The sequence below is a fragment of the Pelophylax lessonae genome (assembly GCF_965119305.1).
Source record: "Pelophylax lessonae genome assembly, chromosome: 6".
Classification (NCBI taxonomy): Eukaryota; Metazoa; Chordata; class Amphibia; order Anura; family Ranidae; genus Pelophylax; species Pelophylax lessonae.
Genome location: NC_138773.1, coordinates 41,601,202 through 41,673,290, shown reverse-complemented (window position 1 = coordinate 41,673,290; position 72,089 = coordinate 41,601,202). Strand labels below are relative to the sequence as shown.

The 72,089-nt window shown below is 42.2% G+C and overlaps 1 protein-coding gene across 1 annotated transcript; it reads right to left on the bottom strand.

Annotated features, from left to right (window-relative positions):
* Positions 1–24,134: 24,134 nt before the first annotated feature.
* On the bottom strand, positions 24,135–50,565 carry ATP2A1 (ATPase sarcoplasmic/endoplasmic reticulum Ca2+ transporting 1). Its single transcript, XM_082262296.1, has 23 exons — positions 50,297–50,565; positions 46,778–46,795; positions 46,557–46,639; positions 42,007–42,111; positions 40,969–41,107; positions 38,458–38,538; positions 38,282–38,367; positions 37,887–38,184; positions 37,235–37,401; positions 37,001–37,089; positions 36,422–36,524; positions 34,456–34,587; positions 33,174–33,299; positions 32,644–32,862; positions 31,984–32,319; positions 31,624–31,844; positions 31,182–31,384; positions 31,002–31,087; positions 30,665–30,798; positions 30,417–30,534; positions 29,214–29,331; positions 28,944–28,984; positions 24,135–24,695 (listed from the first exon to the last, which is right to left on the bottom strand). Exons 1-22 carry the CDS (start codon positions 50,412–50,414, stop codon positions 28,980–28,982), a joined length of 2,985 nt encoding a protein of 994 aa, XP_082118422.1. The 5' UTR covers positions 50,415–50,565; the 3' UTR covers positions 24,135–24,695; positions 28,944–28,979.
* Positions 50,566–72,089: the final 21,524 nt, after the last annotated feature.

The window sequence follows — 72,089 nt, the reverse complement described above, 5'->3', positions numbered from 1 at the left end:
TTCCCGCAGAAACCACCTCTTGTGGTAGAGAATTCCACAATCTTGTAGCCCTAACAGTAAAGAACCCCCCACCTTGCCTGAGGTTAAAATGCTTCTCCTCTAATCGCATTGTATGTCCTCGAGTCCTCATGCAATCCTTTCGACTGAATAGCTTTTTTTCTATGCTGAGATCACCATTGAGATATTTATAAATTGCTATCATGTCCCCTCTCAGGCATCTCTTCTCCAGGGAGAATAAATCAAGTGATTGCAGGCGCTCGTCATAATTAAGGTCCTCCAATCCCCTAATTAGTTTAGTTGCCCTTCTCTGGACTCTCTCCAGCTCCAAAACATCCCTCCTGAGGACTGGCGACCAGAACTGGACAGAATACTCCAGATGCGGTCGGACCAGAGTTTTATAAAGTGGTAGGATTATAGTTTTATCTCTGGAATACATCCCTTTCTTTATGCATGCTAATATTCTGCTGGCTTTGGAAGCTGCCGCTTGACATTGCATGCTATTGCTTAGTCTATCATCAACCAAGACTCCCAGATCCTTCTCCATTTTTGATTCCCCCAAAGTGTATTGTGCTTTTATGTTTTTAGTCCCCCAAGTGCAAAACCTTCTCCATATTAAACCTCATTTGCCATGTCGTGGCCCACTCTGTTATTTTGTCCAGGTCATTCTGTAGGATATCTGCTTCATGCTGTGAAGTTATTGCCCTGCCCAATTTTGTGTCATCAGCAAAAACTGATATCGAACTACTGATCCCGTCCTCAATGCTGTTTATGAATAAATTGAACAAGGTTGGTCCCAGGACTGAGCCCTGGGGCATCACGCTTACCACCTCAGACCAGTCTGAGTATGCGCTGTTTATTACCACCCTTTGGACACGCCCTTTTAGCCAGTTCCATATCCAAGAGCAAACCCTGCGGTCGATGCCTGCAGACCTTATTTTATAAATTAAGCGCTTATGGGGAACTGTATCAAACGCCTTGGCGAAATCCAGGTACACCACATCCACTGGTCTCCCCCTATCTAGCTCACAGCTCACCTCCTCGTAGAATGTTAGGAGATTGGTTTGACAAGAACGCCCATTTGTAAACCCGTGCTGATTACTGCTGATGATGTTGTTGTCTTTAGCAAACTCTACGATATAGTCCCTTATCATCCCCTCCAGAAGTTTACATACTATTGATGTCAGACTGACAGGCCTATAATTTCCCAAAACATGCCTCTGGCCCTTTTTTGAATATCGGTATCACATTAGCTTTCCTCCAATCCCCTGGTACATCTCCCGTCCTAATACTGTCAGCAAAGATCAGGAACAGTGGTCTGGATATAACCTTACTGAGTTCTTTGAGTACTCTCGGATGCATACCAGCCGGGCCTGGTGATTTATTTGTGTTAATTTTATCCAGCCTTTTCCTGATTTCACCCTCTGTTAGCCATAGTGGCAAGTCCTGTGTATTACTACTAACCATACAGTCATGGTCAGTGTACCCCTCCTTTTCCTGTGTAAAGACTGACAAGAAAAAAGCATTCAGCACGGTTGCCTTTTCAGTGTCCTCTGTAACCATCCTCCCATCATCGTTAATTATGTGTGCAATATGCTCTGCCCTAGTTTTTTTGCTGTTGATATATTTAAAGAATTTCTTTGGGTTCTTTTTAATATCCTCCGCTATTTGTCTCTCAAAGTTGATTTTAGCCATTTTAATTTTGCGTTTACTTTTCTTATTTGCCTCCTTGTATTGCTCAAAAGCCGATACTGTGCCCTCTGATTTATATTTCTTGAAGGCCAATTTTTTCCCCACACTGTACTACGCTGTACAATAATCAGGACCCCAGGACCCCCACACTGTACTACCTGTACAATAATCAGGACCCCAGCCCCCCCACACTGTACTACCTGTACAATAATCAGGACCCCAGTTCCCCCACACTGTACTACCTGTATAGAACAAGGACCCCAGTACCCCCACGCTATACCACCTGTATATAAACAGGACACCAGTACCCCTACACTATACCACCTGTATATAAACAGGACCCTAGCACTATACCACCTGTGTATAACCAGGACCCCAGTTACCCCATACTTTACCACCTGTATCTAACCAGGACCCCAGTACGTCCACACTATACCACCTGTATATAACAAGGACCCCAGTAACCCCACGCTATAGCACCTGTATATAACCAGGACCACCTACACTATACCACCTGTATATAACCAGGACCCCAGTACCCCCACACTATACCACCTGTATATAACCAGGACCCCAGTACCCTCACACTATACCACCTGTGTATAACCAGGACCCCCACACTATACCACCTGTATATAACCAGGACCCCCACACTATACCACCTGTATATAACCAGGACCCCAGTACCCCACACAATACCACCTGTATATAAACAGGACCCCAGTAACCCCACACAATACCACCTGTATATAACCAGGACCCCAGTACCCCCACACTATACCACCTGTATATAACCAGGACCCCCACAATATGCCACCTGTATATAACCAGGACCCCAGTGCCCCCACACTATACCACCTGTATATAACCAGGACCCCAGTACCCCCACACTATACCACCTGTATATAACAAGGACCCCAGTACCCCCACACTATACCACCTGTATATAACAAGGACCCCAGTAGCCCCACACTATACCACCTGTATATAACCAGGACCCCAGTACCCCCACACTATACCACCTGTATATAACCAGGACCCCCACAATATGCCACCTGTATATAAGCAGGACCCCAGTGCCCCCACACTATACCACCTGTATATAACCAGGACCCCAGTACCCCCACACTATACCACCTGTATATAACAAGGACCCCAGTACCCCCACACTATACCACCTGTATATAACAAGGACCCCAGTACCCCCACACTATACCACCTGTATATAACCAGGACCCCAGTACCCCCACACTATACCACCTGTATATAACCAGGACCCCCACAATATGCCACCTGTATATAAGCAGGACCCCAGTGCCCCCACACTATACCACCTGTATATAACAAGGACCCCAGTACCCCCACACTATACCACCTGTATATAACCAGGACCCCAGTACCCCCACACTATACCACCTGTATATAACCAGGACCCCCACATTACACCACCTGTATCTAACCAGGACCCCAGTACCCCCACACAATACCACCTGTATATAAACAGGACACCCACACTATACCACCCCACACTATACCACCTGCTTATAACCAGGACCCCAGGACCCTCACACTATACCACCTGCTTATAACCAGGACCCCAGGACCCCCACACTATACCACCTGTGTATAACCAGGACCCCCTACTCAAGAAGTACTGCAATAAGAACCCCAGCCATCTGCACTATACAATCTGTACTGCAACCAGTCCCCCCATACTGTACTACATGTACCCCACACTGCCTGTCCTGTAACCTCCCCCCCCCCCCCCAAGACCCCCACACTGTATCCCCTGACCTGTAACCAGGACCCTTCACCTCCCAGCACCCTCCCCCCGACCTTATATTCCGACCTTCACCCCCCTCCCCCACCTACCTACCTAGAATAGCAGTCCAAGAGAAGAGAAAAGGGCGTGGTCTCTCAGTTAAGTTACTCGATAAGTCTGGGAGGCGGGTCTCTTACCTTGGAGACAAGTCACAACCAATAGGCAATGCGAGCGGACTTGCGTGGCGCACACTGCTGTCCAACAAGTGTGAGGAGAAGCTGGTCATGTGACCTTCCCTCACTGCCTATAGCCCCGCCCAGTAAGCCCCGCGGAGGAGAAAGTGAGGAAAGGTTTGGCGGGCTGCGCGGTGTCCCCGCCTACTGACAGAGTCACAGAGTAGTTACCGCCCAGAGGTATGTGTGTGATCCCTGTATACAATGTGTTGTTTATATCTCTGAGGGCATTTCCAGTGAGTGAGGTACTTTCCTGTCACCTGAGGTGTCCCAGCCAGTACTTCCTGTCTTCTGTGTGATGATCACACTTCGTCATTTCTGAGGTGATTTCTCAGCTATGTCCTGTGTTATCCATCCCAGTCTTATCTAAAGGGGATTCTCCTGTCATACTCAACTTTATAAGGTACATTTGGCACCAGGCTTATTTCTGACACCTAAAGGAATTTGACGTCCTTTTTTTTCCCACAAACAGAGCTTTCTTTTGGTGGTATTTGATCACCTGTGCGATTTTTATTTTTTGCGCTATAAACAAAAAAGGAGTGACAATTTTGCAAAAATAACAATATTTTTCAAATTTTTATATGAAATTCCCCCCAAAAAAATGTAAAAATCTAAATTTTTAACATTTTAGGCCAATTTGTTTTATGCTACATATGTTTGGTAAAAAAAATCACAAAAAGCGTATTTTGATTGGTTTGCGCAAAAGTTATTGCGTTTACTAACTAAGGGAAAGATTTTTGTAATTTTTGTTGTTTTTTTTTAACGAGTAATCTGCGATTTTTTTTTGCGGTACTGCGACATTGCGGCGGACAGATCGGACCCTTGACTGATATTTTTGACACTTTTGGGGTTACCAGTGACATTTCTACAGTAATGAGTGCTATACATATGCACTGTTATTGTAAAATTACACTGGCAGTGAAGAGGTTAACTTTTTTGAGAGGGTGGGGTTATGTGTGTCCCTAGGGGTGTGATTCTAACTGTGATTGGCTGTGGCTTGAGGTGTAGGAACAGAGATCAACGGTCCTACATAGCAGAACCGTATGATCACCATTCATACACAGGGAAGAATGACAGGCGGCTTGTTTACATCAGCCGCCTGCCTTTCTCCCGCTGTAACAGATGATCGTGAGTGACCGGCGGACATCGGGTCCGCCGGGCATACGCTCGGGGGGGGGTTCCGTGACGGAGCGGGAGCGTGCCTCTGGCGGCGCGCGCTCGCTCGCTCCCTAGACCCTCACAGGCTAGCGACGTAGACCTATGTCGCTTTGCCTGTGAGGGGCTGACCGCCGCAGTAAATAGTCGTGTGGCGGTCGGCAAGCGGTTAATGCCGATACCGATATTTTGGTCATCCGATATCGGTATCGGCAGATAGTGGCCGATATTTTCGGACATGTAAAAAAACATTTTTTTTTTTTTTCACAGGCACTCTTGTGGAGGGATCTGGGGGTCTAAAACTCCTCCTCTGCACTTAAAAGCATTTAAAATGCCAAGTTTGGCTGTTTTGAATGCAGTCATTTTTTTTAATTTGCTGCCGAGTACCCGGGGTTTTTTACATGGAGACCCGATCAGAGCCAAATGCGGCTTTGATTGGGTCTTCGGCGGCCATGCAGGGTTGTTGCCCGGGTCTCCAGTCCCTCCTGGCGAGCCGCAGGAGGGGGGGGGACGTCCCCTCCCACCCTTGTAATGACAGCCGAGTGGCTTCTCAGCCGCATCGTTTGTCATTACAAGACAGCCGACCGTCGGCTATGGACAGCGGTACCGGGGTGATGCCTCTAGCTGCAGGCATCACTCTGGTACAACACTTTCCCGAAATATCGGCAATATCGGTAACCTCCGGGGCCGATTCCGATATATCAGGGAAAGTGCATATTGGCCCCTGATGTATCAGTGTTGCCGATAATCGGTCGATCCCTAATATATGTGTATATATTGTTTTTTTTATTTTTTAGCAGAGACCCTAGAGAATAAAATGCAGATCATTGCAATACTTTGTCACACCGTATTTGCGCAGCGGTCTTACAAACACAATTTTATTGGAAAAAATACAATTTTTTAAATTAAAAAGTAGGAAAAAAGGTAAAGTTAAGCCAGTTTTTTTTTTTGTATATCGTGAAAGATGATGTTAGGCCAAGTAAATTGATACCTAACATGTCACACTTCAAAATTGCGCACGCTCATGGGATTGTGATAAACTATGGTACTTAATATCTCCATTGGTGACACTTTACATTTTTTTTTACAGGTTTAGAATTACAGAGGATTTTTTGTGCAAGAATTATTGCTCTGGTTCTAACAATCGCAGGGATACCTCACGTGTGTGGTTTGAACACCGTATACATATGTTGGCGCAACTTTCGTATGCGTTTACTTAGGTGCTCTAGCTCGGAGGGACGGGGTGCTTTAAATTTTTCTTATTTATTTTTACACTGTCCTAAAAAACTACACTACACTGCCTACACTGTCCTAAAAAAAAAAAAAAAAAAAATTTGCCCACTTTTATTACTTTTACAAGAAATGTAAACATCCCTTGTATTAGAAATAAGCATGACAGGGCATCTTTAACCGCTTGCCGCCCGCCCGCCGTCATATGACGGCGGAGCGGAGCGACCATTATCCTGGGCCGCCGTCATATGACGGCGGCACTTTAAGCAGGGCAGGCGCGCGATCGCGTGCGCGCCGCCCTGCACTGCCGGTGTCGGGGTGTCCCCGGGACACCCCCCGTCACCGGCAGGGGGGAAACAGCCAATGGGCGTGGCTGTTTCCCACGTGATCGGCTGTGTTCCAATGACACAGCCGATCACAATGAAGGCGCCCACCAGATGACCGCGCATGCGCGATCGGGAGTGCGCAGCGCGGTCATGTCGGTGGCACTGTGTTCCGTAGGAACACAGCTGTCACCGGCGGTAGTAAACAGTCACTGACAGTGACTGTTTACTATGTGATCGGCTGTGAATCCATTCACAGCCGATCACAAAATGTAAACAAAGAGCAGTAACTTTCTGTTACTAGCTCTTCTCTCCTCATACAGTTTCCAGTATAAGGGGAGAAGAGCTAGAAATAGTGAGTTACTGCTCTGTACACATGTCACAAAGTAAAAATCACACTAATAAATGTCCCCACACAGTCCTCACCCCCCCCCCCCAATGTCACCTGTCACCCAACAGTCACCTCATCAGTGCCCAGAAATTGACACCCATAACGTTCACATGTGAGCGTAGCGATCACGGGCAGAATCACAGCGATTCTGCCCGCGATCCGGAAATCATTGCAAATCGCGGGACGCCTGTGCGTTGCCCCTGATTTGCAATAGCACCCCAAACGCTGTGCGATGTTGCCGCCATTTCCGCCTGCCGAATCGCAGTAACATCGCGCAAACATCGCATGACGCCCAAAAAAGGTACAAGAGTTTCTTTGGAGCGTCATGCGTTGTTTGCGCGATGTTACCGCGATTCAGCAGGCGGAAATGGCGGCAACATCGCACAGCGTTTGGGGTGCTATTGCAAATCACGGGCAACGCACAGGCGCCCCGCAATTTGCAATGATTTCTGGATCACGGGTAGAATCAAAGTGATTCTGCCCATGATCACTACGCTCACATGTGAACATAGCCTAAAGTTCACCGGTCACCAGAGACTGCCATCAGTACCGCCGTGCACCATCGCCCGTCACCTGTCACCCATCAGTGACCATCGCCCGTCACCTGTCACCCCATCAATCACCGTCACCTGTCACCCCATCAGTCATCGTCACCTGTCACCCCATCAGTCATCGTCACCTGTCACCCCATCAGTCATCGTCACTTGTCACCCCATCAGTCATCGTCACATGTCACCCCGTCAGTGATTGTCATCTGTCACCCCATCAATCATCGTCACCTGTCACCCCATCAATCATCGTCACCTGTCACCTCATCAATCATCGTCACCTGTCACCCCATCAGTCATCGTCACCTGTCACCCCGTCAGTCATCGTCACCTGTCACCCCATCAGTCATCGTCACCTGTTTGCCATATACATGCAATCACATACTGACCGCCTAACGACTATATGCGTCGGCCATTAAAAGCTAAATACTGGGGTTATGGCAGCAGATAGCCCCCATAACCCCGGTATTTTTTGAAACGGCGGGCGGTCGGCTTTCAGATAAGGGTGGTCCCAGTGGCGGATTCGCCGCGGAATTACCCTTACGGTGCAGGGGAAGAGGTGCCCCCCCCCCCTCCTGCCGCGTCCCAGATGTTTTCCCAGCTTACCGGACCCGCCGGCAGCGGGGAAAACTATCCGGTCCCGGATCCTCAGAGACAGGAAGTCGAGTGAGGGCAAGATGGCCCTCATTCAACTCTATGGTCTTGGAGGACCGGAGCTACGTCAAAAGACGTTGCCTAGCAACCGGTTTAAAGGGCCGCTTTTTTTTTTTGCTTTTTTTTTCCTCTTTCAACAATTTTTTTTTTTTTTTTTCTTTTTTAGTGTAGTTGTGAGGTGTGAGGTCTTTTTGACCCCAGATCTCACAATAAAGAGGACCTGTCATGCCTATTTCTATTACAAGGGATGTTTACAGTGGGTCACCTCTCCCGATGCCCATAAAAGTGACCCCCATGGCGAATCTGCCACGGGGACCACTTTTATCGGATCGCTAGCTGTTTAAAAAAATACCGGGGTTATGGCACCTAGCTGCTGCCATAACCCTGTCAAAGTACCAACGTAAATAAACTGGGGGGCGGTCCGGAAGTTGTTAATATTCATGTTTATGAGGTGCATTAGGCACATTTTTCCATCAGAAAGTCCTTACCACTAATATTATTCATATTTTTTTGAGGCACATTTTTCTGTCAGAGTGCCCTAGCCACCATTATTATTTATATTTATGAGGTAAATTTGGTACATTTTAATGTCACATAGTCTTCGCCACCATTAACATTTTTATGGTTGTGGTACATTAGGCACATTTTTCTGCCGTAGAGCTCTTACCACCATTAGTATTCATGTCAATGAGTAACATGGGGTACATTTGTCTTATCAGGTAGTCCTTACCACCATTATTATTAGAGATGCAAGGAAATTTCGGCAACCAATAGATTCGTCTGAAAATGGGCCTATCCCATTTTGGACGAAAAGGGGTTAAAGTTGCTGAAAATGTATGGCCAGTAATATCTGTGAAAAATTAGCTCTTCACTTCCCTGTCATTTTCGGGTATCTGTGGTGACCGCTGCGATGTGATCCTCGGCGCCGGACGCTTCATTGTTAGCTACACTGGTTGCTATGAATGCCAGCCGACAGATGTCTAGCAACCAGTGACGTAGATGACCCAGCATGCATAGCGTAGGAGGATCTCGTTCTCCTCCGTGGCTATTGCTGAATCGCTCCACCCACCTCCTCCCTTCATGTGCTGAGCGCTGCGGAGGAAGGTCTCTCTCTCTGTCTCTCTCTCTCTCTCTCTCTCTCTCTCTCTCTCTTCTCTCTCTCTCTCTCTCTCTCTCTTCTCTCTCTCTTCTCTCTCTCTTCTCTCTCTCTCTCTCTCTCTCCCCCCCCCCCCAGCAGTGGCAATACGTTAACCCCCTCATGCTGCATAACACTAATACCATTGGTAATTAAATTAACCACTTGCCAACCCTTCACAGTACATATACTGCAACAGGGTGGCAGCTACAGGTGTACGTCGCTGCCTGTTTCTGGTGTATGCCCCTGTTCTATCCATTTTAAAATCATTTGGGGAAAAAATTTATTTTCAGTTTCGGTTTTCGGCCAAGGGCATCCTGCATTTTTGGTTTTGGTTTCGGCCCAGATTTTTCATTTCGGAGCATCGCTAATTATTATCCATGTTTATGAGGTAAATTTAGTACATATTTTTGTCAGAGAAGCCTTACTACCAAAAATATTTATATTAATGAGGTAAATTTGACACATTTTTCTGTCAGATTTCCCTTATTACCATTACTATTCATATTTATGAGGTAAATTAGGCACGTTTTTCTGTCAGAAAGCCCTTACCACCATTAGTATCCATTGTTATGAGGTAAATGTGGTACATTTGTCTTAACAGGTAGGCCCCATGCACACGGGACGTTTTTAACGCCGCTGTAAGCAGCGTCAGGCGTTTTCTTTTTGCAGCCTAAAAACGCCCCTCCATGTTATTCTATGGCCTCATGCACACTCAGACGTTTTTGAGCTGTAAGTGGCTTAGGCGTTTTTAGGCTGCAACAAGAACCCACCACCTGCGCGTTCTGAGGACCAGCGTTACAGCGTTAAAAACGCCTGACGCTGCTAAAAGCTGAATAACTTTGCTATAACGTTGCTTAACGTGCGTTAAGCCACGTTATACGTTTTTTTTTCTTCCATTCAAAATCAATGGTTCCCTATGGGATCCTATTGATTTGAATGGAGGTCGCACCGCAACACCGCAAGTCGGATCCGACTTGCGGGGTGACTTGCGCTGTGGGAATCTTGAGGGGGAACGCCACGCCAAAATGGGAAAAAAACGGCGTGGGGTCCCCCCCAGGGTTCCAAACCAGGCCCTTCGGGTCTGTTATGGAATTTGAGGGTAGCCCCATGCCGAAAAAACGGCGTGGGGTCCCCCCCAAAATCCATACCAGACCCTTAACCGAGCATGCAGCCCGGCAGGCCAGGAAAGGGGAGGGGACGAGCGAGCGGCCCCACCCCCCCTGGACCACACCAGGCCACATGCCCTCAACATGGGGGGGTGTTGGTGCTTTGGGGCAGGGGGAGCTCTGCACCCCCCACCTCAAAGCACCTTGCCCCCATGTTGATGAGGACAAGGGCCTCATCCCCACAACCCTGGCCGGTGGTTGTGGGGGTCTGCGGGCAGGGGGCTCATCGGAATCTGGAAGCCCCCTTTAACAAGGGGGCACCCCAGATCCCGGACCCCCTCCCTATGTGAATGGGTATGGGGTACACTGTACCCCTACCCATTCACCCCATAAAAGGCAGTGTATGGAAATAACGACAAGAGACGTTTTGGAAAGTTTATTAAAAATCTTCATCCGACTCTTCTTATCTTCTCCTCTCCGGGGTCTTCTCCGGGGTCTTCTGCTCTTTTGCTGTCCGCCCTTCTTGTCTTCTCCTCTCCGGGGTCTTCTCCGGGGTCTTCTGCTCTTTTGCTGTCCGCCCTTCTTGTCTTCTCCTCTCCGGGGTCTTCTGCTCTTTTGCTGTCCCCCTCTTCTTGTGTTCTTCTCTCCGGGGTCTTCTGCTGTCCCCTCTTCTGCTGTCCTCTCTTCTTTTCTTCTCCTCTCCGGTCTTCTGCTCTTTTGCTGTCGGCTGTCGGCTGTCTTCTTCCTCCGGTCCTCCTCCGACGACGTCTCCGCTGATTATGCCTATCTCCGGTCTCTTCAGCTTATCATATAGCCATTAGGGGCGTGGCCCCGATGACGTCATCTGGAGACCCCGCCCCCTCATGTCACATATGACGTCATCTGTGACATGAGGGGGCGGGGTCTCCAGATGACGTCATCGGGGCCACGCCCCTAATGGCTATATAATAAGCTGAAGAGACCGGAGATAGGCATAATCAGCGGAGACGTCGTCGGAGGAGGACCGGAGGAAGAAGACAGCCGACAGCAAAAGAGCAGAAGACCGGAGAGGAGAAGAAAAGAAGAGAGGACAGCAGAAGAGGGGACAGCAGAAGACCCCGGAGAGAAGAACACAAGAAGAGGGGGACAGCAAAAGAGCAGAAGACCCCGGAGAGGAGAAGACAAGAAGGGCGGACAGCAAAAGAGCAGAAGACCCCGGAGAAGACCCCGGAGAGGAGAAGACAAGAAGGGCGGACAGCAAAAGAGCAGAAGACCCCGGAGAAGACCCCGGAGAGGAGAAGACAAGAAGGGCGGACAGCAAAAGAGCAGAAGACCCCGGAGAAGACCCCGGAGAGGAGAAGACAAGAAGAGTCGGATGAAGATTTTTAATAAACTTTCCAAAACGTCTCTTGTCGTTATTTCCATACACTGCCTTTTATGGGGTGAATGGGTAGGGGTACAGTGTACCCCATACCCATTCACATAGGGAGGGGGTCCGGGATCTGGGGTGCCCCCTTGTTAAAGGGGGCTTCCAGATTCCGATGAGCCCCCTGCCCGCAGACCCCCACAACCACCGGCCAGGGTTGTGGGGATGAGGCCCTTGTCCTCATCAACATGGGGGCAAGGTGCTTTGAGGTGGGGGGTGCAGAGCTCCCCCTGCCCCAAAGCACCAACACCCCCCCCATGTTGAGGGCATGTGGCCTGGTGTGGTCCAGGGGGGGGTGGGGCCGCTCGCTCGTCCCCTCCCCTTTCCTGGCCTGCCGGGCTGCATGCTCGGATAAGGGTTTGGTATGGATTTTGGGGGGGACCCCATGCCGTTTTTTCGGCATGGGGCTACCCTCAAATTCCATAACAGACCCGAAGGGCCTGGTTTGGAATCCTGGGGGGGACCCCACGCCGTTTTTTTCCCATTTTGGCGTGGAGTTCCCCCTCAAGATTCTCACAGCGCAAGTCGCCCCGCAAGTCGGATCCGACTTGCGGTGTTGCGGTGCGACCTCCATTCAAATCAATAGGCTCCCATAGGGAACCATTGATTTTGAATGGAAGAAAAAAAAACGCTGCTAAAAGCAACGTGGCAAAACGTGCAATAACGCCAATGGAAAAAGCTACTGAAAGCACGTTTTTACAGCTGCTTTTTCCGGCGTCAGAACTAACTTTGACGTACGTTTTTTCTAACGCCCCGTGTGCATGGGGCCGTAGTCCTTACCACCATTAATATCCATGTTTATGAGGTCAATTTAGAACATATTTCTGTCAGCGAGTTCTTACTACCAATAATATTTATATTTATGAGGTAAACTTGGTACATTTTATTGTCACATAGTCCTCACCACCAATAATATTCATATTTATGAGGTAAATTTGGTACATTTTATTGTCACGTAGTCCTCACCACCATTAGGATTCATATTTATGAGGTAAATTAGGCACATTTTTCTGTCAGAAGCTCCTTGCCACTAATATTATTCATATTTCTAAGGTCACTTTGGTACATTTTTCTGTCAGAGAGTCTATATCGCCAATAATATTAATTGTTATGAGATAAATGTGGTATATTTTTCTGTCAGTGAGTCCATACTGCCATTAAAATTACTTGCTATGAGATAAATGTGGTCCATATTTCTGTCAGAGAGCCCTTACCATCATTAACCACTTCTGGAATACTGCGGCAGGCCGGCCCAGCTGTGCAAAATCACGTACATCTACTTGATTTTGTGCAGGAGATGTTGGGGGGGGGGGGGCACTCACATGCTACTGGAGCGCCGGTCCCGCTGCGATTGGACACAAATGGAGCCAATGAGCGGGTCTGCCGGGACCCGCCGATCGTTCAGTGTAATTACAAAACGTCAGTCTGCCTGTGTAAACAAGGCAGACCGCTGTTCTGTCAGGGAGGAAAAGAGAGATCTTGTGTTTCAGCTAAGCTAGGCTGAAACACAGATCTCTCTTTTCCTCTAGTGCATGCATTCCTCCCACAGTTAGAAAGCACTCCCTAGGAGAACACTTAAACCCTTGTTTGCCGCTGGTGTTAACTTGTGATCGACCGATTATCGGCAAAGCCGATATATCAAGGGCAGATATGCAATTTGCACGATATATCGGAATCGGCCTTTTGATTTACTGATATTTCGGGAAAGTGCTTCTATCGGAGTGATGCCTGCAGCTAGAGGCATCACCCCGGTACCGGTGTCCATAGGCGACGGTCGGCTGTTTTGTAATGACAACCGATGCGGCTGAGAAGCCACTCGGCTTTTATTCCAAGGAGCGGGAGGGGACATCCCCCTCCTTCCGCCGCCTTCAGCGGCTCGCCCGGGTCTCCCATCCCACATTGAAAACCTGGGCATCCTACCCTCACCGCCGCCGTCTGACCGGGTCTCCATCTGCACCGCCGCCGTCTGACCGGGTCTCCATTTCTTTAAATTCGGTGCCACTGAGTACCCGGAAGTGATGTCATGACATGACATTACTTCCGGGTACTGGCGGCGCCGAATTCAAAAAACCTACAGCATTCAAAACATCCAAACTTGGCGTTTTGAATGCTTTTAAGCGCAGAGGAGGGGTTTGGGGTCTTTTAGACCCCCAGATCCCTCCACCACAGTACCTGTAGACATTAAACATTTTTATTTTTTTTAATGTCTGAAAATATCGGCCGATACCGATATCCGATGACCAAAGTAACGGTAAAAAATTTCGGAAAGTAGACACCCTAAGCTATTTGCAGAGAGGCATGTTGAGTGTTTTGCAGATCTCACTTTTTGTCACAAAGTTTTGGGAATTGAAAAAAGAGGAAAAAAATGCATTTTCCTGTTTTTTCTTCATTTTCCCACAAAAATGAGAGCTGCAAAATACTCACCATGCCTCTCAGCAAATATATTGGAGTGTCTACTTTGCAAAATGGGGTCATTTGGGGGGTTTTGTGCCATCCTAGCATTTCATGGACTTCAAAAGTGTGATAGGTAGTCAGGAGTGAAATCAACAATTTACGCTCCTTGGAAAGCCTGAAAGTGGGGGTTGGTTTTCGGGGTCCTGTACGTGGCTAGGCTGCCAAAAAGTCTCACACATGGGGTATCCCTGTACTCAGGAGAAGCAGCAGAATGTATTTTGGGGTGTCATTTCACATATGCCCATGGCATGTGTGAGCATTATATCATTTACTGACAACTTTGTGTAAAAGAACAAAAATAAAAACAAAAATAATAATTTTCCCGAAACTTGTGGCAAAATATAAACTATTCCATGGACTCACCATGCCTCTCAGCTAATAGCTTGGAGTGTCTACTTTGCAAAATCGGGTTATTTGGGGGGGTTTTGTGCTATCTAGAAATTTCAGGGCCTCTGAAACTGTGACAGGTAGCACAGTGGTAAAATCAGCAATTTACGCCATTAGAAAACCTGAAGATGGGGATTGGTTTTCGGGGTAGCGTACACAGCTAGGCTCCCAAAATGTCTCACACGTGGTATCCCTGTACTCAGGAGAAGCAGCAGAATGTATTTTGGGGTTTCATTTCACATATACCCATGGCATGTGTGAGCAATATATCATTTAGTGACAACTTTGTGTAAAAAAAAAAACAAAAAAAAAAAACACAAATTGTCATCTTCTCGAAACTTAGGGCAAAATATAAAATACTCCATGGACTCAATATGCCTCTCAGCAAATAGCTTTGGGTTTCTACTTTTCAAAAAGGGGTCATTTGGGGGGTCTTTAAACTGTCCCAGCATTTTATGCTCAATCTTATCCACACATCACCCACTCTTCTAACCACTTGAAAACCAAGCCTTTTCTGTGACTTTTTGTTCTTCCGTTTTTTTTTTTTTTTACTAGAAAATTACTTTGAACCCCCAAACATTCTATATTTCTTTAAAGCAGAGGCCCTATAGAACAAAATGGTGGATGGTGCAAATTTTTTTGTTACACGGTATTTGCGCACAGATTTTCCAAACGCAATTTCTGCGAAAAAAATACATTTTTTAAAATTTATTGCACAAATACACTATATAATTCCAATTTGTTTGGTAAAATTTAAAAGATGATCTTATGCCGAGTACATAGATACCAAACATGACATGCTTTAAAAATTGCGCACGCCTGTGCAACGGCAACAAACTACGTACATTTTTAAAAGCCTTTAAAAGTCTTTACAGGTTACCACTTTAGACTTACAGAGGAGGTCTACTGCAAGAATTACTGCACTCGACCTGGGGTTCGCGGCGATACCTCACATGCATGATGCAATTGCGGTTTACATATGACACTAGACCAACGCTTGCGTGCGCCATTGCGCGCAAGCACGGGGGGACAGGGGGGGCTTGATTTTTTTTATTTTGCTTTTTTATGTTATTTTGACACCTTTCCTTTCATTTTTTTTTTTTTTTAATCATTTTTATTGTCATCACAGTGCATTTAAATATCCCCTATGATAGCAATCGGTAGTGACAGGTACTCTTTTTTAAAAAAAATTGGGGTCTTTTAGACTCTAGATCTCTCCTCTGACCTTAACGCATCTGACCACACCAAAATTGGTGTGATAAAATACTTTCCCAATTTCCCAATGGCCCTGTTTATTTCTGGCGAAACCAAAGTCATGAAGTGCTCGTAGCTTCCGGTATCTTAGGCCATAGAGATGATTGGAGCCATTCTCATCTCCAATTAGCTCTATCGTTAGATAATTGAACCACCGGCTGCACTCTCGGATTAACCGGTGGGACAGGAGAGCCCGAGAAAAAACGCGGAAGGCAGGGTCGGGGGGGTCCCCACCCACTACATGTAAAAGCAGTCTAGCGGCCAATTATCCGCTAGGATTGCTTTTAAATTTAAGCCGAGCGCTGGCTGTAAAAAACGATACCAAGCTTGCCTAAATCTGCAGGCATCATCCTGGTATAACCACTCAAAGTCCAGCAACGTACCAGTACATTGCTGGTCCCTGTTTGGCATATAATGTAGGTTTTTTCTTTTTTTTCATGCAGCCTGTGGGCTGAACGAAAAAAAAGAGAACCTATCAGAAATCAGCACAGGAATATTGTGTAGTATTACCCATCATTAACCGCCCAAACATCCACCCACTGAATTTAATGACGGGTATACATGACAATATTCCACGTATACCTAAATAGGATTTTAACTGCAGTGCTGAAATCAGAAAATCACCACAGCTGCTGCCAGCAAAGGTATCCATATATGCTGAGCACAAACGCTGTTTGTGTCAGAATATATAAAATCAATGTGGCAGCCGACGAGTACCTGCAAGAAATGCAGGTTCACAAAAGAATGAAAAACAAAGTACATTAAAAGTACAGTAGGAAGAGTAGAAGAACATAAAAAATGACGGACACGACTACTGTTTTTGTATTTTTTTATTTTTTTTTGGAACACTTTTTTTTCTGTGTACTGCGATTTTCCAGCTTGGGTCTCTCAAAATGTCGATAGCCAGCGAACATCTTTCGAGACCCTGTGTTTGTGTGCCCTACACTGTGTCGTGCTGTAGCCTACACTAATACTCTACTAGTGTATGGTAGCGCTCGAAACATTCCCCAATACAGAGACCAGGTTGGTCAGGACATCTGGGACAATAATAGCGGGTGTCACGCCTAAATCCGCACCTGCTGCAGACACGACATCTTCTTTGGGGGTAAGTTTGGGTAGGGGTACGCAAGAGGACATGTGGAAAATGCCTCTCATGCAGCCGGCTCACTGCATCTGGAAGGGGAAGTTGGGCAGGCATGCCTCCTGGGTACAGGTAGGCAAGGATGATCTCTTCCTGGAATTCCCGGAAGGATCCAGTTCGTCCTGATGCCCTGTATAGGACAAAGGCGTTCAGCATAGCCAATTGGAATAAATAAACAGACACTTTTTTGTACCAGCGTCTGGCTTTACGGGCAACTAAATACGGCGCCAAAAGCTGGTCGTTAAGGTCCACCCCTCCCATATTAAGGTTATATTCGTGGACACAGAGGGGTTTCTCCATAACGCCAGTTGCCATAGGAATTTGGATCGTCGTGTCTGCGTGAAGGGAGGACAGAACATAAACATCCCGTGTATCCTTCCACTTCACGGCAAGCAATTTGTCCGTTTTCAAGCAGGCTCTCGCCCCTTGACGGGACGGGAATCTACAAGACGTTGGGGGAAGCCCCGGCGATTAGGTCGCATGGTGCCACATGTGCCAATTTGTAATTCCAGCAGGTGACTAAATAGTGGCACGCTTGTGTAAAAGTTGTCCACGTACAAATGGTACCCCTTTCTGGATAAGGGTGACACCAAGTCCCAAACTATCTTGCCGCTGCTCCCTATGTAGTCTAGGCAGTTGGGGGGCTCCACACAGCTATCTTTTCCCTCATAGACCCGGAAACTAACTGTATAACCTGTGGCCCTGTCACACAGTTTATACAGCTTGACCCCGTACTTGGCACACTTGCTGAGGAGGTACTGTTTCATAGAAAGGCGGCCAGTAAATTTAATCAGGGACTCGTCAACACAGACAACTTGTTCGGGGGTGAACAAGGCTGAAAACCGCTGATTGAAGTGGTCTATGAGGGGCCGAATTTTGTGGAGCCGATCATATGCAGGGTCTCCCCGAGGAGGACAGATTTCATTGTCGCTGAAATGCAAAAATCGCAGAATTTGCTCGTATCTCGCCCTGGACATGGAGGCAGAGTACATGCGCATATGGTGAAGTGGGCTAGTGGACCAATATAGCCGCAATTCACTCTGTTTGGTTATGCCCATGTTGAGGAAAGGCCCAGAAAGATTTTAAAATCGGAAACCGTTATTGATTTCCAGCTGAATGGTCTGGCAAGGGGCGAATTTGGGTTGGCGGCGATAAATTGTTGTGCATATAAATGTGATTGATCCACAATAGATCTGAAAAGATCTTCCATGAAGAACAGCTCAAAAAAGTTCAGGGGCGTAAAACCAGCTGTCACGTGGATTCCAGGTTGGGCAGTGAATGGGGGAAGTACTGGCGCTGTAGAATCAGTGGGTTGCCAATTGGGATATGCCAGCGCATCAGGGAGGGCACTATGGGCTCTACGGGCCTGTCTTCGAATACGCGGTGGCTGCGGGCCACTACTCGTGCTAGCCACCACACCAGCTTCAACTGTACTTATGGGACTCGCCACGTCACCAAGTGCTACTGCAGTGCTGGTTGTAGTAGGTCCAGGGTGTACTAGGCCGCTGGTGCTTGCCAGGTCACCAGAAGGATCAGCGGCCAAAGTACCGACACTCTGCTCCATACGAGCACCCTGCGATTCCTGCATCTCAACAACTCCAGAATGGGGTCGGGTACACCTGGGTCTAACAGGGACCCATCTGTCGTCGGAGCTATCTGTCAGGGAGCTGCTGCCGTCATCAGGTTCGTATACTGACCCTGATTCTGCCAGTGAGGCTTCCCCATCGCTCTCATCTGACATGGCCAGTATACTATATACCTCTTCACCACTGTACCAACGTTTGGTCATTTTGGTAACTAAATTTGCCGGTACAGTAGTGCGACTCACAGGTAATAAAAGCACCTGGTTGTCAAGGACTATTTCAAGCGCTACCAAAAAAAAACTGCTAATGCTAGCAGGGATCAGGCCTGACTCTGCTAACACAGCGGTTTTGTGTGTTGTGTTTTTTTGTAAGTGACAGTAATCTATTGATTACTACACTTACCTGGGTGGGTGGGCTGGGCAGAGGGGTTAAACGCAGGTGCTGGCCGGAATCAGTGCTGATCGTGCAAACACCGCGTTTTGGGAACCCTAAACTATGGGGACGCTAGTATAGTTCTGATCAGATCAGATATTGATCTGTTCAAACACTATACTATTAATAGAAGTGTGTGTGCGTGTGTGTTAATCAGGGGGTTATTTCTAACTATGCGCCGGGGATCTGCGCTTTTTTAGACTGACACTAACACTAGCTAATGTCACCTGTGTCACTAATAATAGTGATCAGAAAAAAAACTGTACACTATAAAAGTGACACTGTGACAGGGCACGGAAGGGGTTAACTGGGGGTGATCGGGGGGATCAGGGGGTTAAATCTTTATTGGGGGGGTGGCGGGACCCTAAACCTCCTTTGGGACAGAAACTAACTCGCTAGCACTAATTCAGGTCACAAACACACTAATACAAAATACAAAAAAATAGTATATTACATTTGTATTAGTATGCAATGTGACAGGGGGGAAGGGGTTCACTGTGGGTGATCAGGGGGTTAAATCTTTATTGGGGGGGTGGCAGGTATTTTAAGTGAAAAAGGGAGGGCCGCAAGCGCTACACCTGGTCACAAATCACACTTATCCAGGTATATAGGAAAATGCTATATACTGTACACTATAAAAGTGACACTGTGACAGGGCACGGAAGGGGTTAACTGGGGGTGATCGGGGGGGATCAGGGGGTTAAATCTTTATTGGGGGGGTGGCGGGGACCCTAAACCTCCTTTGGGACAGAAACGAACTCGCTAGCGCTAATTCAGGTCACAAACACACTAATACAAAATACTAAAAAACAGTATATTACATTTGTATTAGTATGCAATGTGACAGGGGGGAAGGGGTTAACTGTGGGTGATCAGGGGGGGATCAGGGGGTATCAGGGGGTTAAATCTTTATTGGGGGGTTGGCGGGTATTTTAAGTGAAAAAGGGGGGGGTCGCAAACGCTACACCTGGTCACAAATCACACTTATACAGGTATATAGGAAAATGCTATATACTGTATACAGTGTGTGTTGTTACAGGGGGTGTAGGGGTTAACTGGGGGGGCGATCGGGGGTTAAATGTGCCTATCTAAGTGTGTATGTATGTGCTTGGTGCAGTACTTACAGTTAGATGTGCTCTCCTCTCACGCTGGATCCAAAAAGGATCATGGGAGGGGAGGACACATCTTTTCTGAGCCTGTGTTTATATTTCACAGGCTCAGCACAGAATCTGATTGGGCAGAACCGATCAACAGATCCAGGCCAAAAATCATTGGCCTGGACCTGATGACTGATCGGTTCTAAACCCAATCAAGCCATCGGCAGGGGGGGGGGGCGCGGGAGTGCGCACCGGACCGGCGGGAAGTGCCGACGTAGACCTACGTCACTTTGCCTGGCCGGGGCTGACTGCCGACGTAGATAGTCGTGCGGTGGTCGGCAAGTGTTTACTGAATTTTATTGCAAACAAAAACCACAGTATATAACCCCATTTTAGGTAACAAATAAAAGATGATATTACACTGAGTAAAAAGATACCTAAAATGTTTTAAATTTGCGCACGTTCGTGGAATGGCAACAAACTAGGACACTTAAAAATTTCCATGGGCAACGCTTTAAAAATTTTAGCAGGTTACCAGTTTAGAGTTACAGAGGAGGTCTAGCGCTAGAATTTTTGCTCTTGCTATAACATTTGTAGCGATAACTCACATGTATGGGGCGAGCACCGTTTACATACTTTTTTTCCTATCACCAGAAATTTAAACATCCCTTGTGATAGAAATAAAGCATGACAGGTTATCTTTATAGAGGCATATATATGTCCCCAGATCTCTTCTCTCCCTACCATGCTAGAATTGCTTTTAGATGAAAGAGCATCACTGGCTGAATAAAAAGTACCTAGGTTATGGCATACAGCTGGAGCCATAACCCCGTTATAACCACTTGAGAGAAAAGGCTAAAAAATGCCTCTGCACATAGATCTAGTGTTATTGCTTAACCAGTTCCCGCCCAAGGACATCATATGACGTTGTGAACTTTGAGTGGGGATATCTGAAAGATGGGTGCAGCTACAGACTTCTTTTTCTGCCAGCGATTCCTTGCACTGTAAAAACAATCATAGCGGCTCTTCAGCCGCTTCATTGTTTTTACAGGCGGCGAAACAGGGACGGGGGTGTCCCTCCTGTGTTTCTCCTGGCTCGCCTGTGCGATCGGCGAGCTGGAGAATGATTCAGCTGGCGGAGCCATTTACCATAGGACTGACCATGGACCAGATGGTCCCTGGTCATCTCTATTACCTTTGGGCTTATGATCATATGACCGCTGTGAATGGCTGTCACAGCGGTCACATGATCGGAAAGCTCCCAATCGCAAGCAGTGACCCAGAGCTGTCTGTTAGACGCTGGTAACTGTGCCGGGCGAAGGCCCACCCACCAAGAGGCCACATATGTGCAAACGGTTGGCGCAAAGGGGTTACAAGATACAATATGACGAGTGAATGTAGTCACTCCAGGACAGTAAGTGTGTTACTGGTTCAGATTGGAGAAGAGAATGTTATTTTCTTGGGTTGTATCCACTGAAGGGGGGATTGCAATGTTCCCATTGTTTTTACTTTTAATACTGTGTGTGGTTGTGGGCGAGTTGGTGTAGTGGGGATTTGTCTCTTGATTGTGGATGGAGGTGATAGTGTGCTGTTGGTGAAAGTTCTGTTTAGGCCCCTTTCACACGGATGCCTCCGCTATGTGGATTCTGTTTTCTTAGCAGGTGATCTCTCTGCTGATCCCCACTGAGCAGGCGGATAACACAGTCCCGCTCTTCTCTCTGGGTCAGAGAAGGGGTCTCTGTCCCTTTCCATCCGATGCCATCTGATCCGGTCCACCAGTCGGATGGAAAAAAGGACCACCATGCATCTGTTTTTGGCAGACAGGATCGAAATTTGATGGGGGACATCTGATCGGACAGCCCGGTTAAGGATATTAACATAGTTTTCACAAAGGGTGTTTCCAAATGGGGAACCAATTGGATGTTTATCTGATTATTAATATTAAGGCTGATGTTAGGTGGTCAGGTTCTTTGTATTTCATATTTTTGTATTTCCAGGGCCTTGTCTATACCTTTGTCTTTACTTGTGCATAATCTATCAAGTTCTAATTTCTTACATTTTTTTTTTTTTTTAATTCTTCTTGATTATACAACATTTTTTAATTTCAAAATATCTACCAGTCTAACATCAGCAATACCAACAATTCTCAGGAAACATCCAATTGTTTTTCCATTCAGGCAGACCCCCAACAACAAACCAACTAATGCTATCACCAGCAGAGAACATAACTGAAAGCCTTTTTTGAGAAAGGACAATTACCTAAATACCCTAACTAGAACTTTTACCATAAGCACACTATTAGCTTCATCCACAGTTAATAGACAAAATCCTTGATCCTCCTAACCCTTCGATCACTTCTTAAAGTGGTTGTAAACCCTTGCATATACCCAGTGAAGTGAATGGCCTAAGGTGATACACCTCCTACTTAAGTTGTACCTATTGAACTGCAGTCTTCTCTTATCTACATCTATTTAAAGTCCAGAACTGATAAAGCTTTCCTAAGCTGTCAGGAAAAAAAGAGGCAGAGAGCTTAGTTACACTCTACAGAGCTCAGTGAGGAGAGCTCTGAGAGCTGAATGGAGGGAAGGGACACACCCCACTTCCACACAGCACACAGAAACAGAGCTGAGGTTGTCAATCTGCTTGAAGTCCCTCCCCAATCAACTTTTTTCTCTTGATGTCAGGAAAACTTGGTGCGGATGTGACTCATGCTGATAGCAGAGGAACGAAGCAGCGGACAGAAATGACACTTAGTTCTCTTAATTGAGACAATTATAGACTATAGAGGGATATTCTTTGTTCATATTTTATTTGTGAGGTTTACAACCACTTTAATTCTTTGGGACTAAGATACTCAGGGACATTAATGACTTTTCTGCTGATATATCCTAACCTACCAACTCCCCTGCTACTTTTTTAAACCCCCCAATTAATTTCTACAAAAAAGAAGCGTGCTACTGACAGGACCACAAGATGAAAATAAAGGGGAAAAACCTGGAAAAAAGAAAACTAATGCAGCCATTAAATTTAAGGACCAGTAAGCTGCAAAATATTACATGACTGCTGAGGCGCATAGGCCCCGAAACAATTTTAATATAATAACAAATCACCCTTGCCCCCTCCCCACATAAAAGCCACAGCTTTCATTTGGGTTTGGGGCAAGGGGCAATACCAAAACAAGTACACGTTTAGACCAGTGACGGTCACAGTTGTACTGTGAGCACTCTAATGCTGGTCATACACTAGCCAAAAATTGTTCAAAAATCTGTCATTTGGTCCGTTCGTTAGTTTTTCGTCCAGTTAATGGGCACAAAAAGAAAATCGGTTCTAACTTTTCAGAGCTGAAAAATCGAAGGAACAGTTTGGAAAATTCTGCCGAACTAACGATAGATTTAAAGGTTAATGTGTTTCTCGCCTGAACTGTTTGCCCTAGGTATATGTGACAAAATGAACGAAAAACTGATTCATTTATGTTCATTGAAAGATTTATCGTTCAAAATTCGGTCATTGCATGATGGCACGATCGTCTGCTCTCACGGCCGAGTGTTCGTTTTTCGAAAATGAGTTTGAACGATTTTACGGCTAGTGTAAGGCCAGCATTAGTCATTAACAAATTGAATTCCAATAAAGGGGAGGGGGGGTCTGTCCTTACCATAAGTGCTGGACAGACAGCCTACCCCCAATTTACAAACAAGGGCATAACCAATTACCGGAACTTTAACTGCTGACAAGGTCAAAACCGCCACTAAAGCTGTACCAGACCAATCGAAAAAAGGGGCGGGGGGGTGGGCAGCACTTCATCCATGTTTCTTCAAAGGACACAGAATTCCCTGGGGAAGGTATTATTAACTGAGCTCAGGCCCAACCCCATACCCAAGCCTCCATCCTATCTTCGTTTCCCATGTAGCCTCCTGCTTAATCCAAGCTCTTGGCCATGCCCCCATCAGTCAAGGCTCTCTTTCTCTAAAGGGATCAAGAGGCCTTGATTTTTGTTCTTGGGTTTACCCGTATTTAAATCTAAACTGATATTCACCCACTTTTAATACCTTTTCATACCTTCTTTCCATATTTAGTTACTTATAGAAATTTAAACAATACATGCAATAAATAGATACTCTGTGCCCCACAAAATAATAACACAGACGACAGCAATCAGTTTAACTTATTGTTTAATTTTAATAAATAGCTAGAACAGTTTTCATTTGGTTTTCTCGCTTCCATTTTTTTCTTTTCTACAAGCTGCAACTCCCACAGAGGGCTGGAAACAGGATAACATGACGCTGCGATTTACAAAACACTGGCTTGGTAACTTTCACTGATGGCGGAGACACTGGGGGGGAAAAGAAATTCTTAGTCCTGGTATACTCCAGCTGGGTGATATTTTCCTTCACTTGTACGCGGAATAATTGAGGCATGACGTGGAGGGAGTGCTATAAAAAGGGGCACAATTGGAAGCACAACTTTGAAGGCACTTGGAAAAAATAAATCAACAGAAAAACAGCCCATCGATAACCCAGCCCTTACAGTCGGACCTGGTGGACACCAGGAAGTGAGGGCTTTGGTAAGACGGATGGAAGGTTGGCAGTGATGTGTTTCAGAATATCGAGATGAGACATCAGTAAGGGATAATGTAACAGAAAGTCTTAATGGACATTTTGGGCTGATATCTGACTTATTTCAGTAAAAAGCTGAATTCCTTTTACTGTGGTTTATCTGTCAAGAAAGAAAGAGGAAAACAAATTAGACTTACAGTATACTTTAAACTAAATCCAATTCACTTCTTGTCACCTCCCTATAGACACACAGAGATTTACTAAAACTGGAGAGTGCAAAATCTGGTGCAGCTCTGCATAGAAATCAATCAGCTTCCAGGTTTTTTTGTCAAAGCTTAAAGTACAGCTAAAAACTTTTTTTGTTTAGTTTTGTATAGAGGAGGTGGGTTAGAACATCTGTCTGTTTTTATTGTCTGTGCCCTCATTAGGGAGACCCCCCCCCCCTCTCTATTTGTCCTGTTTACCATTATTGAAAGGGGAAGTAAAAGAAAATCCCACATTTTGAGTTGTCCCCAGAAAAGAGGGCACATCTTATAATGGGGACACTAGTTCTAATGACCTGGGGGTCCCCACAAATTTCCTTAATTTGCAAGGATTTCCTCTCATTTCCTCTTTTAGAGATGGGACAGGAAGTGAAGGGAAATCTTCCCAATGGTTCACAGATGGCTGGCGAGAAATAAACCAACAGGGGTTATAATCATTATAAACAAGTGAAGTTGCACTCTGCAAGGGAATTTTCCACAGAAAAAAATTTCCACAGATCCAAAGAATATCCAATCACATCCAAGAAAAAAAAAAAAAAGAGGACAGAATTTTTGCTTGCATTGGTTGGATGATGAAAGTCAGTAGAACTTCACCTTATTCACTAAGTTTGCGGGGATATTTCTCCTGTAGAGGGCAACTGCACTTGCAAAGTGAACATTCTGCTTGCCTTTAGTAAATCCTCACAGTCTGCAGGAAAATCTGTTCCCTGGAGTCTCCAAAAGAGTTAGAGTCGGTTCACACTAGCGCGACTTGTCAGCCTGACAAGTCGCGCTCCCTCGTGGTCCATTGACCGCTACAGGACCCGTTGTAATAGGAGCGACACAAGTCGCTCTGACTTAGAAAAAGGGTCCTGTACTAATTCGGGGCGACCTCGGAGCGACTTGCATAAACTTCCATTATGTTAAGTCCCTGCAAGTCGCTCCGAAGTCGTGGTGCATGGTAATGCACAAGTCGCCCCCGAAGTAGTAAGGAGTCGTGTCGCCTCAGTGTGAACCGGCTCTTAAAGTGATAACAAAGGAAAATTTGTTTTGTGTTTAAAAATAATAAACATGTTATACTTACCTGCTCTGTGAAGTTGGTTTTGCACAGAGCAGCCCCAATCCTTCTCTTCTTGTGTCCCCTGCCAGCGCGCCTGGCTCCTCCCTCCTGCTTAGTGCCCCCATAGCAAGCAGCTTGCCATGGGGGCACTCGAGCAGGCTTGCTCCCAAGTCGCTGCACTGTGTGTCCACACACAAAGTGTGGCTCGGCTCCGGTCTCTCCTCATTGGCTTACTGGCTGCGATTGACAGTAGTAGGAAGCAGTGGCTATCACTGCTGTCTCAGCCAATGAGGAGGGAGAGACCTAGGAGATCCAGGGTTCTTATGCACATTGCTGGATTTGGTTCAGGTAAGTTTTAGGAGGGGCTTGGGGGGGGGGGGGTCTGCTGCACACTAAAGGTTTTTTTAGACTCATGCATGAAGGTGAAAAAACCTTGAGCCTTTACAACTTCTTTAACCTCCCTGGCGGTATGATTATGTCAGGAATTACATACCAAAAGCGGTACGATTCTTTTCATGGAAATTTGGCGTTATGTATTATAGGCCTACAATTCTTAGTAATTACTGACTTAAACCTGACCAAAACAAGAGTCTAGTAGACATCCCAGATGTGATAAATTTGAAACACAAACACGTGAATTATAATCGAATCAATAATATTATTTTATTATTTAATATATAATATATATAATAAAATTATATTATTGATTAGATTATAATTCATGCATTATATATTATATATAGATATATGTGTGTGTGAATATATATATATATATATATATATATATATATATATACATATATATATATATATATGCATACATATATATATAGATATATGCATATATATATATATATATATATATATATATATATATACCGGTGTATATATATATATATATATATATATATATATATATATATATATATATGCATGCATATATATATATATATATATATATATATATATATATATATATATATACATACATATATATATATATATATGCATATATATATATATATATATATATATATGCATATATATATATATATATATATATATATATATATATATATATATATATGCATATATATATACATATATATATATATATATATATATAATATAAAATGTGTTTTGTGCAACGTTTTTGTTTTTTTTTTTTTAATCTCCCTCCCTAGTTCCGCTCCCATGCAGCATTGCTGCTGCAGGGAACGGAACTAGGAAGTGATCAGAGCGACGGAGACCGACGGAGGAGCGGCGGGACTCTTGGCTGGCGGTCACAGCAATGAGAGATCATCGCTGGATCGCCAGGAGAAGGTAAGAGAACACCGCTGCGCTCTCTGCAATCCACCCCGAGCGTGACTCGGGGTTACCGCTCCTGATATGAAAAACCAACCCCGAGTCACGCTCGGGATCACCGCTAAGGAGGTTAAGAAACGAGTTGATGATTAATCCCACCATGCCTGCCCCAAAGTGAAATTGTTTTATTTAAATGGTTATGTTTTGCAACCTAGAAGAAATAATTTCTAAATGATCTAATGCAGTTTTGTAATCTGATGTTGCCACCATTGATTTTGAAATTTGACCAACCAAGCCTTCAATTTCCCCTCGTGTTGCTAAAGAAAAGAATGTTGGTGGACGGGAAACTTCTTTTCTTTCTGAAAATTTTATTTTCTTGAGCTCATGTGCATTACTTTTTCAATTATATTTCTCCCACAATTCCCAAATCATTGATTTGAAATTCGTTTGTTTTTTAGAAAAATTTCCAAAATGTCCGATTACTCAAATTTGATGGATCCACGAAAATTGGCCGTTGTTGCAGCCCAGTAATGGTGCAAAATTAAAAAAATATATATTATTTCGGAATTTGACCCATGTATGGCTGGCTTAAGGCAGCCATATAAACAGTGTTCCTTATATATAAGCTGTCCGAAAGTAGAGAAGCCGTGTTGCTTACAGTAACCAATCAAACATTCCTTAAAGGATTTACTAATACTTGTTAGAGAAGTGAAAGAATGACCTGGTTGATATGTGAAACACAGTCAGTGTACCTTTTCAGACACTTTCAGTACTTTGTACTTTAGTAGCTTACCTTCAAGTTAGGCAGAGATTTACATCCCATTGCCCAGTCATTCACTGTTTTTTTTTTTTTTTTGCAAAAGCAGCTAATACAGTATATATAGATCAATTTCACCAGCCCTTTTCATGCAGCGTTTTCAACACGTCAGAACAAACAAATAATCCTTTTTTGAGAACAAAAAAGTCTTCTATGACAATGTTTTCAAATCCGTTGATCTGTCTTTTTTTTTAACTCAAACCTTTGTTTTGAATTTATTGAGTTAGGAAAAAAAAAAATAAAATCTGACATCTGGGACATATGATACAATTATTTATATCATATGATTGCTGAGAAATTGACATTTGCAACAAACATAGCTGTCAAAGAGATTGCAACAAACATAGCTGTCACAGACCATAAGATGGGACACGTTGCTTTTCAGTTGTTATGCTGGTTGTATGATGACGTAAGAGACACAATAGATGTACTTTTTAAATAAATGGCAAATAGTGTGAATCATGAAGTAAACCTGGACAAAGGGAAATCCCAGACAGGTAAAAAGGGTATAATCAGATTATTGGTAATTATTTAGGTCCATGTAAGAAGGTGTTTCTGTGGTAGGGTGTTAATGTTTTAATTACAGGTTTTAGTGAGCAGTTTTGTCATGTTTTATTATGTGATGTAAACGTGTTTGATAGATTGTAATGTTAAATGTGTATTATATAGTACAAATCAATTATTCAGTATATTTAGTATATAGTATATATATAATATATAGTATTTTGGACTATATGTAAAAGTACAGTGTTATTGCAGTTTTTTTTGTGCTAGGAGTTTGAAATTTCTACTGATGTAGTAGATGTACTGTAAATAGGAACTGGGTGACAGAACTGACAAGACATATTTAAAAGACATATTGTAATCAGGTTAGGTTACAGATGACAGACAGTGGAGCAGCACATGAAGGTGAATGAATATGGGTAACTGCATGCAGATGATAAAGACAAGAATGCTGTCAATGCATGCAATGTGATGGGATACCTGTTAAACAACAACAGGGAGTTGGTAAGGAAAGATTTATCCTATGGGAGAGGATAGAAAAATAATGGTTGAATATGAAGACATTTAAAATGGAAATGACATTTAAAGTACATTTTTCTTTAACTTATCCAGACTTTGCATTTAAACAGTAATACCTTGCTACTGTTTATGGTAGTAATGTATAAGCAGTTTCCTACTGACTTTAAATTCAGCATATTTAGTTTGATAAATAAGCCACCGTTGCTATCAAACTAAAATGATTGCACTTACCTTCAAGGTAGTTACGGGCAACAAATTTCAAAAGCTCATCCAATAGGATGACAGGGAAGGACATCTTCAGTACAATAAACCACTGTTCCACATTCAGAGGTGTTAACTTGAAGATCATCTGAGGGATTGATAAAACAAACAGGATGAGGCAATGTCCTACCTAGAGCATCTACAATAAGTTCAAAAACATGGTGATTTGTTAACAAAATACAGTTTGTTTTTAGCTTTCAAGATTGATGTGTTTGAAAATTATACTCCTGATTTGCACTTTTGAAAAGCAGCACTAGGTTCATATTTAAAGGATGTTAGTTTTAAAAGTGAAAAACAGCAGCTTCCTACTAATATATAATTATGAAGCTGACTGCAGATTTTGGATTCACTTACTTTTGTTCATCTTTTGCAGAACAGAAACTGTATGTTATTGAAGCAATGGGGAATATGGGTGCATGTATTTATTATATGACTTTGCCAGACATTTGTTTATAAATAATGCATTATGGCAATGGCAGGCTTGTTATTGATGGGCCGTGCATTCCATCAGTACAGGTGTCTGCCCCTCCCTCTAAAGGCCAGAGTCCCAATGTCAGGCTTTTGGCTACAACACCTTTTCTACCTGACTTGATACCTGTGCACACTAGGAATAATGATCTATGTGATTTGGTTAGAATGTTATTATTTCTTGTTCCTCTTTTGGGCCATACACACTATAAGATTTTCTGAAGACTTTTTCCTTTAGACTTACCAAAACCATATAATATAAGGTCAGACCTAAACACTTTCAATTTGTATGCAATCTGGCAGGCCCTTGCACTACATAGAAAAGGTAAATCTGAAGAAAATCTAACCACAAAAGTTGGATAGTGTGTATCCAGCTTTAGTTTACTTGGGGGAATGCTCCTTATACCTCGCTTAGACAATAACTGTCTGTTTGTTTTTGTTTTATGCATTGACTCTGCAATGGATGTGCTTCAATATGTATATACTTCTTCTATTTTGCAAAAAGGAATAAACACAGACTCAAAATAAATAAGGCGTTGTATGTCAGGATTACAATTTAGGAAACCTTTTGTGAAACTAAAGATGAGTTGAATGTATGGTAGAAAAACTGATGTGGTCTGTTATTTATTAGTTAAATTATACTTTAATCAATGCCTATAATCTGGCCTTCCTTTTATAATATGCAACTTTAAAATTTCCACTCACAGGCAGAGGTTCAACATAGAGGATAAGGAAGTGGAGGGACATGGAGAGGCAGATGGAGCCCAGCAGCCAAAAGTTGGACCATGGGGGCATTCTGATCAGAGACTGGTTTTCTGAAAGACTGTAAGAACAAAAGAAGAAAATAATGTGTACCTTTGTTTCATTCTGGTATAATAATAATAATAAAAAAAAAAGGAAATTGTGACAAAAGTGGAGAGCAAAAAAATAGAAGATTCTGATAGTATTCTTACCTGTTGAGAGCATTGCACATCTCAATTGTGACCAACACAGAAAGAGCCATGGTCATTGGAACTGGAGACTCAAAGATTTCACACTCATGACCCTCAAAGTCAGGATTGTCTTCTGTGCACTGCATGAAGTGGCTCTGGTTGTGGAAAGAAAATAGAATAAGAAAATCTTATATTCTATATAATAGCAATATTCAAGGTCGAGCTTTTGAATTATTTCCTCCTTTAACATTTTCTTGAAGTAGTAAAGGAGAAATGTGCATTCATCACTGCATGATTATGAACAAAACTGTCCTTTGAAGAAAACGTGAAAGAAAAAAAAACTGAAACATATCCTTACCAGCTGGTAGAAAGTTACATTAGGTCCATCATCAGCATACATAAACCACCAGGCAGCAGCACCAACAGTGGCTGCACCGACGTAGCCTGAACAGAAGGATGATTTGTATGGTTATAAACACAAAGACTTATGAACCAAGAACGAAAAAGGTAAACTGCAATACAAAGCAATGCACCATACCTCCAATGGCCATGTAACGGAAGAAGAGCCATCCGCTGATGAGGGGCTCTTTGGGGCTACGTGGTGGTCTGTCCATGATGTCCAGATCAGGGGGGTTGAAGCCCAGGGCTGTGGCAGGCAGACCATCTGTGACCAAGTTCACCCACAGCAGTTGTACAGGGATCAAAGCCTCAGGCAGACCCAGAGCAGCAGTCAGGAAGATACTGTTTGAGACAAAAATATGACCCTAGATGTCAAGTTCCCTTGACCAATAAAAGTTATAAACACTATAGTGACTTAATTTGATGGGTGAACCAAAGTATTACAAAATGTTGTAAATGTGGCTTTAAACTTGTAAATGTGGCTTGAAACTTATCACTTTATTTGGACCAAAATATGGAGTCTCATTTAAATCTCTAGATATCCTTGGAACTTCAATGGTGTCCAAAAATGAATAACTCACCAGACAACTTCTCCTACGTTGGAGGAAATGAGGTAGCGGATAAATTGCTTCATGTTGTTATAGATGGCACGGCCCTCTTCTACTGCAGCCACAATGGTGGAGAAGTTATCATCAGCCAACACCATCTCTGAGGCTGTCTTAGCTACAGCAGTACCAGAGCCCATAGCAATACCAATCTCAGCCTTCTTCAGAGCTGGGGCATCATTTACACCATCACCAGTCTGCCAGAAAAAAAGGTAATATACGATGTTAGACTTTTGCAGCAGAAAAACATAGTACAGTTATGCAACCAGTCAGAGGAAAAAAACGTGTAATATAATTTGGAGGGAAGAAAAATCTCCATATAATTTATTTGCATACCATAGCTGTAATCTCATCGAAGGATTGCAGGAACTCTACAATCTTGGACTTGTGAGCTGGCTCAACCCTGGCGAAGCAGGAAGCACGCTTGCAGGCCTCTCTCTGTTCTGCAGGAGGCAGATCATCAAACTCACGACCAGTGAAGGCACGGCCTGACACATCGTCATCCTCACCAAAGATGCCAATACGACGGCAGATGGCAATAGCTGTGCCTTTGTTGTCGCCAGTGATCATGATTACACGGATACCAGCTTCACGGCAAAGCTGGATGGAGCCCATGACCTCTTTACGTGGGGGATCCAGCATACCAACACAGCCAACAAAGGTCAGGTCAGTCTGTGGAATAGAAGTTAAGTTAGCTGCAGCAGTTTATTCAGTAGATATAAGTTAATGTGATAAGTTTGTATTTGAACAGAGAACAGGTTATACTTTGAGATACTAATGAGCTAGCATGAGATATGCAGTACTTCTGTCAATGTGAGTTATTTTTTAGGTTTACAGTGATGCGTTTTTTTTTATTGTTTATAATGGTGAATACCTAATATGGGAAATACTTTTTGCTTGTAATTGCTGAAATGTCCCCACAGACGTGTTTGGAACAAGGGAGGGCATATATTGCCTCGCACATTTTTGAAACGTCATATCTTTTGTATATATTACCTCATACTCAATAAATCTGGTGGCTTCATCCAGAACCATGTCTTCCCTCTTGGGTGGAGTGTCTCTTGTGGCAAGAGCCAGACAACGCAGGGTATCTCTGCCTGTGCCCCACTCTTTGACTACACTCAAAATCTTGTCCTTGATAGCAGAAGTGAGGGGTACACGAGTTGTGCCCACGCGTACATAGTTGCAACGGTCAATCACACCTTCTGGGGCACCCTATATTATACACAATATTAGACAAAAGTGAACTTAAACAAAATACACATGAATATTCCTAAGTGAGCACTCTATGCAAATATCATGCTGGGCTACTTATATCTTGTGATGAGAGCAATATGTCACGTATAAATATTATTTGCACCCACGTAATTTATGTTTATGCATTTCAGTTCACTAAAATATTATAACATACTTTACAATACACAGATTATCAGTACCACGAATTTCCCCAAACTCCACTGTGAATTTTTTCTTTTCCTTTTTAATCGGTTTGCTTTTGCAGTGAAGAAATGCTAAAAAAATTGTACCTTCACAAACATCTTGTTGCCAACAGCGGCACGGGAAGCCTTGGCGGGTGTGCAGTAGACAGACATGGATTTCCTGTCACGTGAGAACTCAAGAGTGAATTCCTTCTTCATCAGCTGCTTGATAACCTGAGTAATAAGAAGGGTAGTGTTGCTTTGTTAGAGTTCTCATAGATGACATTGGTTGTCCTTTATATGTGGTTGATTGTAAATTAGCTTTTAAGGAAAATCTTGTGTTTTATTTCTACAGTAAGGATTTAATAGCTCTATCTTATTTAATGTATTGTATTTGATTTAGTTTTTTAAAGGGAATGTACTGTATACTGTTTTTCTTTTTAACTATTGTAAGTTTAAAAAAATATATATATATTTATATATTTATTGCAGGGTAGATCCATGCCTCTGAGTTTGTAAAGCATACTCGACTTTCTAATAATAAAACCCAGCACTGCTAGCATACCTGGAGATACCCGCAGTCTATTTGCCATAACTCAGCAATGAGAGAGGCGGCTTGTGTGTCCCTCTTGCACGACAGATCCTGAAATATGTGTAATCTGATCTCTCCAGCTCTTCAGGTCTATTTCAAATCAGCAACCGGTTTATAGACCTGAAGACCACTAAGGCTTTCTTGAAAATTATGAAATATTTAAAGCTTTATTTTTTTTAGAGCTTAACAAAGGAAATATCGTAAAACATTAAAGTTTGGTATTTTCAAACTAAATTTCAGAATAGAACCCTGCTCAGAGCAGTTTTTTAGGCGTCATAAAAAGTTGTGCCTAGAATAACAGGTGTTTGGTATAGTGTGTTACATGGGATCATTAAGAAGCAGATTGTTAGATAGGCGTTAGGTTTCTTGTGCATGACATGTCCAAGGCAGGTGTCTGGTATAGAAAGTCTCTTGAAAAAACTACAGCCAACTTGCTGTGAGTTACATGCTGTAATTAGCTTTCTATATTGGTAGTAAGCTTGGGTAACTTGTCACAAGATGGGCCTGCGAATTTGAAGGTTATATACTCTTGTGTGAATCATATAATCAGGGTAAGTAAAACTTCTCGCTGTCTAACCCTGCTGTTTCTCCTGTTAGATCAGTTTTAAAAAAGAAAAAAAGCTTTCTTTTGTTTTCATTTCTATAACTGGAAATGTATGTAAAACCTCGCCCTTATTTTCTGGCATTTTTGTCTCACAAAGTATAAAAATGTAAAGCTTTTCTTTAGGTGCTGGACATGCTATGAGTAAGGCAGTGGCCTGTATTGGTGGCTGGCGCAATATATATGCTGTTACTTACAGAGTTGCAGGCATTGGCACGCTCCACTTTGGACAGACTCTTCACATCAGTGTTGAATACATTCATCTTCTCAACCAGGGTTGTCAGAGCAGTTTCAGTAGCTTCACCAACCTTCTCAAATACACCTTTAGACTGGTGGAAGAAAAAGTTTAAGAAGGTAAGTTCTGAGCAAAAATTTTCTAGATATCTTCACAGCAGCCACACAAACAGAATTAATGCAATTTTAGCTGACCTATCTCTGAAATTACTTTTGTGTTAATTAGAGCTAGAAACTACTTCATGCTTTGCATAAGACACACAGGGGTTTATTTGCTAAAAGCAAATCTACTTTGCACTACATGTGCACTTCAAGTGCACTTGGAAGTGCTGTCACTGTAGATCTGAGGGGGGCATGCAAGTAAAATAATAAACAGCATTTTAGCTTGCATATGATTGGATGATAGAAATCAACAGAGCTTCCCCTCATTTCAGAGCTTTCCCTTAGATCTACAGTACTGCGCTTCCAAGTTAGTAAATAAACACCAGTCTGTATTTTGTATATATAGTACCTTTTATAACATAAATTGGTACTAAAGGGGCTCTAAATATTTAGGTCACTCTCTACACGTTATACAGTCTGTTTTTAAACATTAAAAATAAAAGTTTTTTCTTTTGGTGAGGCCTTTATAGCTAATCCCAGCTAGCTTCCTCGTCTATTCTAAACTATACATTTGCATAGAGTCCCTGTTAGTGTAACACTCTAATTGCAAAATGTGCCTCATTGTCAGTCCCTGACTGCAAAAACTGTCTCTGGACATTTAGTAAAAGTACATCTTGCTTGTTGCCTATTTATCATGTTTGTGTTGTGGCTTCAATGATTTCTGAGTCAGTTGCCCAAAACAAGTATAGAAATTATGAATTCAGACACTTTTTTATCAGTCATGCGCTGCATGTTTGGTTCAGGTCTGTGATTCAGGAGTATTGAAGGCAAAGATTAGAAAAGGAACTAGAATTAGCAGAACAAGGCAGCAATAGCAGCCTAAATGTTTCACTCATGGTAGGTGATCCCCTTTACGACCGCCTAACACATACAGGTGGGCTTTAACGCCTACACACCGCTCATATGCATCGCTTGGCAGGCAGTGTTTCTGTGCTGGGAGCGTGCAGTGAGTGAGCGAGTGAAAGAAAGCTCTTGTTCCCCGTTAATGGTTGGTTGCAGGCAAGATAGGCCCCTGATCATATGACTACTGTGACAGCCAGTCACAGTGGTCATGCGATCGGCCAATCTTTCTTACCCTGCGCCATTCAGAACTTTTTGAAGGGACATCGGGGCAGGCAGGAAGGGGTTAGATAATGAGGACCCAGTTTACAGTATCACTAGTGCTTTGTATTGTCACACATTCTAGAATGGGACTTCAAGCCACACTATGTTTTCTATGTAGTCAGTGTAACCCAGTCAGTGCTTCAAGAATATAATTAAAAACTAGCATCATTTTTGTTCACCAACTAAAGCCTTGGCTGGTACATAGTATAGGAAAATAAAAAAAATAATTGTACAAAAAATTCTCGAGTGACAAAGGCTTTTTTTTGTTTGACTTATGGTGTGTTGTTTCTGATCATGTGCAGTTTTTTGTATCCAAATTTTTCTCGTATAAAATCAGTATTTTTATTTGGAAAGTCTGAATCGGATGTCGAAAGTTGTGTACACACTATATGAAAATCAACCAATCATTCCTCGTACGGGATTTTTCTTCAGATTTTCTCATAGTGTGTACCATATTTAAGAGTAGGAGTGCTATATTTCTCACCTAGTCTGAAATTTAAAAAAATATTGTAATTTAGTTTATCACAATCATAAAAAGTTACTACACTTAGTTTTTAGTATATAGAGCATAGTTCAAAAAACTATGAGCACATGCAGCGTTAGATAAACAGGCCAAACATAGTTTAAGGGAAAAAAATTGTGGCGTAGACCATTTATGTTTACCTCGTTAAAGTCGAGAGAAGAGTCATTGCAAAGTGCACAGATTGTGGCCAACTCCACCAGCCCATCATATTGGCCAGCTTTCACATTCTTATCATTCTTCTGACTGAGAGAACACCACATAGAAAGAAAGGGGGCCCCCGGGAAAAGATGACAGGAGAAAAAGATTTGGTGAGACAGGGAGAGATGATTTAGAGAAGAATAGAGGAGGACACAGATGTGCAGATATACAGTAGGTAAACATAATGATAAAAGGATGTCTAAAAATGGACATGGCAGATACCATGGTAGAGTAAAAAATGTAGTTTTAAAACAAGCAAAAAATGAGATTGTACAGAAGGGCATGGGAGGGAGAAAGCTAGAGGTATAGCAGATTACAATGACAAAGTAATGCAAGAATAAGGATTTGTGCAGATAGAAAGCAATGGATGAAAGTGTAGGTTCCAACGTGGCACATAGGTTAAATGGTGCAATGTATAACCTCCTAGTGTTCCCTCTTCTGTTGCAGTTCACATAACTTTTGGTTGAAGAGTAAAATGCACCAGTAAGCTGAAATGTTCATTTAACTGTATTTAAACTTACACATCTCCTTCAGGGGCATAGGTGGATCCAGTAATAGTGAATTCATTCAGGGAGGTGACATCGCCTTCAACTTTATCAATCACAAACATCTATTAAAAAAAAAAAAAAACATTGGAAACATACTTCTTATGTATTGATTTGGATGCTAGATAGTCACAAAAAGTGATAGTACTTGTACAGAAAACACCCCATGTTAGATGAGGACACACAATAAAGGTCATTATCTAGGCTTACCCTGCAGACAGACATCTGGTTGGTGGTCAGAGTACCAGTCTTATCAGAGCAGATGACTGAGGTGCAACCAAGAGTTTCTACAGAGGGCAAGCTCCTTACAATGGCATTCTTCTTGGCCATACGTCTTGTACCCAGGGCCAGACAGGTGGTGATTACAGCAGGGAGACCTTTGTGCAAAGAGAGACTCTCAGTTAAAAAAGAATGGACTACTGCTTTAGGCCCCTTTAAAACGGGGCGGATCCGCTCGCCGGACTCCGCTGGCTCAGTGGGGATCGCTCCGTTGATCCCCGCTGAGCAGGCGGATGACAGGTCTGTCTCCACTTACTGTGCAGAAATGGACCTGTCATAGTCCCGCTCTCCTCTATGGGGGGATCGGATGGAAATGGACAGCATGTCCGTTTTCATCCGATCCGACCCGCTGGATGTATAGCGAACGTATTGCCATCCGTCTGTTTTAAGCAGATCATGTCGGATAGGATGACAGGCAGGTGTCAGCGGACACTTCTCTGCTGACATCCGTCTCTCCTTAGAGGAGAATGGGTAGCCCGATGAGGTCCGCATGAAAAACAGACAGGTGGACCTGATCGGTCCGATCGTGTGAAAGGGGCCTATCTGTATATGCTACAGCCACCCTAAAGAATAATGCTCTTACCTTCAGGGATGGCAGCTACAGCCAGAGCAACGGCAATCTTGAAGTAATAGATAGCTCCTTTGATCCAAGAGCCACCATGGATGGGGTCATTGAAGTGTCCAATGTTAATAAGCCATACAGCAACACAGATGAGGGAAATGACTTTGGACAGCTGCTCTCCGAACTCATCAAGTTTCTGCTGCAGTGGGGTCTTCTCCTGTTCAGTGGCTGCCATCTCATCACGAATTTTACCAATTTCAGTGTTGGGGCCAGTGGCAATGACAACACCAACAGCTTTGCCAGCTCCTACGTTGGTACCCTAAGAAACAAGAAGGAGGTTATCAACTGTTCCACAAAAGCAACAGATAAATTCATCGAAAAGCCCAGTAATAAGGGACAATGTCAAAATCACTTACGGAGAACAGCATGTTTTTCTTGTCCTGGTTGACAGCTCTGGTGTCGGGAACAACTTCTGTGTGCTTGATGACAGAGACAGACTCTCCTGTTGGAGGCAAACATTTTATGTAAGACATCTACAAGATGAATGAACAAGTATGATGCAAACATTTGATAGTGAAAGTGGCTGTCTCACCTGTCAGGATGGACTGATCAATACGCAGAGTGGTGGATTTAATGCTGATGAGTCTGATGTCAGCTGGGACTTTGTCACCAACTAGGAAGGAAGGACAAGTCATATGTGAAAACCCAACCGTAACCCCAACAAGGTCTTTATTTCAGAAAATTGTCTGTTTTTTGCGAGGTCGGAGAGGGAACTTTTATCATAGTGGCAGCATCTTTTAAATTAGCTGAAATGTTTATGAATTTTCTATCAACTATTTTCTAACTACCATTGAAATAATTTTTCCACCCAAAATATCTGGTGCCGTTGGAATCAAGTTGGCTTCTTATATGGCTTTGTGATTCTTTTGTGAGATCTTCCCAGCTCTGTTCCCAGCCACCTTGGTGTTCTCCCTCTTCCGATGGCATACAACCCACAGAGCACAAACCACTCATAATGACCATGGTAAGGAGCGCTGGTTTTGAAATGTAAGTACATCTCTCCACTGAAATCCCAGAAGAAAATAAGACTCCGGTGATTCTAAAATTAATTAAGCTGTAATATTTGTTTGGGCTAACTGGCCTTTTACTGGGTATTGTATTTTAGACCAAAGGTTCTCAACCAGGTCCACACTAATGCAGCTTTGACTTAATCTGATTTTGTAGGGTGTTTTTGATGCTTTTTTCATGCTTATGCATGTATTTATTTTTTTTAAGAGAAGGAGGTTATACAAGACTCTGCGAAAAGCGCACTAAAAACACATGTACATGCATTTTACATGCGGTTTTGGTGCGTTTCCATTGAAGTCTGAGAGGCAAAAATAGTGCTGTGTAGCACCTGTACCTTTGCCAAAGTCGCATCGCAGGACTGATGAATTGATGTGAACGGGTGACATTGAAATCAACGCTAGTTCAATTGTGCGATTCTGTGTGCCCCAAGTCGCACCTGCAATTGTACTAGTGTAAACCAGGCCTAAGGGATGCTTTTGACATGTTCAGGGGTTACTTCCCCTTGTTTAATTTAATTTCATAACAACACCTTAGATCAGCATTTCACAACCTTTTCAACTCAAAGGAACCCTTGAAATACCCTTCCAGTTTCCCCAGTGGGATGAATGCTCCCTACACTTGTGGACATTGGGAAGAATTACCCCTTTACAGATAGCTAAAAAGATCAATGGTGTCAGTGGGACCTTATCTGCAATGCAGAAATTGCTCTTTGCTCAAGGAACTTCAAGCAACCACCAGAGGAACCCTTGAGTTCCATAGAAACCTGCCTTACAGCATTAGCAAATAATAAAACCTAAGTACTTTTTTGTTATTTAAAATCATAAAGCATTTTATGAAAGGTTCAAGTAGTAGATACCTTGAATGCTTGAATGTAAGTAATGTTTTAGAAAGGCTCACATTTCACCAGGAATAGCCAGTGTGTGTTTTTGAGCTTTTATGATTGTATATCATTGTTTTAAGTACTATAGACCCTTTACAGATTAGCAAATATAAAAATAAAGATACACTTATACATTCAGTATACACCTGCATTTTTTAGTTTTTTTTATCATTATTATTTGTGTGTTTAGGACTACAAGGTTGCTTTAAAAGAAAATTGGTTTTGCAATGGCCATAGGGGTTGCAAACAATGCAGATGTCTTTGAATTGGAAGACTATACTTTTTTTTATTTATTTTTTTTATACATTTACACAGTATTTTGATAAAAATTTAATTTTGCATTATAAAGAGCTCATAATATTTTAAATTCGGAAGGAACACTTTAAAAAAACATTTTTTTTTATATACACTAGTGTTATGATCCAACAGGTCAGTTTTAGGTTACTTTGTGCAAAATTATAGCCTAATAATCAATTTTGTAAAAGAGTACGTCTTGTTTTTGCATAAGTAAAGCCCTATGCAATGCAAAGCCATATTCCAAAAGGCATAAATTTGCCAGTTTTCTCTACCTTTCAAAAAAGCCGGGAACGCGTTGTATGCATTGCATTCAGGCAATACTGCTCTGAGCGAGAATAGTTGCCCTATTGTGTATGTTATAGTGAAAGATAATGTTCTTTGAAACAGTGGCTATGCACTGAGCTACACATCTTGAGTTAGAGTATATAGGGAAATATATTCTTTAATATTAGGGCATAGGGAAATATATTCTTTAATATTAGGGCATACGGAAATATATTCTTTAATATTAGGGCATAGGGAAATATATCCTCCCTTCTAGATTGTAAGCTCTAACGAGCAGGGCCCTCTAGTTCCTCCTGTTTTGAACTGTATTGTAACTGTATTGTCTTCCTTCACATTGTAAAGCGCTGCGCAAACTGTTGGCGCTATATAAATCCTGTATAATAATAATAATATTCTTTAATATTAGGGCATAGGGAAATATATTATTTAATATTAGGGCATAGGGAAATATATTCTTTAATATTAGGGCATAGGAAAATATATTCTTTAATATTAGGGCATAGGAAAATATATTCTTTAATATTAGGGCATACGGAAATATATTCTTTAATATTAGGGCATAACGATGCTCACCTGCAACTTCCACAATGTCTCCTGGCACAAGCTCTCTTGCCTTGATTCTTTGTACAGATTTTCTGTCACTGCGGTAGACTTTTCCCATCTCGGGCTCATATTCCTTAAGAGCCTCAATAGCATCTTCAGCATTTCTTTCCTAAGTTACAATAAGGACTTTTTCTTATTAGGCATATTCATTCATTTAACAATTGTCTTTTCATTTTTTTTTTTTAAGTACTAGGTTTAATTTACTAACATGTAAAGCTAAACAGAGTTCAGTGAAGTGACAGGAGTCTGTGTTCACGTCAATTATCCAGTCAGGTCAGAGAGGAAATGAATACATATTGGCTGAATGTTGACGTGAACACAGATGCAGATGTTACCATACTCCATCATATTTTAGTAAATCTGGCTCAATCCTTCTTAAGCCAGTAAAGCAACATGTTCAAATTTTATTGCATCTGTGGCATGGTTATGGATTTAGGCCCCTTTCACACTTTTGCGACCTAAAAGTCGTGTGATTTTATAGCGATTTTGTTGCAGCGATTTTACTGCGTTTCTGACGCGATTATGACTGGACTTGAAGCAATGCCTATGTCTTTCGACCTTAAAACGCATTAAAATCATCTCAAAGTAGTGCAGGGACTACTTTGAAGTTGTTGCGACTTGAAGTCGTACAGATATGAATGGGGCTCATTGTAAATAATGGAGAACGACTTGTCATGTGATTTTGCAGTCTCAAATTGCATGAAAAGTCGCACAAGTGTGAAAGGGCCTTATGCACCTACGCCTAAACTTTACAAGGCATACGCCCTTTTATTCTGCTCTCTTCCGTGCAAAAGACTGAGCAGAACAAAGCTTAAATTAACAGGGTTGTTATAAGGCCTTTTTTTCTTAATAAGGAGAACAGACAAATAAGATAAAACACTTCTTCCTAAAATATAAAATTCTCTGATTCAAAGTTATACATAGGCATAAATAGAGAAGTTACTGTCATCTGTCATTTCCTCTTAATCAGTAATACTGGAGAAATTACTGCATTGAAGGTGTATTTACCTGCCAGACTCCTACAACTGCGTTAGCGATCAAGATCAGGAGGATGACAAAGGGTTCCACAAAGGCTGTGACGGTCTCTTCACCTTCCTCAAACCAGGCCAGCACCTGAAAAGAAGCAGTGGTCATCAGTTAGGTGTTTTTTCTTTCTCTTTTTGTAACACCATGGAAATTACACTACAGTATTTCTTTTAATAGAATACGGAATTGGCTTAATATGTTTTTAGTGAAAGAAATGGCATTGTAATGAAAATAACATTGCTTATTAGCAGTATACAACTATAGCCAACTATATTATGGGTTACGACATGCTCTCCTGTCCTTCAGCATCTGAGAGGCTTGAAATTGCGCATACGGTGAAGAAAAATTTACTATCAATGCCAACTTTTTCAGTAGTTCAAAATAACAACAGTAATCAAGAATAGGAAAGAGAGAGAAGAAGAATAAAAACAAAGAAGGCATCAGACAGAATTACCAAAACAAGTATGTTTATAGAGAGTGTACAGAGGCAGGGAGCTATAAAAAACAGGGACACAAAGAAAGTTTTTGAGTGATTTATAAGAAACATTTGTGGGGTGATTTACTAAAATTGGGGAGTGCAAAATCTGGTGAATCTATGCAAAGTAGCCAATCAGCTTCCAGGTGTTTTTGTCAAAGCCTAATTGAACAAGCTGAAGTTAGAAGCTGATTGGCTACCATGCACAGCTGCTCCAGGATTTGTTGCTCTCCAGTTTTAACAAATGGACCCCATCAGCATAGAATTATGGGAGCTGAAATTGCTGACATTGTTTGTGAAGTTGCCATTTATTAGACTATGATCCTAAAGTATAACTAAAGGCAAAACTTTTTTTTTTTTGCGTTTTGGTTGGCTGAGTGCAGAGGGATTAGAACACCTGTCAGTTTTTATTGCTGTCTGTGTCCCTGTTAAGGCGATTCACCCTCTTCTATTTGTCCCGTTAACCATTATCATTGAAAGTAAAAGAAAATACAGAATTTTGGGTTGTCCCCAAGAAAAGTAATAGAGGGGAAATCTTCCAATTGGGACACTAGTTCCGGTGACCTGGAGGTCCCCAAGGAATTCCTTTAATTTGCAGGGATCTCTTCTCACTTTCTGTTTAGCTAATGTGTTCTCAAGTGTACGCATTGGAGGGGATTTTCTAAAGACTGTGTATTTTGCAAGCGCATTTGCATTCTGCAAGTGTGGTTGCGCTCATTTTCCCCAGAGCTTAGTAAATGCGGTAAAGCTCTGCTGATTTACATCATCCAATCATGTACAAGCAAAAATGCCTTTTTTTTACCTTGCACCTGGGTATTCTTTAGAAAGTGAAGCTTCACCACATTTACATTGACTAAGGAAAATGAGTGCAACTGCGCACTTTATTCGGCTTTAGTAAACCAACCCCCAAGTTTCCTTGCTCAATCCAAAAAAGAATAAGTACCTGTAAAAATGTAAAGCCTGTCACTATGGGTGAAATTTACTTAAACTGGTGCACACAGAATCTGGTGTAGCTGTGCATAGTAACCATTCAGCTTCTAACTTCAGCTTGTTTAATTAAGCTTTGACAATAAAACCTGGAAGCTGATTGGTTAATATGCACAGCTGCACCAGATTCTGTTTGACCAGTTTTAGTAAATATCCCCCCCATGTATCATTGTTATATTAAAAAATGGCCCTGGTTATTGATGAAGTCTTTGTGCATATATTAACAATCACACATAACCCCATAGGCCTGTGCTTTTGAGGCTTCCATAGAATGTACTGGATAAGTCTTTTGATAGTAGAATCATAAGGAGCAGTATATTTTGAATTCATTAAAATCTATTACCTGTTTTTGTGTGTTTGCACATTTTACCCTAATGGATCGGCTGCCTCGGTCAGTGTACTGCGGCTCTGCACAGCACGGTGTCACGGCAGAACCCCTCTCATTATAAACAGGCTCTTGGGTTACAGTGGAGTAGATTTACAGCTATTTTATGGGGCCCTCTCATGCTTCATGCAGCTGTTGCCCTCGAAAAACACACAGCCATGCGGGGCTGTCACTCAGAGGCGGCAAGGAACTCCCACTGTCTCCCCTGATCTCCCTTCTATCACTGGGCCTCCTCCTGCAGTCTCCCAGCAGCTGTCTGACACTTGAGCTGGCCACTGGCCGGATCAAGTTATCTTCAAGACAAATTTAACCTGCAGAATGTGCCGCTCACTGGGGAAAGAAAAGGTCAGGGTTAGAACCCAGTTAACTCTTTCCTGCTACCAGTATCACATGTATGTTTGAGTAGTAGGTGACTGTACAAAAAATATAGCTTCTGGAAAACACGAAGCAGACCCCTCAACCTAAGGAAGACAGGGAAACTTAGTTTGTGTTGGGCTAACACATGGTCCAAAATACTGGCTATAAATTGTAATAAATGAGTGCCAATATTTTGAGGTGTTTATTAAAGTGTTTTTTTTTTGGGTGTAAGAGTTTTTGATGAATGCAGACTCTTGCCATCTGTTAGCATAAAGTAGTACATTCACATTCTGGTTTGGTATGTTTATATTCTCATGTGATAAAAAAAGAGGTGTTTGATAGCCAGCAGTGTTAGCTGACGCTGTCCACATTCTGAATTCAGATGCTTTTAGTCCAGGGTTATATAGTAAACATCAGATTCACAGATTTTTAGGGTAAAGTCACAAAGGCATCTGACTGTAAATAAAGTATGAAGACATTTTTAGGCTTGCTATAGACAAGCAGATGTCCTACTAAAACTTGACTAGACACCTACCCTTCCCTAATACTACAATGCACATTCTTTACCTAGTAGCTGACAGAATAATCTTCATGTGTAAGGAAATATTTGTTCGCTTTCCTCCTTTGAAAAAGACAACAGCCAGAACCCACCGACACACAATTTAAAAAATAAAATAAAAATGAAGAATTGTGTATAAGATAAGGGGGTGATTTATTAAAGGCTAATGGACTGCACGCTTTACAAGTGCAGTTACTCCAGACCTTAATAAATAAGGAGAAGCTTCACTTTGAAAAGAATACGCAATTACATGCAAGAAAAAAAAACTGCATTTTTGTTTGCACATGATTGGATGATTGGATGATGGAAGTCAGCAGAAAGCCCAACAGAAATAATTGTCACTTCTCCTGAGGAAAGACCTATGCTGAATGATTTTTGCATAATCATCACCAGCAAATTGCTTGCAAAGATTTGATTGTTAACAATCACCCTAAAGTGGTAGTAAAGTCTCCTTGAGAGCACAAAAAATGTGCCCCCCCCCCCAGGTTTAAATCATAATGTACTAGTATACCCTGCATATTTTGAGAGACTTACCTACAAACTGAGCCCTCCAGCACTGGGCTGTCATGGCCGCTCTCCCCTATGGGAGGTCCGATGTAAACAGACCAACTGTCCATTTACACTCGACTACCATCTGATCCGCTAGCCGGAAGGGGAATGGATCCCCATCGGTTTTTAGAGGATCGGATTGGATGTAGGCAGGTGTAAGCAGACATATATGTCCATTTACACCCCATGCTCCATAGAAGATAATGGAGGATCCAATCAGGTTTGCCCGAAAAACTTGACAGGTGGACCCGATCGGTCAACTCGTGTAAAACGGGCCCAAGTTGGACTTGAAAAGTGATAGCTGGAATACAGGGACCATTGAGAACACTCCACTTTTCTGTCCTTCAGCTCTTACATTTGAGGCCCAGTATGTTCTCTTCTAGATACAATCTGTGCATTTAACTACGACTAATGCAAGTGGAGTGATATCTGTAGTACCTCTGTACCACAAGTATGTTGTAAGAAAAGTAAAAATAAATGGTAACTGTTAGGATTTTGTACTGCTGCTGTTCTTCTGTACTTTTGTTTTCAAGTGAACTAAATTGTCTAAATTAGGAATTGTGTGTATAAAGTGCAAGCTGTTGTTCATGCCATCATTTGTAACAAAATGTCTATCCTGAAATATAAAGTGTACCTGTAAACATTTAAAAAATGTGTATTGAATGGCCAATTTTGCAGTTTGTGGGCTAACTAATATTGTTTCAGGCTCAGTTCAGACTACTTCAATGCGATTTTGCCGGGATTTGCTATGTGATTATATGGTGCGACTTAAGTTGCATTTTGGATGTGGTTTGCATATTCTGTAGGGCCAAATCACACTGTAAATCGCACCAAAGTAGCACAGGACCCTTTCCCAAACAGGCACCATTGGATGCAATATTATATCCATTGTCATGCAACTCAGGTTGACCCAAGTCACATCTGAAATCACATTAGTGTGAACCAAGCCTTAAAGATTTACTGGCTATGTGTTTAATACTCAAGTTTTCCTTCAGTATTTGATACTTTAACACCTTGTCTGGGATTTTGTTCCCATCAAGCTTGTATTATCTTTTGAGGTATATCATTAGCAGTCGAAGCGTGCAGTAACTTACAGCCAAGACTCAATGTTAACGGCCCTTTGATAATAATGAAAGAATGTGTCCAATTGATTACTATGAGGTATTGCATTTTCAGTTGATCAGTACCATTGAGTACTATGTGCAGCTTTGCATACTTACAAATGATATGATGGCAGCCAGCAGCAGAATTCGGACCAGCAGATCTTCAAACTGTTCTGCAACTAACTCCCAAAGGGACTTTCCTGTGGAAGAAATGAGAGTCCGTCAGTCGTCAGGGACAGACAAGACATCAGAGTGTTTGTAGTTTTACTCATTCCTATGGAGGGTACCTCCAAAGCTCACACTAAATGGGTAATAATGTGACAAAAAAAATAACTCACCTTCCTCTGCTGGGAGCTCTGTTTAGTGAAGGATACAAAAAAAAAAAAAAAGAGACAAAAGAATATAAAATTAGTTTCTATACTTAACAGGGAATTAAAATAACTATACACAAAAAATGATGACATTGTAGTGACACAGCACTTACAAGTGCGCATGTCTGGAGAGACTGATAGTGACAACATATAAATGTTCACGATTTTCAGGATAAAGCTAATAGTAGTTAGTTACATTTTTTTGGACTTCCATAATGACAAAGATGTATTGTGTGTCTGTGTGTGTGAGATCCTGACCTACACCTATAGTAGGCCTTAGAAATATATAAGGGATTTTTCGTTTTTGTCAAATCCAATACCCCATTAAATTAATGCAACCCGTTCATATTGGTACTATAATTAAAGGGTTTTTTATTTTTTTAAATTTTTTTTAGCCTAGTGGTGACATATAAGTTGTATTAAAGATAAGTTGCTTCAACTGCACAATTAAATCTTGCGTGGGTATACTTCACATTAACATGCTGAGTAACAGAATATGAAGTACGTCACGCATTCTCTTATAAGTACACTTGTATTTTCATCCCTGTAGATTTATAAAAATCACTTTAATATGATTGTACTGGTATCTTGCAACTCTGTTTTTTTCTTCTAAATGATTCTAGAAAAAAAAATTCATTCTACTTATAGTAGGTGCTGTAGGCCTGAAATATTTAAATGTAAGCAAAGATGTTCTAGAGCAACCCATATGATTCCTTTTTTCTAGTTCAAAGGAATGAACTGATTGTTTGCAAGCTACCCTTAACTAACAGGGTATTTGTAATAACTGATATAAGATTATTGCATATTCTATTAAATGCAGAAGTAAGATGATTGTGTCTTTTTTTTTATAATAAAAGATTTAAGTGAATTAAAAGGGCTGTAGGAGTGTTGGAAAAGACATTGGGGGGGTCAGGCATACTTGTGGCCAAGACTGAAGCAAATGCGTTGTCAAATGACCATGTTGATGATGTTTTTGTAAGAGGCTATCCTTGGGGGTTATGTGACAGCTTTGTAAATCCTGCTGTCAGTTTATGTCACGCAGATACTATGTATGTGCCTCATGCTGAGGGAACAGAATGCTCCCGGACATGTATCTCTGGATCTTGCACTACACTGTGTTATCCTGGCCAAAGTAATGGTGTAGAAACACCATGGTGCTCTTTGACCTTTTTGTACGCACAATATGATGTAAGTTGGATGATTAATGAAGCTTCTCTTTTAGAAGGGGGACCAAAATGTGACATGTTAAATTTTGATATTCTGGTCTAGTTGTTGGTGCCATAGCTGGGAAAAAAAAAAAAAAAAAAAGAAAGAAAAATAGCATGGTAACCTCTAGTTATCGCATGCGGTTTAAGGTCTAGAAAAAAGGTAAATGTTGTGCTCAGTTCATTTTGGCACTTGGGGAAAAGCATTAGCCTTGTTTGGAACCTGTGCTGTTCTTTATGCCAATGGAAAAATAGTTTGTATTATTTGCAATGTTATGTGTGAAAGGATTGATGATTATAGATCGTTAGTCTTCCTTTACATTATGACTCTCAGTATGCTATGTTTAGTTAGGGTGTTAGTATATTCCCTTTTACTTCTAAAATAATGGTAATTTGTTTGTATTTGTATGTTAAATGCATCTAAGCAGTGCAAATTGTAAGTCTGTCTCTAAATTTAGACCTTCAGCTGCAGTAAGCCTGAGTATCAATATGTCTATATATAGAGATGCATGACTTATTATGAATGTATTTTGGGGCACACTGGCTGACATTGAGATTTGGGAAGACCATGGTAAGGATCTCTTCTCTCAGCAGTTTGTAGCCTGGGACTCTCTTGAAGGACACAGCGGAGATGGCTGTATAAGGCGAGTGACATCATGGCCTGGATCTAATACCCCCAACACTAAAATACCTCCAACTGCCATGTGAGGAGCCAGCTAGGCTCCAATGTATAGGGATAGTTATATTTCAGTGTCTATATACCCTGCCGCATACCTTTAACTAGGCCTACATATGACTAGTTATGTACAGTATGTCTTTAGTGTGATATTGTCCTTTGGATGTCATCTGATATGTACGGTATATGCATACATATACTTAAAACTTGCAGTGGTGAGTAGGTGTTGCATTACCTCTATACGTCTTTCATTTTAGTATGTCCTATATGTATAATCATGATACAGTACACCCATTCCCCTGCATATTGTTATATATTGGGTATATATTATACCAAATAATATACTCTGTAAAAGTAAAGTACTTAGTCATTCTCTTTATCTATAGGCTAATATAGCACAAGTTGTACTGCAAGCTGTCGTGCCAGCTCATAGATGTGTGGCTGCTACATCAGGAATGTGACATTTAGAGAGATCCCCTCATTGTCCCCCGGGACTAGTAAAAGACAATCATAGCAACTCCATAATAACACAGCCGGGAACCCCAGAGTTATGTGTCAGAGGAAGATACCCATACAGTCTATATACACCATTTGCTATAACAGTACAGAATTCATCAAAATAAAATTCTTCCTTCAAAGCCTCTTCAGTGCAGCAATCGTATCACATGCATGGAGAACAAGAAGCACAGATAGATATGGAGGTCTCCTCTTGTCAGTGTAGACAAAACAGAGCTCATCTTCTACCGTGACCTATCACTAGCAGCAGGGTGACAAGTGGCACAGAACAGATGTCTTGCACTCCGCCAGCCCTTCAGTGCAAAGTGCATCACTTACATATTCAAACATGCAAGAACTAAAATACACGGCTAAACATGCCGAAGGAAGGGTTTCACCCTAAACGAGCGAAACCCCTAAGCTTCCTAAAATGAATAACTACATTTTGTACATTTGTCCTTTCCTTTTGATACACTTTGTGGAATTTTCAATTATCCCTTCTGGACTAAGAAACTGATAAGGTTACATTTTCGTAATCACATTTTCCTCTATATATCTGTCATTTTTTAACAAACAGCTATCCTAGCTTTCGCTTTACTATATAACATAAACTTCCTGGTCCTAATAATCACACCGTCACAGAACAAATCACAAATGTTGTTTTTCAATAAAACCTCAAAAAATGAAAAATTTACCAGAATTTAGTGGTAGCCGTTTTATGGATGCCTACATGTATTAACCTCTGTTTGAAACATTGCCTCCCATCATGTGAGTCAATTGCTTCTCTCTGAACTAAGGTTAAATAAGGATAAAGATCTACTTTATCCATGGCCCACCGGCCATTCTCCGATATCACTTTCATACCTACCTATTAGAGCCTCAAAAAACCTAATGCTATATATATATATTTGCTTTTAATGTTGCAAGTCTCTACCTTTGATTGTTGATTAAATGCTGTCTAAAACCCTTTTCAAACTCCTAGGCCAACACTGTAACTTTATTTTTAAACTTTTTTTTTTTTTTTTGTATTGGCAGAAATTTCTAGCTTGCAACAAAATTCCACTGACACACCGGCACAAAGAAAGTTCACAAAATGAGATTGCAACATACCATTAGGTCCAAACTTGTCAAAGTTTTTCTTGACCTGATCAAGAGAGAGACCTGTATTTTCGTTGACCCCAAAATAGGCCAGGCATTCCTCCGTGGTTTTAGTGTGTGCTTGCTCCATCCTCGCCTCTCAGCCCTGTTGCAAAGGGCTCACCTCGTCCTTAAAGTAAAGAAGTTTCTTCTCCCCCCCACCTCTTTTGGTCGACAGAGTCTTTGAAGGGCAGATCCCCTTTTCTGCAACTGAGTATTTTCCCTTAAGAGCCGACCCGTGGCTTAACAGCTCATCTCCTGCCCTCTGTCCTTAGCAGGAGACTGGAACACCTTTAACCCCGGACCCCCACACAGAAGCTGTCAGAGAAAACCTTTGCTGGAGAGGTGCTTATAAGAGAGTTGAGAAGACCCCACCCCAACCTTGTGCTGTAATTGGTTAAGGGGAGGGGCGATGTCAGCTTATGCATTAACACTTGGTCCACTCCTTTACAGAAAGGAGACCCTCTTTGGTTTTTTTGTTTTTGCTGACTTGATATGAGCTTTGTAGGCGTGTCACCAAGGCACACACATGCATACACACACACCAGCCTGTCAGTCAAAATCCTGGACAAGCTTGTAAGAAGACCCAGTGGGTGTCCCTCCCTCAGATCCCATCCTGGCAGAGACTCCCCTATCTCCCTCCTCTCAGCCCATTCAAGTTATTTCTGTCACCTGTCCATAATTGTTATATATATTCAGACAGGGTCTTCTGTGCCACACACTCGTTGCTTGTCACTTACATAATTACCTTCCTTTTATCTTTCTTTTATCACTCTTGTAAATACCATTAATTGTTCCAGCTGCTTTCCTCTCCTTGAAAAATATTTTTGTGTTACGCTTAGTCAAATTTAATCTGCCGCTCTTGCTTTTGCATTAAATATTCAGCTACTGTTACTTGTTAAAAAAAATTCCCATTCAGCACTATTGCTGACATTGTCATTGTTTTGCATTTGTTTCCTCAAATGTGACCAGTATAAAATTCAACATTTGTTCTTCCAAGTTCTCATCTTCAAATGCTATTGTATAAATAGAGCTTGTTCAATAAGGGGTTAAATCATTTGCACAGTGCAGTAGCCTGTAGCAACCGAGAATTATCATCTTTTATTAAACCAAGATGTGCAAAGCTGCATTTTTTGGCAGGGGGTATCTCCTCATAATTGCACTGCATCACTTTACCATGAAAAATTTGCTGGGGTTTCCCCATCCAGCCTTGTGAAATGGGAGCTGCTTTAATCTATTTTTACTGAAGATTGCACAATTTGCATCAGTTCATAAAAGCATAACAATGGGGTCAATTCAATAAGAGTTTCATAACGACAAATAAAATGCGGTAAAATAACGCATGCGATAAATCAGTTCACTAAGATTTTAGCATTAAATAACAGTAAACGATAATAACGATATTTTTTCGATTGTTCGGTAACTACCACATTTTCTCATGCGGTAATATATCGCACGTGTCAGTGGTTATGGGTTGTTTAAGGTAATTTCCCTATAATATTTTACTTTTCACATGTTTGTTATTTTTCATTTGCAAAAAGCAATTTTTAATCTAACATTTTTTACATTAATTTGTATTTTAAGGCAGAACTACCTTCTCAAATCTCTCCTGATGTTTGGTAATCCAAACTCTTTTACTAAATCCATCATGCCATTCATTCATAAAAAATAATGTAAAATAATGTAAATATATGGCCTACTAGAGTTGTTGAGTGTTCTTTTCTATGTTTTTGGCACAATTCTGTGCTGCTGCCTATGTTTATATTGTGGAAACTAAAGAAAACCGGACTATTTTTTTTTTTTTTACTATTTTTTTAAACATTTTTATTTCTTTTACGTGTTTCTATCCAAGTTTAACTTATTGTAATGTAATGTTATAACCAAAAGTATTACAGTGGCCCCTTCTAGCTGGAGTAATTGACATGGTTGACATACTCCATTTTTCCACTTTTGTAAATGTTTACTTAAAAAAAAAAATAAAAAAAGTATTATTTATTTATTTATTTTTAAAGTTCTGGATGTTCAGTCGATGTTAGCATTTAATTTGCACTGCACGTCATGCCTTTTTGATTTAATATAAAAATATACTTGTGTACTTGTGAAGTATATTGCCACATTTTTTTGTGTCCACGACTAGTGGAATAGTGTCATCTTTCTGTGGGTCCTCTGTGGGTGGAATTAGACCCCTCTCTGAGGGCTCTTTCACACGGCCGCTCCGTGTGAGAGCTCCGCTGCGGTCCTTTTTTTTTTTTTTTCCACGGAGTGGATGACATTTCTGTCATCCGCTCCGTATGCCCGCATATCATCCCATCCGTTTGCGGATGATATGCGGACATAATGTAAGTCTATGGGGGTTTGCGGATTTCAGCGGATGACACCGCTGACATCCGATTTTCCTTCCTTTCCGTTTTTTGAACGGAACAAAAATAGGGTTTTGTTCAGTTCAAAAAAACGGAACAGAACTGACAGGAAGAAAATCGGATGTCAGCGGATGGTATTCCGCTGACATCCGCAATGCCATAGACTTACATCCTTTTTCTTTGCGGATGATTTGCGGACATACGGAGCGCCCGTGTGAAAGGGCCCTGAGGGTAATATTGCACCCCGTTCTGTGGGTGGAATAGTACCCCTTCCTGTGGGTGGTATTAGTCCCCTTTCTGTGGGTCTTCTGTGGGTTGAATTAGGCTCTCGTTGGGGTGAATGCCCCTTTCTGAGGGTTTTAATAGGCCCCTCATTCTGGTACCGCACTGGTTACCGCCACCCAAAGGGTGGTGGTAAATATTGAACCTTTTTTCAGTTCCTGTTTCGTTTGTGAATTGGACTTAAACAAATTACTGCATTTTTTGCGATAGTTATTGACATTTTTTTTTTCGTTGTTTGCCGCAAAATCATTTTTTTTTTTTTTAATAAATTTGACTTTATTTATTGCATTTGATAGCTTATGCAAATGAGTAACATGATACCCTTACTGCATACAGTAAAGCTTAGTGAATTGACCCCAAAATCTTAATTACCATTCGTTATGTGCTCATTTTATTAAATAATTTATTTTCAGTTCACTAAAGGTTGTGTGCTGCTACATTTATCTAATGCACATTCAAAACTTTTGTAGCATTCTATATGTTAAAGTCAATTCACAAAGATTCACAAAGATTATTGCATTCAATAGCTATTTTTTAACCTCCCTAGCGGTCTGATTATGTCAGGATTTCTGTGCTAAAAGCGGTACATTCTTTTGCATGGAAATCTGTTTTACATTTTAAAACTCACCTTCCCCTGCGATTCCCCGGCTGTCCTCCCCCGCCGTCCTCCCTGCTGTCCTCCCGCTCTGTGCTCGGCCGATGCCGGCACCTGTCTTCCGGTTCCCTTCCCTGCGATCGTTATGACGCAGGGGGGTGGAACCGGCGGCAATTCAAAAAATGTAAATACACTAAATGACATGATACAAAGCTGTGATCCTAACGGATTACACTGTATCATGCCATTTCACCACAGGATTGCACCTGGTGATTTTTCCAGTGCCCTGCCTGTGCTTTTCCAGTGCTTTGTGCCTGGAAAATAGAGAACGACCATGGCGTCCAAAAAGCGTTCTTTTTGCGCAAAAGCGCTTTTAGACGAACTGGAAAACAGTGACAGCGAAACTGAGTTACTTGAAGAACTGAGCGATAGCGATTTGTGGGAAAATTCGTCATCAGGTACGGAAAGTGGTGACAACGACGATTCTGATGCCTCTTTCTGGCACATCGCTCCATTGGAAATTCTGAAGAATCATTTGATATTCTGCCCAAATTCCACAAGCTATGTGCCAGAAAGAGACATCAGAATCGTCGCTGTTGTCACTTTCCATACCTGATGACGAATTTTCCCACGTATCGCTATCGCTCAGTTCTTCAAGTAACTCCATGTCGCTGTTTTCCAGTTAGTCTAAAAGCGCTTTTGCGCAAATAGAACGCTTTTTGTACACCATGGTCGTTCTCTATTTTCCAGTGTTTATGTGGAGGCACATTACAATTCATTTGATATTAAAATTCTGTTTATTTGCCGGCACTATGTATTACTATATTATTTCATGACAATGGTCCTATGTTTTATATTTACACACACAACACAGAAGCTGATACATATGTGTTCAAATTTCCTTTTTTTCAAGTATTCATAAGGTACATGGGAGACAGTTATAATTTTTGTTTTGGGGAGATTTAGCTCTGCGCTTAAATTATTGAAATAGTTTACCTTGCACAACAAAGTTGTTAGAAGATTTAGCCATTTTAAAGCTGGGTACACACTATACCAAAATATGAAAAACTATGCGATCGTTCCTTATACAGAATTTTTCTTCCAATTTTCTCAAAGTGTGTACCCTACTTGAGAACTGCTCTTCGCAAATTCTTTTAGCCTGCAAACTATTTTAGATGCCTAGAGGTCTTAATAGCAGATTGCTAGGAAAACAGATTGCATAGCATTGGATTGTTTTCTAGAAATGTTTGTAGTAAGATTACTTTAAGGCTCCTTTCACACGGGCTTTCTGATCCGGTCCGCCTGACAGTTTTTCAGGCGGACCTGATTGGATGCCCCATGCAGCCCTATGGAGCAGCGGATGTCAGCAGCGACATCTCCACTGACACCTGCTGCTATCCGATCCGATCCTGTCCATGAAATCCAGACGGATGGAAATCCTATTTTCCATCCGTCTGGAGGATCGGATCAGATGAAAACGGTCAGGCGGTCCGTTCTCATCCGATATCTAATAGAGGAGGGGGAGCTCTGACAGTTCCGGCTCTGCAAAGTAAGTGGAGAAGGAGCTGTCATCCCCCTGCACAGCGGGGATCGGCGGATTGATCCCCACTGAGCAAAACAAGGCCAGTCGGGCGCACCGCTCGTGTGAAAGGACCCTAAAGGTGAAAGTTAAACTGGGTATAAACGTATCAAAATGAGGCCTGTTCAGCAGTAACCAGACACATTTTGCTACATGTGTATCCCTGTCTGTTCAACAAAACCAAATTGTTAGACCGACAACAAGCATTTGATCAGCTTTAGCCAATGGCTGCAGTACTGATCTGTGTATTCTGACAGGGGGAGTGCTCGCTGTCAAAATGCAGTGTAGCAGCGGGGAGATCCCTGCACCCACATTGCTTGCATGGAAGCAAGGAGTGAATTTGTTTTCTTTTTTTCATTCCGCACGCCGGTTGAACAGAAAAAACAACAATACCCTTAACCCCCCTGGCAGTAATCCCGAGCGTGACTCGGGGTGGATTTTTTAGTGCAGGATCGGTATCCCCGAGTCACGCTCGGGGTAGATGTGCAGAGAGCGCAGCGGTGTCTCTTACCTTCTCCTGGCGATCCAGCGATGATCTCTCATTGCTGTGACCGCCAGCCGAGAGTCCCGCCGCTCCTCCGTCCTCCGTCGGTGTGATGACTTCCTAGTTCCATTCCCTGCAGCAGCAATGCTGCATGGGAGCGGAACTAGGGAGGGAAATTAAAAAAAAAAATAAATGTTGCACAAAACACAAAATTATAAAATTATAAAATATAAAATTATATTATTGATACAATTATAATTCATGCGTTATATATTATATATATGTGTGTATATATATATATATATATATATATATATATATATATATATATATATATATATACACACACACACACACATATATATATATATATATATATATATATATATATATATATAATATATAATGCATGAATTATAATCTAATCAATAATATAATTTTATTATATATATTATATATTAAATAATAAAATTATATTATTGATTCGATTATAATTCATGCGTTTCAAATTTATCACATCTGGGATGTCTACTAGACTCTTGTTTTGGTCAGGTTTAAGTCAGTAATTACTAAGAATTGTAGGCCTATAATACATAACGCCAAATTTCCATGAAAAAAATTGTACCGCTTTTGGTATGTAATTCCTGACATAATCATACCGCCAGGGAGGTTAAAGAATAAGTTCACCTTTAACCGCTTCCATACAGAGCAGTTAGACCCCCTTCCTGCCCAGACCAATTTTCAGCTTTCAGCACTCTCATACTTTGAATGACAATTGCTCAGTCATGCTACACTGTAACCAAACAAAATTTTTATCATTCATTTTTTTCACACAAATAGAGCTTTCTTTTGGTGGTATTTGATCACAACTGGGAGTTTTTTTTTTTTCGTGATATAAGCAAAAAAAGAGCAAAAATTTTGAAAAAAAAACACTTTTTTTTAGTTTCTATTATAAAATTTTGCAAAAAATTAATTTTTCTTCATACATTTGGGCCAACATTTATAATGCTACATATCTCTGGTAAAATTAACCCAAATTAATGTATATTATTTAGTCTGTGTGAAAGTTATTGAGTCTAGAAGCTACGGTACCAATTACTGAAAATTGATCACACCAGATGTACTGACGGCCTATCTCCTTTCTTGAGGCCCTGAAATGTCAGGACAGTACAAATACCCCCCAAATGACCCCTTTTTGTAAAGTAGACAGTCCAAGGTATTTAGTAAGAGGCATGGTGAGTTTTTTGAAGTTATAATTTTTTTCCCACAATTCTTGGGAAAATTAAGAAAAAACATTTTTTTTCTTTTTTTTCCCAAAACGTCAATTTATAAGCTATTTCTAACACATAGCATGTACACAGCAAAAATGACACCCCAAAATTAATTCTGCTACTCCTTCTGAGTATGGTGATACCACATGTGTGAGACTTTTACACAGCCTGGCCACAAAAAGAGACTCCACTTCCAAGTAGCACCATAAGGCATTTTAGGAGCATAAATACACATAAAACTTTCTTACTACTTATCACACTTTTCAAGGCCCTAGAGCACCAATACAATGGAAAAGTCCACAAAATGACCCCATTTTGGAAAGCAAACACTCCAACGTATATTCTATGAGGCATTATGGGTCCTTTGAACATGTCATTTTTTTCCACAAGTTTTTGGAAAATGTGGGGAAAAAAAAAAACAACTTTTTTTTTTTACACAAAGTTGTCAATTTATAGGATATTCCTAACACATAGCATGTACATAGCAAAAATGACACCCCAAAATACATTCTGCCACTCCTCCTGAGTATGGCAATACCACATGTGTGAGACTTTTTCACCGCCTAGCCATATAGAGGGGCCCAACATCCAAGGAGCACCATCATGCATCCTAGCCACTTGCCTAGGCCTATTTTTGACATTTGGTGTTTACAAGCTAAAATCAGTTGTTTTTGCAAGAAAACTACTTAGAACCCCAAAACATTATATATTTTTTTTTAGCAGAGACCCTAGAGAATAAAATGGGAGATTATTGCAATATTTTTTATCACACCGTATTTGCGCAGCGGTATTCCAAACGCAATTTTTTTGGAAAAAATTCACTTTTTTGAATTAAAAAATAAGAAACCAGTAAAGTTAGCCCAATTGTTTACCATAATGTGAAAGATAATGTTACGCCGAGTAAATAGATACCCAACATGTCCTGCTTCAAAATTGCGCACGCTCACAGAATGGTGACAAACTTTGGTACTTAAAAATCCCCATAGGCATTTAAAAATGTCTACAGGTTGCTATCTTAGAGTAACAGAGGAGGTCTAGGGCTCAAATTATTGCTCTTGCTCTAACGATCGCGACGATACCTCACATGTGTAGTTTGAACACTGTTTACATATGTGGGCGGGGTTTCCGTATGCGTTCGCTTCTGCGCGCGAGCTCACGGGGACAGGGCGCTTTAATTTTTTTTTTTTTTACTATTTATTTTATTTTTTATTTTTACACTGTTTTTAAAAAAAAAAAAAATTGATCATTTTTATTTCTATTACAAGAAATGTAAACATTACTTGTAATAGAAAAAGGCACGACAGGACCTCTTTTTTGTGAGATCTGGGGTCAAAAAGTCCTCAGATCTCACAAGTACCCTAAAAGATAGAAAAAATAAAAAAAAAATATAAAAAAAAATTAAATAAAATGAAAAAAAAAGGGACCTTTAAACTGGTTGCTAGGCAACGACGTTTGCCGTAGCTCCGGTCCTCCAAGACCATAGAGTCGAGTGAGGGCAAGCTTGCCCTCACTCGACATCCTGTCTGAGGATCCGGGACCGGATAGTTTTCCCCGCTGCCGGCGGGTCCGGTAAGCGGGGAAAAGGACCAGAATGCGGCGGGAGGGGGCACCTCTTCCGCCACCCCGGAAGGGTGATCCCGCGGCGAATCCGCTGCTGGGACCACCCTTATCGGAAAGCCAACCGTCCACCGTTTAAAAAAATACCAGGGTTATGGCAGCTATCTGCTGCCATAACACCGGTATTTAGGTTTAAACGGAGCACGTATATAAACCTTTTTGGACTTAGACATGGTGGCTGTATGAAGGGTGACAGGTACTCGTGTACTTTGCTGGGCAGGTGACAGGTACTCTGGTACTGATGAGCAAGTGGCAGGTACTCGAGTACTCCGATAGGCAGGTGACAGGTACTCGGGTACTCTGATGGGCAGGTGACAGGCAGGTGATAGGTACTGATGAGTAGTACTGATACTGATAGGGGATACTGATACTGTACTGATGGGTACGGATGATCAGTACTGATACTGATAGGTGATAGGTACTGATGGGTACTGATGAGTACTGATGAGTAGTGATAGGTACTGATGAGCAGGGGGCAAGTACTCAGGTACTTCAGGTGTGAGGTACTCTGATGAGCAGGTGGAAGGTACTCGGGTACTCTGATGGGTAGGTGACAGATACTCGGGTACTCTGTTGGGTAAGTGACAGGTACTCGGGTACTCCGATGACGGGTACTCGGGTACTCCGGTGACAGGTACTCAAAGTACCCGAGTACCTGTCATCAGAGTACCCGAGTACCTGTCATCAGAGTACCCGAGTACCCTTCATCAGAGTACCTGAGTACCCGTCATAAGAGTACCCGAATACCCGTCATCAGAGTACTCGAGTACCCGTCATCAGAGTACCCGAATACCTGTCACCAGCCCATCAGAGTACCCGAGTACCTCTCTGTATCCCATCAGAGTACCCGAGTACTTGTCACCTACCCATCAGAGTACCCAAGTACCTGTCACCTACCCATCAGAGTACCCAAGTACCCGTCACCAGCCCATCAGAGTACCCGAGTACCTGTCATCAGAGTACCTGATGGGCTGGTGACAGGTACTCGGGTACTTTGATGGGCTAGTGACAGGTACTCGGGTACTTTGATGGGCTAGTGACAGGTGCTTTGATGGGCTAGTGACAGGTGCTCTTTATTGGGGGGGGAATCAGTGTGTTTGGGGTGCACTGTAATTGGTAACTAGCTGTTACCACATTCTCCTCCTCACACAGGATCAGTGTGTGAGGAGGAGAACACGGTGACACCTAGTTACCGTGTTCTCTGTTGACATTTGTGACCGGCTGTGATTGGACACAGCCGGTCACGTGGTAAAGAGCGAATTTCATTGGCTCTTTACCTAGATCGGGGATGGGCTCTGTCCGAGGGACGAGCCTCGTCCCCGATCGGCGCGCTGCGCGCCCCCGGGGGGCGTGCATTGAGAAGGGAACGAGCGGCTCATGCTGGAGCCGCTCATGTGATCGGCTGTGATTGACACAGCCGATCACGTGGTAAACAGCCAATTTCATTGGCTGTTTACCGTGATCGGGGTTAGGCTCAGTCCAAGGGATGAGCCTCACCCCCGATCGCCGCGCTGCGCGCCCCCGGGGCGCGCAGTAGCGGGAGATCCGGGCACTGTCATATGACGTCCACACAGATCGAGAAAGGATTCCTGCCACCGTCATTTTACTATGGCGCGGTATGGAAGGGGTTAAAAAAAAATAAATGCGCATTTTTTGCAGGTAAAGAAATGTGCATTTATTTATTTTTCTAAGGAGCTTACAGAGCATTGCACCTGCGATCAGCATATCATGGGTGCAATCTCAGACTCCTTTAGACTCTCAGCATAGCTATCTGCTTGTACCTCATATGGGCAGGCAGTTAGGTGAGAGCAGGAAAAGCAATGGACTATGAGAAAGCTTCCCCTCTCGTAACTCATTAAAAAAAACTACAAGCTGTTAGCTGCAATGGCTGACAATTCTTGAAGGCATCCATTCACAGGAAACTGTGAATAAATGATGTGGCCGTGTCACAGCAGGTAGAGGATCCTCTGCCTGTTGTCACAGGGAGGGGGAAGAGGCTCCAGATGCTTATACTGTACCCAAATACACTTAACTGCTTGCCGACCGCCGAAAGTACATATACTGCGGCGGTCAGCCCCGTTCAGGCAAAGTGACGTATGGGTACGTCACTCGACTGTGAGCCAATAGGGGGCGAGCGCACGCCACCGGAGGCGTGCTCCCACCCCCGCTCGCTCACTGTGGTCCCGGCGCGTGTGACCAGCGGACCCGATGTCCGCCAGTCACTCGCGATCGTTAGTTACAGAGGGAGAAAGGCAGGCGCCTAATGTAAACAAAGCAGGACCGTACGATCTCTGCTGTTACACAGGGGAGAATGACAGGTCATTCTCCCCTGTGTAACAGCAGAGATCGTACGGTCCTGCTATGTAGGATCGTAGATCTCTGCTGTTACATGAACAGCCACATCCCTGCACAATAAGAATCACGCCCCTAGGGGCTCACTTAACCCCTCCTTCTCCAATAAAGTTAACCCCTTCCCTGCCAGTGTCATTTTTACAGTAACAGTGCATATGTATAGCACTGATTACTGCAGTAATGTCACTGGTACCCCCAAAAGTGTCAAAAATATCAGTCAAGGGTCCGATCTGTCCGCCGCAATGTCGCAGTCCCGCAAAAAAATCGCAGATCGCCGCCATTACTCGTTAAAAAAAAAAAACAATAAAAATGACAAAAATCTTTCCCTTAGTTAGTAAACCCAATAACTTTTGCGCAAACCAATCAAAATACGCTTATTGCGATTTTTTTTTACCAAACATATGTAGCAGAAAACAAATTGGCCTAAAATGTTAAAAAAAATTTGATTTTTACTTTTTTTTTTGGGGAATTTCATATAAAAAATGTGAAAAATATTGGTTTTTTTGCAAAATTGTCGCTCTTTTTTTGTTTATAGCGCATGATCAAAAAATCGCACAGGTGATCAAATACCACCAAAAGAAAGCTCTGTTTGTGGTAAAAAAAGGACATCAATTCATTTGGGTACAGCATCGCACGACTGCGCATTTGTCCGTTAAAGTCATGCAGTGCCGAATCGCAAAATACCCCCTGGTCAGGAAGGGGGTAAAATCTTCCGGGGCTTAAGTGGTTAAAGTCCTTTTTTTCCCCACAAATAGAGCTTTCTTTTTTGTGGTATTTGATCACCTCTGCGGTTTTTAGATTTTGCGCTAAAAACAAAAAAAGAGCGACAAATTTGAAAAAAAAAAAAAAAACAATATTTTTTACTTTCTGCTAATAAACATTCCATTATTTACTAAAGGCAAATACACTGTGAATTGCAAGTGCACTTGGAAGTGCAATCGCGGTAGATCTGAAGAGAAGATCTGAAATGAGGTGAAGCTCTGCTAATTTCTTTTATCCAATAATGTACAAGCAAAATGCAGTTTTTTATTTTCCTTGCATGTCCCCATCAGCAAAACAGCGACTGCACTTCCAAGTGCACTTGTAGTGCACAGTAGATTTGCCTTTAATAAATTAACCCCGTTGTCCTTTTCAGCATGATGGAGCACCTTGCCATAAGGCAAAAGTTATAGCTAAGTGACTTACAGGAACAAAACATTGAAAGTTTGGGTCCATGGCCAGGAAACTCCCTAGACCTTAATCCCAGTGAGAACTTGTGGTCAATTCTCAAGAGCCGGGTGAACAAAAACCCCACTAATTCTGACAAACTCCAAGCATTGATTATGCAAGAATTAGCTGCCATCAGTCTGAATGTGGCCCAGAAGTTGATTGACAACATGCCAGGGTGAATTGCAGAGATCTTGAAAAAGAAAATGTGAATTTTGTAAATATTAATATTTGTGTCATTCTCAAAACTTTAGTCCAGGGCTGTAGGTTACACAAGTCACCTCAGTAATGCCAAACTGTGGCAGCTTACATCCTAGGCTTCTCAGACAGGTGCTTAGCTTGTTGACAGTTTCCCTTTAACTAATATGAACCCTTGCTTGATTTGCTTTGGAATGATGATGGTAACCGCCCCATGCGATCATGATGTAATTACAAATAAACATATGGGACATTCATCATATCACGAGCTGCCACCCTGGACACTGTGTCCAGATAGTGTAGGACTTGAGCTGTCCGACTTAGACCTGAGCTCCACCGCCACTGGCACTAAGCCCTGCTTCCATCCTTCAACACTGTAAGTCTCAGTACCAACAAAGGCCTTTTGTTGATCTCTGTACATCTGTGCATACCTTCTTTACAATAAGTCTGCAGTTGAGCAAAAGAACAAAGCAATTTTTATTTCTGGCGTTTTATGGCAGAGGCCTTTTGGTGCCTGGTTTTTCCTCATATTTCTATTCTGTTCACTAATGTACGGCTGAAAGGTTTATTTAAACAACCTTGTATGCTGGTTTACATTCAGCACTAGCAAGAATAATTTTAAGTGCAGGAACAGGCTTAAAGTGTATCTCTAGGCAAAACTTTTTGTTTAGTTTTGGATAGAGTAGAGAAGTTAGAACTTCTGTCAAGTTTCTATCACTGTCGTTGTCCCCATTGGGGAGATTCAAGCCTCTGTTTGTCCTGATGACCATTGTCAGAAAGAAAGTGAGGGGAAATCCAAAATGGAAGGACATGCACACTGGGCATGATTGAACTGAACAATGCCTGAGTTTGACTTTTCCAACTACCCCGCTGGTCTATAAGTAAAGGCCCGTACACACGTACCGATTGTCGGCCGTAAATATTCGGCCAACGTCCGATCGGCCGATTGTCGGCTTGTTAGTATGATGCTTCCGACAACCGACTGCGACTTTTTGGCCGAACAAAATTTGGTGTGCAGGCTATAAAATTTTTGTAGGTCAACAAAGAACAGCCGATTGTTCGTCAGTCAGTACAGATTTCGGCCGCCAAAAAGCAGATGAGCAAGACTGGGCATGCTCAGAAAAGAAAAAACACACGGAAAGTTAACCATCACATGACATCACTTCTGCAGTCGGTTGTTGTTGGCCGACAAAATTCGTGTGCAGTCTTTAGCACTTTTCAACCTACACGACAGCACCAGACAAAAGACGGCCGAACGGTCGGCCGACAATCGGTGCATATGTACGGAGCTTAAGTGTTCCAGGGCACACTTGTATCATCACATCTGATAAAACCACCAAACCACAGTAATCCCTGCAGCTGTGCTCAGTAAACTATGGAGAGTTCTGTTCTCACACTGAAGCAAGCCGTACCGGACCACAAGTGAAATGTGGCTGGGACCACTGATTCCCAGGCATGGTTTAGTGCACACTTCACAAACAAATCAGACCAAGGGGTAGAACCATGCCTGGGCATGATTAAATCTGCCAGTGTGAGTGCACCGTTAGAATTGCCCCCAGAACAAGAGGTGAGTGGAAATCTTCCAACAGGGACACCTGTTCCAGGGTCAACTGTCTAAGAGGGGAAAAATCTTAGCTTTGGGAAATATTCCCAAGTGTCCTGTTGTATCTTTGGAACAGGACGTGAAGTAAAATTTTCCCAGTGGTATGCAAACAGCAGAAAAATTACCTGGTAATATAATACCGTTTTGGCTAAAACGTTGGAAATTAAATTGCCTATATTTTGCCTTTCCTGGTTGCTCCCTCCCCTCCTCATTAACATACTTTTATAATTCTTAAATTAAATCTTTCCATTTTATTCTATATCTTATTTTAGACACAATGATGTAATCACTATCTCTGTGTGCTTCTCTATGCAATGCAAGCAGATCTTGTCTAGTGGGAGGGGTCGGTAGAGGGTTGTACATAGCTTCCCGAAAACATCACAGCCTCCTACCTCAGATCACATTTCAAGAGTTCTAAGCCCTCATACACGCAGTGGGCTGGCTCTTGCGAGGAGTTATGCAAATATCAAAATGCTTTCCTGGGGGGATCTCGGTCCGAAGGATAGGCTGTATTTGCATGCAGACCACCCTAGGTGACACCTACCTATGATGCTGGGCCTCCATGTTTGAAAGAACTCAAATCCAATGGATGAAAGGGCTGAGCCAAGGACAGTCAGGCTGGGGAGAAAGGAACTAGATAATACTAGATGTCCTCCAGCCAGGAAATTAGGCGAGCTCTATCTGACTTGCTGCATCTTCTTACACACACTGTGAGAAGTTCACAGTGTGCAGTGAAAGCAGCATAAGCCATTTTAGTACAGGAGAGGAGCCTGTACAACTGTGCAAGACTGAATGCTGGAGTTCAGCTTTAAGATTTTCCTGTACCTTTGTCATGGTATTACTAATGTACAGCTCTTCATTACACCGTTTAGAGGAATGAAAGCAATATCCAGTGGAAGCTTATGCAGTATCATTTGCCCATGATATACTGATATTGGATCTTTATAATCTTCACATGTGACCGTGTGACTTTGCAGTTCCAATGTGTTGTGTTAATTGAATGATAATGTTGAGAAACCCTGTGCTGTTAGCCTGACTTATTTACTTGGTGGTAACTAAGGACATTGCACCTGTGTGTGGGGGTTGCATTAGGTTCATTTCTCAGAGTCGTTTGCTTGTGACCTTTTGTTGGCTGTATGACCTTGAGCAAGTAGTGCAGTATGTTCAGAACTGTCATGTATATTGTCCAAATTATTTAAAAGCTACAAATGTGCTGCATGCAGTTTTCTTCTGAACTTTCGAATGGGACAACCTGATTCAACTCTATTAAAGCGGAGTCCCGGCCTCAAAAATGACTTTGGGCCATCCCCTTGCTGACATTAACCTAAAAAATAAATGGATATTCCCAATTTTTTTTTTTTGTTTACTTACCTTCCTTCTACTTCCTCCCTCTGCGGCCACGGCCCGTGCCGTCACTTTCTGCTTGCGATAACTCCTGGGAGCTGAACGTCATCGCTCCCAGGAGTCAATGTGCCTGCACCGGCCCCGCTCGTCAGTTCCGGGGCAGGCGCGTCATTCCCTGCTAAACAGCTTCTGGGCATGCCCAGAAGCTGTGCAGGGATGACGCGCCTGCCCCGGAAGTGACGCGCAGGGCCGGTGCAGGGCATTCTGGGAGGAAGAAGACACCGAAGAGGACACCGAAGAGGACGCCCTGGCTTCAGCTGCCCACACCTGAGATGGCAGCACTGGACAAGAAATTTTCAAGGTAAGTATTTCTTCTAAAAGGTAAGTGAGACCCGGGACAGTTTAGAGGCTATCCATTGTGGAATGCACTAGCCCTGACTGTCCCGGGGGTATTTTTTTCTAAAAAACTTTTCCGAGGCCGGAACTCCACTTTAAGAACAAAGAAAAATTAAAAGAGAGGTTTGGGAACTGAGAAAAAAAAACAAACAATTATACTCACCTAGGTAGATGTAGTATCGTTTTGATGCTGCATCGGTTCCCCCGCCACCTCTAAGACCATGAACTGAGCGATCAATCACTGCTGATCGCTCAGTTCTGGAATGTAAGTGAGGAGAGAGTTAGTGACTGTCATTCACAGGCTCTCTATTCTGCCCCTCCAGGGCTCACTAGAGCTCCAGGCTGAAGAGGGAGCAGGAGCAGCTGACTCTGAGTGGCTCACTTTGAGGCTGAGCCAGCTGTCAGTCTAGGCATCTGGGTGGATGAGTTAATCTTTTATTATAAAGAATAATAAATGCACATCTTTTTGTAGGTAAAAAAATTAGCATTAATTATTTTTTTACCCTGGAGCCTGTAAAGCATTTCACCCGTGATCAGCAGATTGTGTGCAATACCAGGATCCTGCAGACTCTGATATGGGCAGGCAGGTACTGAAGCACAGGAAGATTCAATGAACTACAAGAGCGCTTACTGGCAGTTTGGTGAGAACTACAAGCCATCGGCTGCAGTGGCCGACTCTGTGAATGAATGACATGGCCACTTACATGGGTACCCAGGAACAGATCTTAACATACACTGTTGTATTCCAAATATATTCAAAGCTATATTTTGTTGTTTTCAAACTTATATCTGAAAGCAAGTGGGCAGGTATAATATGACCTTTAACCACTTTCCGATCACCCACCGCAGATATACTGCGGCAGGCTGGCGGTAAGTTCTTACAAAATCCAGTTTTTTTTCTTTTCAGAATTGTCATTCTTTTTTTGTTTATAACGCAAAAAATAAAAATCGCACAGGTGATCAAATACCACCAAAAGAAAGCTCTGTTTGTAGGAAAAAAGGACATCAATTTTATTTGGGTACAGCGTCACACAACCGCGCAATTGTCCGTTCAAGTAACGCAGTGCTGAATTGCAAAAAATGGCCTGGTCATTAAGGTAAAACCTTCCGGTCCAGAAGAGGTTAACCAATAACAATAATACACGTTTACAAAAGGCGTATACATTTTAGCATATTCATAAGTCATGAATAACATATCTAAAACACACACTAGCTATTGTGCCACCTTTCCTTGTGGGAAATTGTGCTTTTATCTGAAGTTAGTTGCATTCAAAAAACATGCCAAGCTTATCATCTAGTTATATTTATCAAGGACACAAGCTCAAGCAGAACAGAGAAAGATGCTGGGAAACAGACAAAGAGACAGAGACTTAAAGATTAACTCTATCACAGACTAATGCCTCGTACACACGCAACGATTATCGGCTGACCGATTGGCCGTCTTTTGTCCAGTGTTGTTGTGTTGGTTGAAATGTGCTCTAGACTGCACACGAATTTTCTCGGCCAACAAAAACCAACTTCAGAAGTGATGTCATGTGCTGGTTAACTTTTCGTGTGTTTTTTCTTCTCTGAGCATGCCCAGTCTTGCTCATCTGAATTTTGTCTGCCGAAATCTGTACTGACTGATGGAAAATCGGCCGTTCTGTTGACGGCCAACAAAAATTTTATAGCATGCACACCAGATTTTGTTCGGCCAAAAAGTCGCAGTCGGTTGTCGGAAGCATCATACTAACAAGCCGACAATCGGCCGATCGGACGTTGGCCGAAAATTCACGGCCAACAATCGTTGCGTGTGTGTACGAGGCATAAGAAACAAACAAAGAAGCTTAGGTGGTAACTCTATCAGCCAGAAGTGCTCTTCATGGATGAATTGCGGCCAAAAAGCCATACCTCTGATGTAGAAACAAGGCTAAGTGACTCAACTATTAAGAAAAATGCCAGCGGCTGCTCTGGACTGATGAATCAAAATGTGAAATATTTGGCTGTAGCAGGAGGCAGTTTGTGAAGGGCTGGAAAGCGCTATAATAATTAATGTCTGGCAACAATGAGGCATGGTGGAAGTTCCTTGCAAGTTTGGGGGGCTGCATTTCTGTAAATGGAGCTGGAGATTTGGTCAGGATCAATGGTGTCCTCAATGCTGAAAAAAACAGGCAGATACCTATCCATCATGCCAAACCATCAGGGAGGCATGTGATTGGCCCCAAATTTATTCTGCAGCAGGACAATGACCCCAAATATACAGCCAAAGTCATTAAGAACTATCTTCAGTATAAAGATGAACAAGGAGTCCTGGAAGTGATGGTTTGGCCCCCACAGAGCCCTGATCTCAATCTGTTATGGATTACATGAAGAGAAGGATTTGAGGCAGCCTACATCCACAGAAGATCTGTGGTTAGTTCTCCTAAATATTTGGAACAACCTACCCTCTGATTTCCTTCAAAATCTGTGTGCAAGTGTACAGTGCCTAGAAGAATCATTGTTGTTTTAAAGGCAAAGGGTGGTCACTCCAAATATTGATTTGATTTTGATTTCTCTTCTGGTCATTTGCTTTAGACTTTGTTAATTGATAAAAATAAACTATTAACACTTCTTTGTATTTCTCTTTATTGTCTAGTTTTAGTCCTCATGAAGGGGGAGTGCTAAGCTCCCGAAACAAGTTGGCTGTTAAAATTTTTTTTTTTTTTTAAAAAGTCTGTACAAGCTGATGTGGCACTCCCATCCTTTCAAAGCTTCAACAAACTTCTCTGGGGGTCCAGAAAGACTCCACAGCTACTGGTGAGCAGCCTCTAGGAGCACAAACCACTCATCCCATTAAAAGGCATCCGCATAAGGTTCAGCGCTCCTACATTACAAAGAGTGTATGGCTGTACTGTCAAGGCACTTGGCCTTATTTTCAATCTCTTTGATAAATGAACAAGCTGAGGTTTGAAAGTGGAACTGCAGTAAAGAAAAGTGGTAAAAATGTTGACCCACTATTGCTTTTGGCTCATCCCCAATATGAATAATGTTTCATATTTCCCCCTTGTGTTTTACAATAATTCCAGGCACGTTTGTGTCATTGCAGCTAGTTGATACTAATACTGTAAATTATACATGCTGGATCGTATTACTAATTCTGTGTTCTCTACATCCATTGTTGGCATGATAAATGATCATTTGCATTGGTTATAAGCCAGGGGATATTGCTCACCATTCACAGGCTTTTAACTGTAGTCTAACTATATCCTACACTGAAGCATTAACTTTTTGAATGTTTTACACTTTGTAAAGCCTTGGTTTGTGAAATGCCCATTTTTTTGAGATGTCGGTATCCACAGTTACGCCTTTTTCACTCCAACAGACCAATCAGGTCCACCTGTCCGTTTTTCAGGTGGACCTGATCGGACCACTTTTTGTTCTCTATAGGGCGGTGGATGACAGCGGCCTCCGATGTGATAAAATCCACTAAAAACATACAGATGGGGATACAATGGCAATCCGATGGAAACGGACATAAAGCCACAGCGCGTGTCCATGCTCTGGAGGGATGCCAACTTTAAGGGTGAGATCCACCCAGATGCCTGACCTGCAGCAGGCTCAGTGTCTCAGCATGCTGCTGAGGGTTTGAGCCAGCCCCCCCCCCCCCGCTGGAGAACCACCACCAGCGATCAGCAGTCATGTGATCACCCAGTTCTCAGTCTTAGAGCTGGGAGCTGGTGAAAGACAGCTACATCACCAGACTGATGCTGCAGCCACATAGATGAGTATGTATGTTTTTATATCCCACGCTTGCCCTTTAGAATCAATTTGAGATGTGTTTAAGATCATTCAGAGTTCATTGCCAGGTATGTTTGACCTGCAGTTGACTTTCTAAGTTGCACCAGTCCAGGCTTACATTTTCATTCCTATTAACTTATATGGGGAAAAAAGCAGTTCTGATACAAGCAAAAGCCAGTGGAAACTAGCCATTAAAGCGGAGTTTTGGGCACAGAAGTCATTTTTTACTAAACATACCCCCAGGACAGTCAGGGCTAGCACATTCCACAATGGCTAGCCTCTGATCTGTCCCGGTTCGCACTTTCCTTTTAGAAGAAATACTTACTTAGAAAATTTCTTCCACAGCGTTTCCATCTCTCTTGTGGGCAGCTGAAGCCGGCGCGGTCCTCTTCTGTGTCTTCTTCCGCGTCTTCTTGTCCCAGAATGCGCCTGCACCGGCCCCTCTCGTCACTTCCGGTGCGGCTCCGCATTCCTAAACAGCTTCTGGGCATGCCCAGAAGCTGCTGAGCAGGGGAATGCGGCGTCGCCCGGAAATGACGAGCGGGGCCGGTGCCGTCGCATTGATTCCTGGGAGCTATGACTTTCAGCTCCCAGGAATCATAGCGAGACAGGAAGTGACGGGGTGAGCCGCGGCTCCGAGGGAGGAAGTACTCTGAGGTGAGTATCTTCGATCTTCAATTACAACGTAAGTAAACAAAAAAAAAAATATATCCAATTCCTTTTCAGGTGAGGTCTACCTAGCGGAGGGACACAAAAAAAAAATAACGTTTTTGTGCCCGGAACTCCGCTTTAAGACTGGTATTTTCTATCACAATCAGTAATCCACCAACCTACACACTGCGTTAAAAAAAAAAAAAACAGCAAATGGATGAATTGCAAAGTAGCTTTATGGTTAGCTTTGCGGTCTTGTAGTGCTGAGTTCTTGGCTTATTTCCCATCAGGAATATATCTTTATTCAGTTTTGTACAGCATCCAGAAGCATGCTAGACAAGTAAACAAATCTGTACTGAGAGAACTTTGTAGGTTGTTATTACTGACTTCCTCTTTAGGCTTCATTAACATGTCCATAAAAATTGTACTGATGTTATTACATATGTTTTCTAGGAGATACATTTCTGCATAGTGATCAGTAAAATACTTTTTGTATAGGTGCATTTAAATGTATAAAGATGCATACGTAATGATAACGTATTTTTCCCCCTAGTTTACACTTAATGTGTCTGTACCTCTAAAAAAAAAAAGCTCATGTTCTCTTATAGCGATTAAACAGCACAGTGCTTGTGCCATCTTATCTGCCTCTTTCTATACTGTAAAAAACCCTGCTGATCCTGCCACTTCCTGTGTCACCCTCTCTGTGCTGACTATAATAATCATGGCGGTTGAGCCCTGATTACTGTAGTCAGTTTGCATCCCTTCATCATCCGCAGCTCTCCTCTGTCCTCCCCCCCCCCTGGGCTTTCAGCTCTGTGTCGGTGTCTCTGCCCCCCCCTCCTGCTGCAGAGGGGTCGCTGGAGTTTGAGTCCCAACCACAACACTACCTGCTTGGAGTTTGCATGTTCTCCATGTGCCTGCGTGGGTTTCCTCCCACACTCCAAAGACATGCTGGTAGGTTAATTGGCTCCTGTCTAAATTAGCCTCAGTATGTGTTCCATGCGAAAAATTCATTTTATACCTTGAAGTAAAGGTTTTTAATACTGCACCATGAGAATATCTGTTATGTCTCCCCTATTCCTATGAGACCACGGATAGTCAGTTTAGAATTGAGGAATCTTTTTTTATCGGGTGTCGATCTGTCATTGCCCTAATTATCCTGGATGCCAATGCATAGGTGAATACGGCTCCAATTGAGGTCTTACCTAAGGCATTTAATTTAATAGGTTAATTTATTTTGAGAAGTGTAGTGTTGTCACCTGGGAGCACGGATCAGTGGATGCTTTTATTATCAAGCCACCTTTTGATGTACATGAGTGCAAGCCCTTCAAGTTTGTACTATCCCCATCCAGGCCATTTTTTATTTTTCAGCATTGTAACACTTTGAATGACAGTTACTCACCATGTACCCCAATGGAATTTGTATCATTTTTTGAGACAGAGCTTTCTTTTGTTGGTATTTGATCACCACTGGGTTTTTTTTTTATGTTTGAGCCATAGGTATTCTGCCACATTTCTTTGGTAAAAAAAATAATCCAACTCAGTGTATATTATTTAGTATGTGTACAAATTATAGAGTCAACAAACTATGTTTTATATACTTAAAAATCATTCAGTACTGATGTACTGACTGCATATTTCTTGAGGCCCTAAAATGCCAGGACATAACAAATACCCCACAAATTACCCCTTTTTGGAAAGAAGACAGTCCAAGGTGTTTGGTAGGCATGGTGAGTTGTTTGAAATTGTAATTTTTTGTCACATTATTTTTGAAAATTAAAAACATAAATACATTTTTTTTTACTGAGTTGTCATTCTAACAAGTTATTTCTCACACACAACATAGGCATACTTATAATTACACCCCAAAGCACATTCTACTATGCCTCCATAGTATGGGGATACCACATGTGTGAGACTTTTTCACAGCCTAGATGCATAAAGGGGCCCAATATCCAAGGCACACCTTTGGGACTTTCAAGCAGCATAAATTATGCAAAATGTATGCATCTAAATTCCTGACTACCTATCACATTTTTTTAATGCCCTGGAGCATCAGGACAGTGGAAACA

Bases quoted from the DNA above. Each gene is read 5' to 3' on its own strand.
- ATP2A1 (XM_082262296.1), bottom strand. From the start codon at position 50,414: ATGGAGCAAGCACACACTAAAACCACGGAGGAATGCCTGGCCTATTTT. The intron at 41,108-42,006 runs GTAAATACACCT...ATTGTAACTTAG, and splicing joins CAGTTGTAGGAGTCTGGCAG to GAAAGAAATGCTGAAGATGC. The intron at 32,320-32,643 runs GTAATATATACA...TCTATTCCACAG, and splicing joins CCAGATTTATTGAGTATGAG to ACTGACCTGACCTTTGTTGG.